Source organism: Enoplosus armatus, chromosome 4 (assembly GCF_043641665.1).
Source record: "Enoplosus armatus isolate fEnoArm2 chromosome 4, fEnoArm2.hap1, whole genome shotgun sequence".
In the NCBI taxonomy this organism is placed as follows: Eukaryota; Metazoa; Chordata; class Actinopteri; order Centrarchiformes; family Enoplosidae; genus Enoplosus; species Enoplosus armatus.
In genome coordinates, this window is record NC_092183.1 from 22,808,559 (window position 1) to 22,880,647 (window position 72,089).

Consider the following 72,089-nt stretch of genomic DNA (forward strand, 5'->3'; position numbering starts at 1 on the left):
TAAAAGTTTGCCAAACAGGTAAACACATTCAAAGGATCATGCCTTTTACATATTTCCTTGCCCCAACACCTTTTTAGCAGAGAAAGAGGCTGGTGAGAGTCTGCATATGAACTACATATTAACAGGAGGGGGAAACATTGGCTGTAATATAGAGCTCATTCAGATTTAACTGCATCCCGCTGCCCTCTGTTTTAGTGTTATGTTTTTTGACAGTGTACAAAAATCACCCAGAATCAGAATCAGAAATACTTTATTGATCCCCGGGGGGAAATTGTATAACATGAGACAAATTCTCCGACTAAACCAACTCCAGTGAACCTCTTGTAGGCTTCATGGCCCATGCTTACCATCCAAAAGAAACACACAGAGGGCCATAGCCAGAGAACATTTTTAACTAAGGTCCACTAGCACCTGTTTTTCAATTTTGGAGACATTTTAAATGCATACTTAATCTGTCTGATTTCCTCCTCCAATAATAATTTAATACTTACCTACAATATAAGCATGTTAGCAGCATTACTTGATTCATTATTGTGTGATGTGACAGTAATGGGAGTCGCATTGTATTTCTGGGTTCAAGGCCCTTTCAATTTGGATTCCATGGTCTATATGAATTTACAGAGTTAAAAATAATACTAAACTAAATTATGACATTAACCAGGGCTTGGGATGTTATCACTGAGTTGCTTCTGACATCAGATTACTTTATCGTTTTATTATTATTAAAAAAACTAACAGCAAGCAACTAACTAGTCAAAGAGCTCAGCCACACTGACGTTGTAATAAAATAAAACTGCTATACAGTAAAAACTCTTCCCACCGAGCCACCATTTACTGAAACAACATTAACTAACATTCTACACACTGCACTAAGTTAGATACCAGTTGGTTTTGTCTCCCGTCACGTTTTAAACGTTGATATTTGAGGCTGGTTACCGTGAATCCCAATTAGCTTAATGCTATATTACATGTTTATGTGCACTAACAGACCTACACAAACTCAAATCTGTATCACGTTTAAGAATCACTCAATGATATTATCTCTACAAAAGACCAGCAAGGTATTTTAGCACAGAGGCTAGCTAGCTGACTAAACAAAGACAGTATGCCTTTAATTGAACATTTTAGCACTTAAAAATACAGCAACCCATTTGTAACTCTTCTTATTAACATTTCTGTAAATCACAGTGCACATTTGTTCATATTATGGACATACAGACATTAATACATCATTTGTATATACAGTGCTGTGCTCAGCAACTCCCCACAGGCATGTCTCTCATAAACTGGCAATGCTTCTACAGTGCCAGTGCCATTTACTACCTCTGAGAGAGGGTGCCCCTGAGCCAACAAATCTACACAGCAATTATAGCAAGTGGAATCACATACTATACAAACTCTGTTACACTAGGAAGAGGAGCAGGCAAAGGAGCAGGCATGTGACGGGAAAGCAGAGGAACACAGTGAGCAGGAGCGTATTTGAAGCAGTAAGCAGACAATAGCATGCCTCAGGGAGGTAGCAGGGAGGTAGTGCATGTGCCATGGTAACGATAATTAAATTTTATCCATGTAGTGCCAAATCACAACAAAAGTAATCTCAAGACATTTTACATATAGAACAGCTTTATAAGTGACAAAGAAACAAGGTGGGCGGTTATCTGCTTTGATGAGTTGGGATGGTCAAAATGGACACAAACGGCCAGTGCAGAGAAGCTACTTTTGGAGAAATATGTTCTCTTTTCCTGGTTCCTGTCAATACATGTGCCACAGCATTCTGGATCAACTTGAGTCTTAACTGAGGGAGGGACTTACTGGGGCATCAAGTTGACTAAAACCTGTGGACCCCCAAAGCCCACTCTTGGCTTTTTAAGAAGTGGTTTAATTACAGCTACCTTAAAAAGGACTGTGGGGACTTACGGGTATGGCAGCGGGGCAAGCGGCAGCATAGACTGAGGGCTCCCAGATAGGTCTACTGTTTTCCCCCAAGATAACTTGATTTTACACATTTTGAAGTTAAATATTATGTCATCGGGGAAGTCACAGAAGGCTAGAGGCAAACCACCCCAGAAACCCGAAAAGACTGGAAAACACACGGTGGAAAACAGTGACGAAGACCACGAGGCCATTGATAGCCTTCACGCTAGCATTAGCGCTATACATGCTGAGATAAAGGCTATTCGTTCGCATGGGAAGACAGAGGTAAACAATTTTCATGACTCCTTTTCCAGAGACATGAAAAAGGACCTGGGAGATCTCAGAGAAGATGTTAACCACAAGTTAAACGAAATTGCCACGGGTTTGAAAGAAAAATACTGTGTGCAGATTGGACGAAGCGGAGCAGTGGGTGGCAGACAGGGAGGAATGGAGCGCAGAAGCTAAAGAGGTGATTTGCCGAGCTTTAGCCACCCAGGAAAGCCTCCAAGCTAAACTTACAGATCTCGAATCACGCTCACGAAGAAACAACATGCGTCTATACGGGATTGCTGAAGACACCGAAGGGGACAACATGCAACAATTTATTGAAAACTTTATCAAAGCGGAGCTGTCTCTCCTTGACACTGAACTTGGGGTACGGCGCTGTCACAGAGCGCTCGGCCCCAAGCCGCCACAGAATGTCAGTGGTGATTTATTTTCTGGAATACAGGATCAAAGAACCGGTACTGCGCTCCGCGTGGAAAAAGAGAGAGGTCCACCTGAACGGGAATAGAGTGTACTTTGACCAGGACTACCCTGCGGAGATTTAAAAGAAAAGGAAGGCGTATGCCCCGTTAAGAAAACTACTAAAGGAAAAAGGTCTGCGCTTCCAGACTCCGCCGCCGGCAAAACTCCGCATCTTTTATGACAGCGGTCCAATCGCCTATAACAACGCCGCGGAGGCGATGGAGGATTTGAGGAAGAAGGGGATGATCGCGGAGAAAGATGACGACCGGGGCCCTACACCCCCAGTAACATCCCTGGAGAGGCAGAGGGGCACCTCCTGGGAGACGGCGGATTTGCGCTGGAACCGGGCCGCACACAGAGAGAGAGCATGGAAAAACCTCCAGGGATTCCGACGTGATATCGAAGACACTGTTTGATTTCCCCTCATAATAAAATACGGTTAAATGATAACCGGACAGCCCCGTGGTAAGAGCACCCAGTCATATAGACTTAAGAAAACACACAGGTAACAAGAGACTACCCTACTGTTTATTTAGTGGCTTTTCGTCCGTTCATGGGACTTCGCTGATGGAAGCCGTTTCTTTTGTTGATATGTTCCTAAGTTACATGTTCTGTGTTTTTGTACACACTTGTTTTATCATGTTAAGGTCACCCTGGGTATGCAATGTGGAGATGTTAATCTTGTTACTTAGAAACAAATGCGTCAGCAAGAATATAACATAATTACCCTCAATGTTAACGGGTTACAAAGCCCAATAAAAAGGAATAAACTTATAGCCGAAATGAAAAGAGAAAATCAACATATTTTTTTGGCAAGAAATTCATTTAGTACAAGCTGAAAAAACTAGGACACGTTTTATTCCTCCTATGCTAAAGGACGTGCAAGAGGAGTTGCTATTTTAATTTCAAACAAAGTGGCTTTCCAGCCCTCCTCACAAATTACTGATAAGGAAGGATTATGTCCTCCTGAAGGGAACCCTGGACTCTAGGGAAGTAACACTACTCAATGTTTATAGACCACCGGGACAGGACAAATCACTAATTAAGAAAATATTTGATACAATTGCTACTGAAGTCTCTGGCATTTTTATTTGTGGGGGTGACAGGAATGTACAGCTACACCCCAGTCTAGATTCAACAAACTCGACAAAAAGGACGAACCCTGAATCAATATATATGAGGAAAATGCTTAAGGGGATTGGCATGATAGATATTTGGAGGGAATTCCACCCATCAGTAAAACAATTTACATTTTTCTCACATCCCCACTCTGTACTCTAGGATTGACTACTTCTTCATGTTCGACTCAGAGAGACATAGTATTATAGACTGCCATATTGGTGTTAAAGAAGTATCGAATCATGCAGGGGTGTATTTGAGACTTCACTTGGATGTCCAGTCCAAAAACACTCTCTGGAGACTAGCTTGCTGAATGATCGTCAATGCATAAATTATACTGAGAAAGAAATTAAGGATTACTTGGAATTTAACAATACGGAGGATATCACACCAAGTGTTTTATGGGATGCAGCAAAGGCAGTGCTGAGAGGAAAACTCTTAATGTGGTCGTCAATAAAGAAAAAAGAAACCCAGAAGTAATTGAATGATTTAACAAGCAAATTATAAACATTAGAACAAAAACATATGGAATCAAACAGCCTTCAATTACTGGAACAAATAAATACAACTAAACAAGAATTGAATAAGATCTTGGACAAACAAGTGGAGCTTAAACTCAATTCAATTTCAATTCAATTCAGTTCAATTCAATTTTATTTATATAGTGCCAAATCACAACAAATGTCATCTCATGACACTTTACAAATAGAGCAGGTCTAGACCGACTCTTTATAATGTTATTACAGAGACCCAACAGCAACACCATGAGCAAGCACTTTGGCGACAGTGGCAAGGAAAAGCTTCCTTTTAAGAGGCAGAAACCTCGAGCAGAACCAGACTCTAGGTGGGCGGTCATCTGCTTTGACCGGTTGGGTTTGAGAGAGAGAGAGAGAGAGAGAGAGAGAGAGAGAGACATAGAGAGGGAGGGAGAAAGAGAGAGGGGGAGAGACAGACAGACAGACAGAAAGAGACAGAGAGAGAGAGATAGACGTAGAGACACAGATAGATAGACAGACCGACAGACCAACAGACAGACAGACAGACAGGCAGAGATGTATGGCTGCACTAGCAGTAGAAATAGCAGCTATAATTATAATAATACTGGAAATATGACTGATAATAGTAGTTACAGCTGTAATAATAGCTGAGATTAATAATAGCAATAACAGCTTTAATAGTAACAGAACTACGACTAAACATAATAACTGTAGTGATGAGAGGCAGGCCTGAGGCAACTATAAGCGTTATCAAAAAGCAAAGTTTTAAGCCTACTCTTAAAAGTAGAGTGTGTCTGCCTCCCGGACCCAAACTGGGAGCCGATTCCACAGGAGAGGAGCTTGATAGCTGAAGGCTCTGGCTCCTGTTCTGCTTTTGGAGACTCTGGGAACCACAAGCAACCCTGCATTCTGGGAGCGCAGTGCTCTAATGGGGTAATAGGGTACTATGAGCTCTTTAAGATATGATGGTGCCTGACCAGTAAGAGCTTTGTAAGTCAGGAGAAGGATTTTAAACTCTATTCTAGATTTTACAGGGAGCCAGTGCAGCAAAGCCAACACAGGAGAAATATGATCTCTTTTCCTGGTTCCTGTCAGTACACCTGCCGCAGCATTCTGGATCAGCTGGAGAGTCCTCAGGGACTTATTGGGACAACCTGATAATAAGGAGATTCCTCACGGTGGCGCTGGAGGCCAGGGCAATGCCATCTAGGGCAGAGGTGTTCAACAGGGGGTACTGCAGGGGGGTCGCGAACTTTTTGGTTGATTAGACAATTTTTTATATTTTTTTAATTTTTAATTTTTTTCCACAAATTAATTAATTAAATGTCTTTAAATACACATTAATATGAATCCAACATATTGTAGCGAATGGATAAATGGAGGCAGAAGACGTTATCTTACAGTCAGCAATGCACACATTCAGCGACACACAGGAGCTCTCTCAAGCTGGGCACCGGTTCACTCACAGCACGAGACTAGCCTAGACCTGTCCCTCCAAGCCTCATGTACACAAAGAGGAGGACCCGCCCCTATCACTGCTGTGCCAATCGCGAGGCGGCATGTTACACGCTGGCTCTGTCAGGTTCCCCGTGATTAGCCGAGGGCCTATTCCGTCCCCAGCTGACTAAGATCCCAGACACAAGGATGCACGCTGCAATATTATTGAAAAGAAGATACCTTTGTAAAAAAAAAGAATAGAAAAAATAACAAATAAAAAAAACGACGACATTTAGTTCACCCACGAATCCTTTTGCAATCACTTTTGCAAGATATTCCTGGTCTAAAACACTGCAGCTCCTATCCACAACAGCCAGTACTGAGGCCAGTATATTATTATGCCAGGTGTATGGACATTGTTATGAGCGAAAATGGATCGTTTTGTAACTCGACCAAAAAACTCCACAAGCACAAGAGAGATACCCTCCACCTCAGACACAACCGGTGAAAATGCAAGCGGCGAGGCGGCACCTGCTGCTGATGTAGCGGCTGATAAGGGTAAGCGCAAACGAGAGAAGACCCGAAAATATACAGATAATTATCTGAAGTTTGGATTTACCTTCAAGGAGACAGATGGCATTGAATTACCAATGTGTGTCATTTGCTCTACTGTGCTGTCAAACGAATCTATGAAGCCATCAAAGCTGCAGCGTCACTTGGAGACAACCCACAGCCACTTAAAAGACAAACCTGTTGAATACTTCCAAACTAGTCTCAAATCCCTCCAAGGTCAACAGACATTGATGAGAAAATCAGCCAAAGTTGGTGAGCTAGCTTTGAAATGCTCTTATCAAGTTGCTCTTCGGATTGCCCAGAAGAAACAGCCATACACACTTGGAGAGGATTTAATATTGCCTTCAGCAACTGACGTGTGTAAAACAATGTATGGGAATGATATTGACATTAACAAACTGAAAACTATTCCAGTGTCGGACACAACCATTGCTCGCCGTATTGACGAGATGGCATCTGATGTGAGGGTGCAACGGATAGAGAAGCTGAGGTTGGCGGATGCATTTGCATTACAATTGGATGAATCAACAGATGTGTCAAAGGACGCCCAGCTTCTGGCGTTTTTGCGCTTTGTCGATCAAAAGGAAATCCAGGAGGAATTTTTGTTTTGTAAGCGGCTTCCTGAACGCACAGCTAGTTCTGAAATCTGTGATTGATGTTTTTTTCAGAGAAAATTACATTCCATGGGCAAAATGTATTGCGCTGTGCACCGACGGTGCAAGAGCCATGGCTGGTTTAAAAAGTGGACTAATCGCGCTTGTAAGGGATGTGGCTCCGCAAGTGATTTGGACGCACTGCATGCTACACAGGGAGTCACTTGTTGCCAAAGACATGAGCGCTGAATTGTCAGATGTCATGGACTCGGTCGTGAAAGTTGTCAATATAGTCAAGAAGAGTGCTTTGCAAACGCGTCTCTTCTCTAATCTCTGTGCTGCTGAGGGAGAAGAACACACTGCGCTCGAGGGACAATTTAGGAACTACTTTTCTGAGGCTGACTCCTGGCGCAGGGACAAGACATGGATACAGTTTCCATTCAGAGACAACGCAGCAGACGGCACATGTCTGACAGTGACAGAGGAGGATCAGCTCATCGAACTATCCACTGACAGTACGTTCAGAAACATATATGAAACTAAACCACTCACCCAGTTCTGGATCTCTTGCCAGAAAGACTTTGCAACAACATATCTTTGCGAAAGTGGATTTTCCTCACTCACCTACCTGAAAAACAAATACAGGTCAAGACTGCAGCCTGAGGCTGATATGACCCTCTGCCTGACAACCTCCATCCGTCCAAGGTTAGATAAGTTGTGTGCTACTCATCAGGGTCAGACATCTCACTAATGTGGGTGTATGTGTGCCATCCACAGATGGCTTGAGGATTCACTGTCCCTTCGACATGTATGTTTAAAATAAAAACATGAATCTGTGAATTATTTTAATAGCTCAGTGTTGTATGCAAGATGTATGTTTATAAATGGCAGTGGCACGGCCACCCTGTACCTTACACATGTTTAAAATAAAAACATGAATCTGTGAATTATTTTAATAGCTCAGTGTTGTATGCAAGATGTATGTTTATAAATGGCAGTGGCACGGCCACCCTGTACCTTACACATGTTTGAAATAAAAACATGAATATATGAACCTGTGTATTATTTGAATAGCTTAGTATTGAATGCACAATAACAGGGTAGCTATGTTTATACATGGCACTAGGCCCAGTTTAATATAAAACACAATTTTATACAATATATATAGTAGGGGGTCCCTGCTCCATCTCTCCATCAGTTTGGGGGTCCTTGGCCTGAAAAACGTTGAAGACCCCTGATCTCGGGTAACAGTATCCTTAGATACTGTGTTTCTGAGGTGTTCAGGGCCAAGAACAATAACTTCTGTCTTGTCCGAGTTCAACATCAGATAATTACAGGTCATCCAGGTCTTTATGTGGAACTCCATGACTGACTTTGGCTTACATGGAGGATTCATCGTTAACATGTACAAACTGAGATCGATCTGATAAATACGACTTAAAACAGCTTAGTGCGGTTCCTTTGATGCCAATTAAATGTTCCAGTCTCTGTAATAGGATATGATGGTCAATGGTGTCGAATGCAGCACTAAGATCTAACAAAACAAGTATAGAGACAAGTCCCTTGTCTGATACAGTTAGAAGGTCATTTGTAACTTTCACCAGTGCTGTCTCTGTGCTATGATGAGCTCTGAAACCTGACTGAAAGTCCTCAAGCAACTTATTGTTATGTAGAAAATCACACAGCTGGTTGGCGACTGCTTTCTCAAGAATCTTGGAGAGAAAGGGAAGGTTAGATATAGGTCTATAGTTGGCTAAAACCTCTGGATCAAGAGTGGGCTTTTTAAGAAGAGGTTTAATTACAGCTACTTTAAAGGACTGTGGTACGTAGCCTGTTAATAAAGACAGATTGATCATGTCTAGTAAAGAAGTGCTGACTAAAGGTAAAACCTCTTTAAGCAGCCAGGTTGGGATGGGGTCTAAGAGACAAGTTGATGGCTTAGATGAAGAGATGGTTTTAGTAATTTGGTGAAGGTCAATGGGAGAAAAGCAATCTAAATATACATCAGGTTTTACAGCTATTTCTGAGATTCCTGTTTGAAGGTAAGGTACTACCTGAAGACAGGAGGTGATCAGTTCTGTCTCTAATAGTCTAATAGTCTAATAGTAATTTTATCATTAAAGAAGCTCATGAAATCATTACTGCTGAGGGTTATAGGAATACATGGCTCAATAGAGCTGTGACTCTCTGTCAGCCTGGCTACAGTGCTGAAGAGAAACCTGGGGTTGTTCTTGTTCTCTTCTATTAATGATGAGTAATAGGCTGCTCTGGCTTTACAGAGGACCTTCCTATAAGTTTTAAGACTATCTTGCCAAATTAAACGTGATTCCTCCAGTTTGGTGGAGCGCCATTTCCTTTCAAGTTTCTGCACTGATTGCTTTAATTTGCGGGTTTGGGTGTTATACCATGGAGCTGACTTTCTTTGTTTTATGATCTTCTTTTTAAGAGGGGCAATAGAGTCAAGTGTCAATCGCACTGAGCCTGCAGCACTGTCAACAAGATTGTCCATTTGAGAGGGACGAAGGTTAGCATAGGAGTCCTCAGTTGTATATGAGACATGGCATTGAATTTAATGCCGATGGAATCACTTCCTTAAATTTAGCTACAGCACTATCAGATAGATATCTGGTGTAGGCTTTTTTGCCTAATGGCGTGTAGTCCAGTAATAGGAATTCAAAAGTTATTAAATAATGGTCCGATAACAAAGGATTCTGTGGAAAGACAATTAGATGTTCAATTTCAAGTCCATATGTCAGAACCAGGTCGAGGGTGTAATTAAAACAGTGAGTGGGTTTCTGTACCCTCTGACAGAAGCCGATCGAATCCAATAAAGAGATAAATGCAGTACCAAGGCTATCCTTATCAATGTCCACATGAATATTAAAATCCCCTACGATAATGACTTTGTCTGTTTTAAGGACTAAACCTGATAAAACCTCTGAGAATTCAGATAAGAATTCAGAGTATGGACCTGGAGCGCAATAGACTATAACGAATAAGACTGGCTTCAGTGTTTTCCAGGTTGGGAGAGAAAGACTAACAACAAGGCTTTCAAATGAGATATAATCCAGTTTAGGTCTAGAGTTCATCAACAGGCTTAAGTCAAAAATGGCTGCAACTCCACCTCCTCGGCCGGTGCCTCGAGGGATGTGAGTATTAGTATGACTGGGCGGAGTGGATTCATTCAGGCTGACATACTCTTCATGACACAGCCAGGTTTCTGTCAGACACAGTAGATCAATACGATTATCTGATATTAGCTTGTTTACTAATACAGCTTTAGACGACAGAGATCTGATATTTAACAGTCCACACTTAATTTTCCTATTGTCGTGGTCTTAATTTTTATTAAGTTTTTATTAATGAGTCCTCTTCTGTTTAACTTTGATTGAATTAATCTAAGTGGTCGGGGGGCAGACACAGTCATTATGGGGTTTTGGGTGGGTAACTGCTCTAATGGAAGCGCAGAGAAGCATGTAGGACTGTGACTCTGCCTCCTGGTCTGGACTCTGGGTTGTCACAGTTTTGGTTCACTAATAAAGTCGGTCAGATTTCTAGATATGAGAGCCGCTCCATCCAAAGTGGGAGCTCAGGCATCACTTTGATAGAAACATTAAAATGATTAAGAGTACGGAAGTGGGCCTGCTTGAGATCTTTATTGATGCATATAAGGGCAACACCCATAAGAAACTGGTATCTAACATATACTCATGTCTACAATCTTCCAAGGACCACTCCTCCCTATATGTTAAAGCCAAATGGGAGGTGGAAGCAAATATAACTATAACAGAAGAAGGGTGGTCTAACATATGCAAAATACATTCCACTACCTCCAGCTCTGGCCAATAGAGAGAATTCTCATGGAAGAATGTTATCAGATTTTTTCTCACTCCTATCAACTACTACTATCAAAACAGCAGACCAGAATCAGGACATTGCTGGAGGCAATGTGGTAATATTATGGCTGATCACTTCCACATATTCTGGAAATGTCCAGTAATCCAGTCTTATTGGTTAGAGATATTAACGGAAATAAATTCAATAATGGGATTTAAAATTGACAATAGTTTTTGCATGATATATTTAGGTAATATACCAGCTGAATTTAATGTTCGGGACAAGTACCTCCTTAAAATATTATTTGTAGCTAGCAAAAAAGCAATCACCAAAAAATGGCTTGTCAAAGAGCCCCCAACAAAAGGAGAATGGACAACAATTGTGAAAGACATTTGATATGGAGAAGCTGACCTTTTCTTTAAGACTCAGTAAAGATACATTTTACAAATACTGGTCCAAATGGGTTTTGCATGTTGCACATACCAAGGAGAATTTTCTGGTACAAGGAATTTAATTTTTGACTTATTTATTTATTGGGATTCTTTCTTTGAGTTTCATCATATCTGTAACTTCCTCTTCATTTCTTGGATGTATTCTCCTTGTGTAACTTCTTTGCTCTGGATGGATGGTAACCCGTAACACAAAGCAATTACTGAGGACATATACGCTGTGCTGTACTAGCCCTGGTGACCTGTGTGTTCCTTTGTCTTTAAACTGTAAACTACAAAAATAAAGTATAAAAAAAAAAAAAGGACTGTGGTACATAGCCTGTATAAAACTTCTTTAAGCAGCCTAGTTCGGGTGGGGTATAAGAGACAAGTTGATGGCTTAGATGAAGAAATTGTATTAGTTATTTGGTGAAGGTTGATGGGAGAAAAACAATATTAGTCATTTCTAAAGGTTCCTGTGTTTGAAGGTACGTCAGTACCGCCTGAAGGCAGGAGGTGATTAACTTTGTCTCCAATACTTGATGATAATGATATAACATAATTGTAACGCTATTATAAAGTGAGACCATCAGCTACTGCTGCTCATTCAGTCAGTGCCAAATAGCATAGTATAAACTGTTTTTCCAACCCATATTACGCAGCCGTCATTCACGTTTGCGTGGTCAAACCAGCCACCCCTGTGTTTCAAGTGTGCAAATCATTTAACATTTATGGTAATCGCAATGAACCAGCTCTGGGGAGCGGTTGGAAGTGACTTTTAAATGCAGTCACACAAATATGGGACAGGTGTCCCATACAGTATTTGTGCATACAAAAAGCTACAGCAAATCCCACCAAGGATTACTTCCGGATTTCCAAAGGGGAAAGAACAGGACAATGTGCGTTCATTGAAAAATGAAATTAAAGACAGCTGATTGACTCCATTATGATTAACCCAAACAATCTTCCACCTGAATTCCAATTCTGATAAGCAATTTAGCTGGTTCAAAAGTATTTCAAGACACTTAGGCAGATGAAATTAATACTTCTTAGACCACTTCCACTACTGTTAACTCCCTCAACGATGAGGGATGTTAACTCCCTCAATGTAGTTTGAGAAATCCAATGTCCCTTCACACAACAACAAGCCTTTTTCCTTCCATAAGTAGTTCATTCTTATATTTTTGGAATAAGTACTTCTTAGACTATTTGCACAAATACTATGAAATACTGTGCACCTTTTGAGAAATCCTATTTCAAAGTCAGACTCAAGCAACTTAAGTACAATTTTGAGGTATTTGTGCTTTTAATTGAGTATTTCCATTTTCTGCTACACCACTGCATTTTTCATGCTAAGTCATTTTTACTCTACTTCATTTATTTGATAGATTCAGTCACTAGTTAGTTTGATGATTCGTATTATTATCATAAAATAAAAATGAATAAACTTATGATGTATTATTATATATTAAGCTACCCAACATTATCAACTGTCACGGCTGGTGGTGCAGGACGGCAAGGAACACGAGGAATAGGACCCAACTGCAGACACAGAGACAGAGTAGATGCAGTGCAGGTGATTTAATGAGCAAATCCAGGGGGAAAAAGACTTACAGGATAGTCAGTCAGGCAGTAGTCAAAACTGGGAAAGCAGTCCAAACAGGTAAACAGATCAAACAATGAACAGGCAATAATCAGCGTCAAAAAAACAATCCAAAAATCCAAAATAACAGGGAACACTGGGAAACAGGGAGCCAAGACAGGTAACACATAGCAACAACCTACAACGAACTGTTACTGGAGAGAGAAAACACACACACACTAAATACAGAAGCCAGGTGGGGATAACGAGACAAGTAATTACCAGCTGAAACATTAAAGATGAACACATTAATGCATCAATAATTATAATCCAGTAATATATATTTTTCTGAAATGGACCACTCTGTACTTTACTTTTGTTGATTAGTATATCTTGGTACTAATACTTTTGTATTGCTACTTCCTCCCTCACTGCACACATTTGTTTAGCCTAGGTCAAGTGACCTAATTTTAAGTGCCCCGTGGATATTAACCCATAAGAACCCACGGTGACACCAGTGTAACAAGCACTTTGAATGCCCCAGACTCTTCCTTATAAAGCTTTATGTCTGACCTTAACTCATTAAGTCCCTAAGCGACATATACTAAACATCCTGGTGTGATGACCATGTGACAGTCATGTGACTGTGACAGGAAGTGACCTCTCCAAAATGCTGGTGTGGCCTGTGTGCAAATTTCAAGGAAGCAGCTAATTTCAAAAAGCTGTTTTTTGATACTACAAGTAATTTCAAACACATTTAATAGTTCCAATGCTTTGATAACATGTCCTATATTACATTCAACCTGGTCTGACCATATTTGTTGAAGACAGTAAAATAAAACAAGTTACGAAAATATCGCTGTGACATATATGTCACATCGGGCTTTTAGCCTTAAAATAAGAATGAAAAACTTGATGTGACCTATTTGTCACAATAACAAAAATGTTAATAACCCACCCAATTAATTTAGCTGTATCAATTATATTAAGTTGAAATATATTCTGCTGGTCAATTAAAAGTGTACTGAACAAATAGAAACACAAGATAATGTGAAAGTATTTGCTTTGTATTACAAAACAGTTTTTGTAAATCTGTACATAATGCTGACAAAATTTTACTATCCTATGCTGATCCCATAAAAATATAATTGTCTTATTCTTGTTATTCTATATTCTTTTATTTATATTTAATTTGTAGTATGAAAAAGAACAAGCGCTACACTCTTCAGGATGCACTGGAGGCCATCGTGGGAGATGATAGTGAGTTTGAGGGATGTGACGATAACTCAGATGAAGACCCTGATGACCCTCTTTACAATCCCAATAACCAAGACAGGGAGAGTGACGAGTCAAGTGAGTGTGGTGATTCAGACAGTAGTGAATCAAGTACATCAGATGATGTACCACAACCAAACATAAATTCAGGGCAGCAAAATACATCCGTCCAAGGGAAAAAACTATTTTCTTGGAGGAAGAAACCTTTTGAAGCCCCTGAGTGCACATTCAAAGGACCACATGTCACACCTCCAGACAATCTTCAGAAAGTTCATAACACCAGAAATGCTTGAGTTACTAAAGGAACAAACAAATTTGTACAGTGTACAAAAATCTGAACATTACAACAATGTTAACACCACTGTAAAAGAACTGGAAATAATGATTGGCCTCTACCTGCACATGGGTCTTTGCCAACTGACGGGAAATCGTGCATACTGGGAAAATGACACAAGGTGTCCCATGGTGGCTGACATCATGTCACGTAATCGTTTTCAGAACCTGCTGGCAACTCTGCATATCATTGACAACACTGATGTGTCAAACAGGCAAGCTGAAGATAAGTGTTGGAAGATCCGGCCATGGTTGGATATGTTTCGTAAACAATGCCTGGATATCACCCTGGAAGAGCACAACTCTATTGATGAGCAAATGGTGTCCTTCAGAGGGACACACAGCCCAATAAGACAGTATGTGAAGGGCAAGCCCCACCCTTGGGGTTTGAACATTTGGAGCCGCTGTTCTTCCTCAGGAATCCTCTGTGATTTTGCAGTCTATGAAGGTGGCACTGGGAAAAAATCTTTACTTGGCATGGGAGGTGATGTTGTGGTCAAGCTTTGTGAAACTCTCCCATCAGACCAAAACTACAAAGTATTTGCCGACAATCTTTTTTCTTCAGCACCACTGGTGCTCAAGCTTCTTCAGCGACAGATCTACTTTGTGGGAACTCTGCATGGCAATCGCTTGGCTGGGTGTCAGCTTGAAGACGAGAAAAGTCTTGCCAAGAGAGGCAGAGGATCTGTTGACGCCAGGGTGGAAAAAGAAGAAAGCATGGTCATTGTCAAGTGGTATGACAACAAATCTGTTACCCTGATCTCATCCTACTGTGCAGTTGAGCCTCAAGATAACGCTCAACGCTGGAGCAAAGCAGACAAGGCATTTGTGGAGGTCAGCAGGCCACAAATTGTGAAGGAATATAACACATTCATGGAAGGAGTAGACCTCCTTGATGCATGCATTGCAAGGTGCAAGTACCACATGAGGTCACGGAGGTGGTACCTCTACTTGTTCTGGCACACCATCATGTTAGGTCTGGTTAATGCATGGTTGATCTACCGCCGTGACTGTAAACTACTTGGTGTCCAAAACCCTATGAAACAAAAGAGCTTCCAGGCAGAGGTTGCCACTAGCCTCATTCTTTGGCAGGCACAAAGAGGCCGCCCATCACTCAATGCCACATCTCCACCACCACCACTGCCCAAGAGGGTTCGTGTTGGAGTTCCAGATGATGTTCGCACTGACCAAGTTGCACACTGGCCTGTGAAACGTGACAAGCGTGGCCACTGCAAACTCTGCAAAATCAATGCAACCACCACTCTCTGTGAGAAATGTGATGTGCGTCTTCGCTTCACTAAAGGAACGAAACTGTTTCAAGTCTTACCATCTGGCCTAGGCTAAATGGCTAAAGATACTTAACAGACGTAAGAACTGAAAAAATGTTTCAGACATGGTGCTGATGATACAACGGTTTCATTTCTCTCTATTTTTTTGCACAATTTATGTTTTTAGGTCTGTTGTTCAGTTCTCTGTAGTTATGGTAGCTTGTTGCAAATGCCCTCAAATAGGCAGTGTTATTTATTTTGATGCAGTTGGCATATTTTGTGACGTAAAGCAAAACTGGAAAATAATTTTATGTTAAACCTTGCTATTAAAGTCACAGTTTTGATGTTGTGGGAATGCAAAGAAAAAGGCAAATTTGTGTTACCAAGCAGTAAAAACCGTCAGGTTTACTTATTTTCAAATAAGGAATATGTTTACCACTAACGCCCAAGGTAACATATATATAACAACACAGATCTTTGGTAATAAAAAGTGTTACTCTAAAAAAAACATTAGAAATGTGTTCTATGTGGTCCACTTGGTCTGTGGTATATCCCACATAATTTTCCTTTAAGGGTAAATGGGTCCGGGTTCTTATGGGTTTAAGTTTTGCCTGGGATGTTGTCAGGGACACAGGAAGGTTGGAAGAGATAAATATGATACAGATGTAATTTGTGTAGGTCTGCTGGTGCACATAAACATGTAATATAGCATTAAGCTTATTGTTATTCACAGTAAGCAGCCACAATTATCAATGTTCAAAACGTGAGGGGGAACAAAACAGACCTCTATCTAACCTAATGCAGTGTGTGGAATGTAAGTTAATGTTATTTCAGTAAACGGTGGTTCAGTGGGAAAAGAGTTTTTACTGTTTAGCCAGCAGGTGTCCATTTGTGCTGAACTTCACTTGTGAGCTGATTTAAGTGATAACTTCCCTTTTGAGTGTATTTGAGTGATGACTTCACTTTTTAACTGATTTGAGTGACATCGACATCAGCCGTATTTTATAGAGTGGTCTGCTGGACCAGCAGCATCTCAACTGCTGACAGGAAGAAACTGAACAGACTGATTAGGAAGGCTAGCTCTGTTCTGGGATACCCTCGTGACTTAGTGGAAGTAGTGGGAGAAGGAGAATGATGGCTAAGCTATAATCCCTGAGGGACAACATGTCCCATGCAGGATGCAGTCCCCCATGCAGGACACTCTGGCGGCACTGGGCAGTTCCTTCAGTAACAGGCTGCTTCACCCGCGGTGCGTGAAGGAGAAATACCACAGGTCTTTCCTCCTTGCTGCTGTCAGGCTTTACAATCAGCACTGCTCACAGTCCCCTGCTCCCTAGACCACACACACACACCAAAATGGACAATTTTTGAATGTATAACAAATGGTGCAATATCTATACCGCATGCATACAATACAGTAAAATTCCTTTGTCCGTTCTTTGAATTTATAAATTACTTGTATTTATTTTGTTTTATAGTTTTATAACTCTTTATTATATCTTGAGTTTTCTTACTTGTGTTTATGCTGCTGTAACAATGCAAATTTCCCAGCTGAGGGGTTAATAAAGGATTATTTTATTTTATTTTATCTTATTTTGTCTTACAGGTGTCCTGCAGTCCAGCATCTCTCCTCTCCTCTATCACACTGACTCTCTTTCCTGTCCCATCTACATCTCTGTCTTTAATTTTGGAGACTCTACCTTTTTTATCTGAAATGACTGGTTTCAAAAAGAAGAGGACCCAAAAGCACAACTCAGACTCAGGCAGGTAAAAACTGAGTTTTTACTGAAAACAAGCAGGGTTTGGTACACGATTGACAAATCAAACAATGCTGATAATCCAGGAGGGAATACACAAAAGATGTAGCCAAATATCCAAACAGGAGTTCAAAAAACCAGGTAGTCAAAATACAGAGAACACTAGGAAAATCGCTAGAACCCTTGCACAAAGGACAAGGACAAACTGGCACAGAAGGAGAGGAGAGCACAGGTTAAATACACACCGGTGAGTGACTAATGAGGACCAGGTGTGACTAATCAGGGCGGGGCAGGAAATCACGAAGGCGGGAAACACAAAAGGGCAGAAAGTGAAGTGTCTGAAACAAGAGGAGAGGTAAGTACTACAAAATAAATCAGGAAATGTGCAACACAAAACATAAAACATGAACAAAAGAAGACAAGACAGACAACGAACAGGACAAGACGTTACACTATCCCTCTAATTCTACCCCGCTCTATCTGAATTTTGGAATTTTGAAAACTTTGCTGAACAAACCTGATATTCTGAAACACTGAATTCTGAAAACCTGACTTCTGATCTTGACTTGCTTCGGGTACCTGTGGTTACAGCAACCTGTCTGCTGGAATAAAACTCTCTTCTCTCACGCTCTCTGTTTCTCCTCTGATTCCTCATTTGTTTCGGGTTAACGGTGCCTGATCTACCTTTTTGAACAAATTCTCTTGTCTCAATCTCTACCTCTCCTCTGTCTCACAGATCTTTTGATCTCCAGTTTGAAATAAATACATTTTTAGAATAATATAATAGAAAAAACTGTTAATTAATTGGAGTGAATATTCATTTATACTAGAAGTTAACTGTAGTTATTCCTGAACTTTGTTGGTGTGAAACTCTGAGGTTTTTACCCAACGGTTTACAAGTAATACCACTATACTGTATTAGTTCTCCTTGATTCACATATAGTTGGACCTAATCTATAGAGCTACTCACATTGTTTGAATCAATAAATGTATGTAAGTGCTTTGTTGTTGTTTAAACCTTTATATACTTTAATAAATTAACCATCAGCTACAAGGATAATCGGTATTCTTTGATTGTGATATTACACATATACCTGAATATTCTAACAGTGTAAGAAATTTAATTCAGTTTGCTGTCTTTGAATTGAGCATTGAAGTCATTTGTATTACAAACACTAAAATATACAAAAACCAAAGTATTTAATTATTTTCAATATTTGAGCATCAGTACAGATCAGAACAGCTTTTGATTACTAAAAACAGACACAGGTTTCACTTGTCTACTGATCCTGCTACATTTACAGTAATCTTTTGTCATTAATATTGTGTTTTATATCTCATTTGTGTACAATAAAAGTAAAACTATAACATTTGTGGTTTTGGAGCACAACAACAATGCCAAGGAAAGGTGAGAGGTCCCAAGCTGCAAACCTGCGCTGGCAGAGGTCGACTGAGATTCACAGAATTAGAATCAGAATCAGAAATACTTTATTGATCTCCGGGGGAAAATTGTACAGTACCGGTGCTCCCATTCAAGAATAGAAAGTAGCATAAATTTAGAAAGCCAGGCTTCTCATAAATATGGCAGAACCAGAAATCAGTAGTGTACCTGTAACTCACTAACCTTTCTTGCATTCCTTCAAGAGAATCACCAGAGCAGACCTTGACCTCGTTTTGGATAAGGGTAATGTGATGTATAAAAAGACCAGGAAAAGTGTCCATAATCACATCAATTTAACTACTGATGAGCTCCCTGATGAACATGAACATTCCTACATGCAGGTTCATACAGTATGTGGACATGACACAACTTTCCAGATACGGCACAATTAGGAGAACCTTTACCTGGAGTTGTCGATAGCTTTCTGGACCTGGAGGCTGGACTAAGCTGCTTGCTATCAGATGTGCAGTATGCATTGCTGTTGATGAGAGCGTTGTGTATTGCAGTATTCAGAATTCAGTATTCAAGCAGATATGGTTTCTTTGATCCACACTCCGATAGTGCGCATGCGCCGACGTGCATGCAGCCTGTTACAGTCGCTCCTGTTTGTTTTCTTCTTTTTCTTACTTTTTCTACTTTGTTTCTTTATTTAACTCAGAACTTTTGTAAGTACTGACTTTTGAAGTTGTGCCCTCTTCAAACATGCTGGTGGAGAGAGTTCTGGTATTTTTTTTCACTCTGGAATTACTTTCATTCAAACATCGGACAGTCGTGCAGCAACTTCTCGGCCGCTTTGTTTACCCCAGAGATCAGCTGATCGCTCTGAAGCCAGCCGACTTGGAGACCAGATCATCGTAAATCCCCGCTGAAATCTGGAGAAAAACACGCAGAGGATGCAGAGGGGGAACGAAGCGACGAGGGAAGAGAGGTGGGTCGAGACAACAGAGGCTTATGAGAGAGCTTCAGAGCTGGCAACAGGGAGGAGGTGAGAATGATCCAGGGGGAACTGAAGATAAAGATCAGGGAGGCCAAGGAGAAGTACAGGAGGAAGCTGGAGTGGAAACAACACCAGAGAGGTCTGGAGTGGAATGAGGACTATTACGGGTTACAGGCCGACCAACAACAGAGGAGCTGAAGGCAGAGTGGACCGGGCCAACGAACTGAATCTGTTTTTCAACAGATTTGACACTGTGGGCCCTGCTCAACCCCCCCATGACTCTTCTGCTGTCTGCCTCCAACCTTCACCTATTCCACTCCCCCCTCCCCCTCCTGCTCCTCACAGCCCCCCACCCCCCTGTGAGAGCTTTCCTCACACCTCGTTCCCCAGTCCCCAGGCTGACGGCACTCTTCAACCTGACGACACCACCCCTCCCCCACCGGTCATCTCTACAGTGTGCTTCACTGCCGACCATGTTAGAAGACAGCTGATGAGACTCCACTCCAGCAAGGCTGCAGGCCCTGATGGTGTCAGCCCCAGGGTGCTTAAAGCCTGTGCCCCCCAGCTATGTGGAGTACTTCACCACGTCTTCAACATGAGCCTGAGTCTTCAGAGGGTCCCTGTGCTGTGGACGTCGTCCTGCCTCGTTCCTGTGCCAAAGACGCCGCGACCCAGTGGCTCCAAGGACTACAGACCCGTGGCACTGACCTCCCACATCATGAAGACCCTGGAGAGACTCGTCCTGGAGCAGCTCCGGCCCTTGGTCAAGCCACACTTGGACCCCCTTCAGTTCGCCTACCAGCCCCGACTTGGAGTGGAGGATGCCATCATCTACCTGCTTAACAGCGTCTACGCCCACCTGGATAAGCCGGCGAGCACTGTGAGAGTCATGTTTTTTGACTTCTCCAGTGCGTTCAACACCATCCGTCCAGCTCTACTGGGTGAGAGGCTGACGGAGATGCAGGTGGATGCCCCCCTCGTGTCCTGGATTGTCAACTACCTGACTGGCAGACCACAGTATGTGCGCTTACAACACTGTGTGTCAGACAGAGTGGTCAGCAACACCGGGGCCCTGCAGGGGACTGTCCTCTCTCCCTTCCTCTTCACCATCTACACCACGGACTTCAGCTACTGCACAGAGACCTGCCATCTTCAGAAGTTTTCTGACGACTCAGCAATAGTTGGATGTATCAGCAAAGGTGATGAGGAGGAGTACAGGGCTGCTGTGAACAACTTTGTCACATGGTGTGAGCAGAACCACCTGCTGCTCAACGTGGCAAAGACAAAGGAAGTCCTCCTGTAAGTACGAGTTGAAGCCTGTGGAGTTTTACAATGTGGACACGGACAACCTGAATAACCCCATACAGAGAGTCGGCCTACAACTCCCATTGCTGCTGAATCAACCCCTCTGCTGGATGATGCTCCTCGAAATGAGTCAAGCCTAAGTGCTCCAGAGATAAACGCTGTTGTTACTGAGGTCTGTAATGACACCGTACATGAAGTATCCACTGATATGGAAACTGAACCAGAACCATCGAGCCAATTCAGCTTGAATTCTGTCACATCACGTGTGTTCTCCTCACAGTGAATCAAACTTATCTGCTCCAAAAATAAATTCTGTGGCCAGTGATAATGTCTTACATGACTCTCCTGTAAACTGTCAAAACTTGGTAAACAGCAATGGATAAAATATAAGAGGAGACTATTGCTCGCTGAAAATATATCACAAAGAAAGGAGAATCAAAAGTGGAAAGAAAAGGAAAAGTATGCTTCTGATGAAACATACAGAGCAAAGAAAAAGGCTTTCTTAAGCAGGAAATATTCTAATGAAGAACTCAGACAAAGAAAACAAGAGCATGTTACCAACACATTGCGACAAAAGAAAATAAATAACAAAACAACCCGATATAGAGACAATGTTAACTTCAGGCAGAGACAATGCTGAACATAAACAGAAAAAACAGCAGTACATCACCAACCAATACCGGAATAATGTTGACTTTTGGCAGCGGCAGTCACGCATTCAGGCTTAGACACAGAGAAATACAAAATACAAGAAATACAGATGGATAAATAGACAAACACATGAGAGTGACAGAGGCTGTGACAACTCTTTGATCAAAGAGGCTGTTTGAAGATGATGACTGCAGAAATGAACAACAGTGCAAGGTGCCTGGTGAGAGAAGGAGAGAGTAGATCTGTCATACATGTCATACTCATCTTAAAAATGGAGCCATGCCAACCCTCGCTGTAGCTAACAACTTGGAGCTAGCTGACATTCCACTTGAACTGTCTGATCTCAACATATTGGAGAGACAACTCATCGCCAAGTGCATAACGTTTGCCAAAATCATTCCTCTACCCAAAGGCCAACAGAGAGCAATACATGGTAATGCAGTATGTGTCCCGTCTCAGGTACAGGAAACAGTCAATGCTCTGCCCAGACTGAGAAGTGAGTCTCAAGTGATGAGAATAAAAGGTGAAGAGACGATTGTGTTACAGAAGTCATCAGCTGTTCCAGACTATTAACTGGTCTAAACTAGAGCAGACGCTGCATAAACTCAAACGTTCAGCCACAGTATGAGGATGTTACAATCAGAGATGAGGCTGAGTTATGTGACCTAACACTTCCTGACGAGGAAGATGAGGATGACGATGATGTGGATGAGAACATGGATGATGATGATTATGATGATGATGATTTTATGGAAACTGAAAGGTGTGAGAGTAACGCACGATGTGAGGCAGAAAATGAGCCACAGAATGATGACATGCCTCTTTGTGATGACAGTCAACCACAGGAGCAAAGAGATGATTTAGAACAGGAAGGTGACATGCCTAATGGTGGTCTTGCTCTAGAATCATGCCTTCAGCCACGTGATGTTTCAGAGGAGATATTGTGTTTTAGTGAAGGAATCTGTTGCCCCTGCAGACAGAAACAGTCCAGTCAGCTTTTTCAGAACACCTAAACTAGAGGCCTTGGCTTTCTCTGTTCAGTTTCCCACTGGTCAAAACACACTGGATGAAAAGAGACGCATTAAATGAACACCCAGCAGTTATTTCAAAACAAGGTTTTTTGGTGTTGATGATCGGTTTGCCAGAGACACAAACTACCAGATTCCCTCAGCACAGACATAATGTTTGGAAAAGGAGTAAACACACCCAATTCGTACATCACTTTCTGGAACATGGGTGGGACTCTGTTCAGGCCACAGTTGTACAAAGTAACCCAAGATAGATTTCAATTTTTTTCCCCCTAACCTATGAATCTACGCCATGAATCTGATGTTGGTTGCTTCATAAAGTTAGCAGATTCATTTGCAAAGGACAAGCTAGGTAATGGTCCAAATAAAATGTAGGAGCATTACAGATAGTAATGTTATTCTAAATATAAATGTAAATCACAGTAAATCTATCTCATGTCATGTCTCATGTCACATCACTGTTTTGGCCAATGCCCAGGATACTCACTCGTGCCTACAGAGTGCGAGTGCGAGCAACAGGATGCTGACTGCCTTTCACTTAACAGCCACTGGTGTCATTAATTACAAGGACTTCCTGAAAACTCCACATAGAACCTTGAAAAACATATAAGCAATGTGGACTGCAGTATGTGGGATCAGTGGCACAATGTTGGTAAGATTTACCCAGCACAGATATAACATCCTTAGAAAGAGGGAGACACATACCCCACTGGTACAGCATTTCCTGCTGCATGGATGGCACTCGGTCCAGGTCACTGTGTTAGAGTAATTACAGATGGAACACACCTTAAAAAACAAAGAACTGAGAGAATCTGGATGAATAAATTATACTATACTGTACATTCCAGAGGATTAAATGAGAAATAGTCTTGTCCCAGTGGAGAGCAGTGATGAAGAGGTCTGAATTCTTCTTGAATGCACTGTATTAGCACATGACTACCACCTAATGGTTTTAGTTATTTACTGCTACACTCACTCAATTGCGCTATAATTAATTTACCCTAATCACATAAAATTGAAAACTGTGTATGTGAGTCCAACAACACTGCCACCTGCTGCTTACTAGGCATAATTACTCCAATTTGGGCCAAAACAACACTTCAAAATAAACCAAAACCTTTCAAGCTCCTTGAAGCCGAGAAAATGTTTGACATTTATGTTCGACACCAACAGTGTTGACATTTTGAGATACTAGGCCTGTTACTTTGCTGCTGATATTGTTTTTTCCAACATAAAACTAAGCACACGTCTCCTTACCCCAAATGTTCTTACAACTATATTGTTACCTAAAGGACTTCAACTGGCTCATTTTAAGCACATCAAAACTCATTCCAAATTAATTGAATATTGTTAGGCGATGACCAGAGATCTTACAGACCAAGTTTCATTTTTCTTTGTTCTGAAGGACAGTAAATAATTAAAATTATTCAAAAATGAATTAGCATCTACTTTTTTGTTAAAGACCAAAGAAGACCGAAGACAGCTGCTTTGACCTGTGATGCTGCTGATTGTATAAAGGAGTACAAGAATTGTTATTAATGTTGATTAATTAATGATCTTAGTGACTGATTTAAGTTATGTGCTGTAGCCACAGTGATGGTCATAAGGCCATCCTGTTACATTCATATTTTAAACATTTATTATTACAGTTACTCTTAGTTACTAAGTGTTTCATTTATGAAACACTTCCAGTACTGTACAATTTCCCCCTGGGGATCAATAAAGTATATCTGATTCTGATTCTGATCTGATTAAGTAAAATGAATATAGTATGTAGGCCCAGGTTCAAGCTTGACAGTTTTCCGTATGTAGAACACTCCTGCAGTGCTAACCCCAAATCAACTCTTTGTAGTTTAGGTCAATGTTGAAAAGGGAAAATGTTCTATTGTATTTAGGTGAGTCATAAATGGCATCAATGAACCAGTTGGTGGTCAATTGCATTGACCGGAAGCAATTAAATAACAGCTGAAATACTACCTTCAGAAATCTTTATTTGCCACAAAAAAATAGGAATTTCAGTTCATGGAAAAATAACTTTACAGAGAAAGGTTACTCCACATAACACAATATTAAAAAGAAAATGAATGTAGTTAATGACCTTAAATGACTGCTTCTGCCTTGTGACTTAAATGGCATCTGCTATAAAGCATAATACGTAAATATAATGCATTACTGAAAGATCAGTTTTACATCACACAGCTAAATAAATGTTAGGTTCCAAATGATACAAACAACAACAAAATCAACATTCAAACTGACATTGTCAACACTTTATATAATGTTGACTAAATAATATCACATTATTAAAAAACATTAACATGATTGAGGACATTGGCTATATAATGGCTTGAGAAAATCATCCTCTCTACAGGGTATAATGCTGAAATTCAAAGGTCGTTAAAAGTGTAACACATGTGAAAGGATTATATATTAGATGTACATTAACATCCACAGGTCTCCATGTTAAAATCTCTACATATAAAATGTATATCAAAAAAGAACATATCAATATTAAGACCTGAGTTCTGCTGATAGTTCCAAACCAAGACCATGTTTCGGTGATATTTTTTTAAGCAAAGTACACAAATTCTAAAAAATGTATACAAAATGATTGGCTCCTATGTAGAGTAAAAATCTGTTGATGATTTCACAAATTTAAAAAAGACCAGTACATTTTATTTCACCATATTGGATGATAATGACCTATAAAACCTATAGTTGAGAGAATTGTTGCTAGAATATCTCAAACAGAAAGCGACTGAAAACATTATCTTCAGCCACTACATTACACAATGCAAACTAGACATTCACATTATTAATGAAATATAAGGAAATATTTACAATATAAAAATATGAATTCACCACTTGTAAGAATTATTATTAAAATGTAAATTATGGCTTTTAAGAAACAGTCAAAGGAAATCCAATTTGGTCCTATTAGATTTTTTTCCATGTGTCATTTGTTTGCAGACTTAAATGAACTTGGTGTTTTAAATAAAAAAATATAATAGCTGTTCACTTACAAATATTGAAAAACCAAAATGGTGCGGGTTTAAAATATTTTTCTCATGTCTGGGTAGACTTTATACAGCTGTGGCAAACTGCTGCCTTCAACATAATATCAAAAATATTATGAATCAATTAGTGAGGAATGTATGCTTGCATGTATTTGGCTGGCCAAAGCAGTGTGTTACAGAATTATGTTACATTGTGTTGCAGCAAAAGTCGAGCCATGTTCAACTTTTTCGCTGGATGTCTTTGTTTTTTGCCAGAGCCCCTGTGTCACCACCCTGCTGGGGCCCATGCAATGCTCTCATAGAATGTCACAGAATCTGAAAAATGAGGAGACTGGATGTTTTGACACCGTGCTACTGTCAGTCTGAACATGGCCTCACTGTTCTGAGGTTTAAACAACACACAGTGACAGTGACGCAGCATTTAGTTTCTAAGATCAGACGTCCAATTCTAATGTGGCTCTTTTAAAGCCACATTGTGTAGAATTTGTAAGTCATTATAGAGTCTTGGCAGGTTTTTGTTGGGAGAAAAGACTGTTCAATCCTGGTGAAAACAGGTGTGACACACAGTGTCCCCAGGTCAGATCTGTGGTGAAGGGGGCAGGGAGGCGAAAGGCTACATTTTTTAAATTGTAGATATAGTGGCTTTGAAGCAAGACTATGTAACTTTCGCAAAGCGGCCAGCGTGGTCAAAAATAACAGTAACAGGACAATGCCATTCATTATCTATAGCCACTTATCATGTGCAGGGTCATGGGGGGCTGGAGCCTATCCCAGCTCACATTGGGCAAGAGACGGGGTTCACCTGAACAGGTTTATCACAGGTTACAGGATAATGGTAAATGCTAAAACATAGCACAAGTAGAGAAGAGTCATTAAGTCAGTAGTTGACTTAATATCTACAGTATCTATAGTTTGCATCAGCCAACATTAACCGCCATAATTCTTCTGTCAAAAGCTACATAGTCTCACTTTAAAGCAAGATGAAAAACATACAGAGCTTGTCAGTCTGCACTGTAAGAATGTATACTACAGAAGGCCTGCTTACAGTAAAACACTAAGTATGATAACATTTTTGTTTCTTTTGCATTTTCCCAGTTTTGTGACTGCACACCATTTCACGCATTTTTGTTTCAATGTCAATCATAGTATTCAGAACATCCTAAACTCTGCTGTGACGCTTAGATTTGCGAGTTGGTGTTACCTCAGTACTTTTTCTCTTGCGGAGATTTCTCTTCTGAGATGATTGAGGGCTCCTCTCTTCATCAGACTCTTCTGCTTTTTGAACTTTAGCACTGCAGCATCTGGATTTAGACTGGGGTGTGATTGTTATTGAAGGAACTGACCTCCCTCTTAAAACTCTCGTGCCAATCACTATAGGCTCTACCTCTTCCTCTGACACATTCTGCTCATATTCCTTGTCGTCTTGACTAATACCTGCTGTCTCTACCTCTTCATCTGGATCCAACACTAAATTTAGGATGCCCCCCTTTTCACTAGTACTCTCAATAGCTCCTTTGTCATTCTCTAGGTTTTCTTCTCTACTGCTTTCCTCTCGCTTCTCTATCAGTTCATTGGCAGAACATTCCGCTTTCTTGTTGTCTTTGTCCTCATCTGATCCCACTTCAGCCTCTTCCTCCTTGTCAGTGGCAGCCTCAGTCTCACCTTCCTCATTCTCCTCCTCATCATCATCATTTTCCCTGTAATCCACTCTTGGTCTTTTTCGTATGGATCTTCGTTTTGGAAGTTGGATTTCTCCAGCTTTGTCCTCTTCTTTGTCTGCATCAGTTTTCATTCTCCTTCTGAGACTTCTGCCTTCTACTACTGAGGAGGTATCTTTACCATCTGATAGCTCTTCCTCTGGTAATTCCATTTCTTCTATTGCTGGTTCTTCACCAGCTGGCTCTACCACCCTGTTGTCTATCAAATCAGCTGTTTCCTTATTCTGCTCCTCTGCAGCATCTTCAGCTGGAGGCCCTGTCCCCTGTCCAAAATTTGATCTTTCCTCAGTTTCTGCTTGTTCCTTAGCATATAGCTCTCTTTTTTCAGATGAATCATCAGTCAATTGATGCACTTCTTGTGTTTCCTCATCCTGCAACTGAGTCTCCACTACTCCTTGGTCTTTCTGTCTTCTTGATCTTTGTGAAGGTGTGACATGTGAGGTTTTTGATTTCCTTAGTGTTCTTGTTGCTGGAGCTTCTTCCTTTGCCACCACAGATGCATCTTCAACTAGTGCCACTAGTACCTCTTTTTCAGCTATTGTAGTGTCAGACCCCACTTCTGTAGCAGCAGTAGATTTTTCTATGACTGTGGTTTCCTCTTCCTCAGCTGAGTTTGTCTCTTCTGCTTCAGCTGATAAAATCTCGACTGTGTCAGTACCAGTCTCATCAACAGCTGTCACAAGATTGAGGTTGTTGTCCTCCTTTTCAAGCACTACTGCTTCCTCTGTTGATGCAACCTGTATCGGCTTTGCATCTCCTACAGCAGATTCTCCCCCTACTGCACTCTCAATTTCTTCCTCTTCCACATCTTTCCCTTTCTTCACCTCCATTTCCATACTCTTTCCTTCTTCCTCAGCCTTCTCACATTTCTCCTCAGGCCAGTCCTGCCCTGCCTCTTCTTCCTCTCCTTCAGTTTCTTCAGCAGGAGTAGTTTCTTCTTCTCTCTCTTCCTCTAGCTGACACTGTGTGCATGCTCTTTTAGATTTACGCCTAGGTGTGGCAGGAGCAGACCTCCCCTTCCTCAGAACTCCTGCTCCTACTGTTGGCTCATCTTTATCTGCACGCTTTTCTACCACTGTTTTTGTATTTTTGGATCTTGGTGTGGCTTTTATTGCCTTCCCACCACTTCTCAGAACTCTTGTTTCAACAGTTGGTGCTTCCTCCACACCAGGAACCTTTCCTTCATCTGTAGTAGGTGTCTCTTCGGCACTTTCCCTAACAGAAGCCTCTGCCTGTCTATCTGTACATGTCTCTAAAACAGCAAGCTGTTCCTCTTCCACGGTCTCTTGCTCTTTGAGTGATTCCTCTGCCACAACTTCTACTTTTTCCATCTCAACTTCTTGCTCTGTTTTGTCTTCTTTCTGAGCTGCAGCTTCCTCCTCATTGTTCTCTTCAATCTTCTCATTTATGCTGTCCTCTTCTCTCTCAGCTTCTTCCAGCACGACTTTGGTCTCCTCTACTTGTATCTCTTCAGCTGGAGTAGTTTTGTCTTCTCCCTCTTCCTCTGTCTGACACTGTGTGCGGATTCTTTTGGATTTATGTGTGACAGTACACCTTCCCTTCCTCAGAACTCTCTTTTCCACTGCTGGTTCTCCTTCTGTGCTTTTCTCTCTTATTGCCTCCTCCTCTTGTTTATCATGTTGTCTTTTTGTGGTTTTGCTTCTTGTTGTGGCTCTCATTGTCTTTTCACCACTTCTAAGACGTCTCGTTTCAATAACTGGTGCTTCCTTTTCCTCAGAAGCGCCCTTTCCCTCGTCGTCCTTTGCTGTCAACAGTGCCTCTTGTGCACTTTCTCCAGCTACAGTTTCTATTACTTCAGATGTGGAGGTTGACTCATCATCAACACTTTTAGCCACATCTTCTTCAGCTGTCTCCTGTGCTATCCCCTCCACTGTGTCTTGTATTGTTATTGCATCTTCCACTTTCTCCTCAAACCCTTCCTCCACCACAACCACCTTCTCCAGCTCAGTTTTTTCTATTCTAACAGAGGAACTAGGAACATGTTTCTCTGGCATTGTTTCTTCCCTCTGCTCTTCTTCTGCCTCAGCAGCAGTCTTTTCTACAGGAACACCTTCCTTGATAGCTGCTGTTTCTTCCTGGATGTCATGATGGGTTTTTTTCAGGTCCACTAAAACCACAGTCACTCTTTGAGGAAATGGCACCCCATCTTTCTGGTCTCCACTCTGTTGCTCCTCTGCTGAAGGTGTTGCGTCCTCCTCACTAAGTATAGCGGAGTCAGTGGTGGGTTTGGGTAGTGGTATGTCAGTCTCTCCTTGTTGTACTTCTAAATTATCTGCAGCAGGTGTCACTCCATCTGTGTTCTCCTCTTCTTCAGTCATTGACATTGTACCTTCTGACACTACTTTTTCCACTTCTACAGTAACAAACTGTAGAAGTCTGTCTCTACAAAGAGACTGAACCTTTTCTCCTATCTCCTCCTCATTTGTTTCCTCAATCTCTTCATCTGTCTTTTCTACAGCTGCTTTCTTAACTGCCTGTTCCTCCTCTACTCCTGTTTCATCAACACTTTTGGATTCCTCTTCTCCTTTTTGCTCTTCTCCCTGGATTTGTTCACAGATTCTTCTGGATTTACGCATATGTGTGGCAGAGGCAGATATCCTCCCAAATCTCAGTGTTCTTGTTGTCACTGCTGTTTTTTCTTTTTCACTGTTTCCTGCTTCTTGTTCATCCGATTGCTTTCTGCTACTTGTTGTTTTGTGTCTTGGTGTAGCAGTCTTTGTTTCACTTCTCAGAGCTCTGGTTGCAACAACTGGTGATTCTTCTTCTTCCAAGCACAATGCCTCCTCTACCCCAGCAAGTGGAGGATTCTCTTCCACATAATCTACTACTGGAATGTCTGCAGTTTCAGAGATATGTGCAGATACAGACACAGACTGTTTCTCCTCCACTGGAGCAGTTACTGTGATGTCATCCTTTGCCATAGCTTCCATCTCTCGTTCCATCTCAGTCCCTGTTTCTGCTTCATCCACCCTCTTTTCAGTAATATCCTCACCTATGTTATCTTCCTCCTGCTGTTGGTTGCTTCTACTTATGGATTTGCAGCTTGCTTCAACTGTTTTTCTCCCACCTCTAAGAACTCTCGTTTCAATAACCGGTGCTTCTTCTGCTTCACTTTTTCCCTCATTCACATTGGCAGATTCTTCCTTTTCTTTATCAGAATAGTCTTCTCTAAGCTCTTCTTTCTCGACAGTCTCTGCCTCTGCAGTTGCATTTACAGATATTTCTGTACTGTTTTCCTGTTTCCCTCCACCCTCCTCTTCCAACACAAGCATTTCTGGCTCTGGTGTTTGTTCCTCTGCAACACAACTAGGAACCTCCTTCTCTTCTGCTGCTATCAGCTCCATCTTCACCTTTTCTGGAGCAGCACATTCTCCATCAACGGGTGTTCCTTCGGCCTCCTTTATACTAAGGTGATGGCAGGTTGTTTTCAGGTCCACTAAAATGACGGCGGCTTTCTGAAGCTTGGGGATTTCACAGCCAGTGTCCTTTTCCTGAGGCTCTTCAGCTACTGGTGCGGTAGCCTCATCTAGAACTTCATCAGGTGTTATGGTTTCTGAAGCAGCAGCAACAGTGTCAGGCTCCTGTATCATGTCACCTGCCACTTCCTCCTTATCTGCTTCCATCACTGATACAATCTCTGTCTCTCCCCCAGTCTCTTCCTCTTCCTGTACTTCCTTGCTCTCCTCCATATTCATCCCGCTTGAAGGTATAACATCCTCTGCTGCTTTCGCTGCCTTTGGAATGGTACCGTCTTCCACAACAGTTATCTCTTCTTCTGTTTTGTCAACTGTGTCCTCTTGTTCCACCTGGTGGTGTTCCTCCATCTGTTTGTCCATTGCTTGTTCATCAGCTTTCTCTGCAGAACCACCTGCTTCCAGGTCAGCTTCATCTGTGTGTTCTTCATCTTGTTTCTGATGCCTTTTGCTTTGTTTTGTGGACTTAGGTTTAGGAGTGACTTCACATCTGTCTGTCAAGGCTCTCTTCTGTACAACAGGGGGCTCCTCTATCCCATCATCAGATACCTCTTGTTTATCCTGTATCACTGACGTTTCTACCTTCACACCCTTTTGATCTTTCTCAGATTCATCTGGTACTTTTTCATCCTCAATTTCCTTCGTAAGTGCAGTTTCTGCTGTGTCTGGAGGCTCTGTGGAACTCCCCTTCACTACAGTGTCTTCCACCCCAGACCCCACTTGTTTCTCTGTCTCCTCTTCATTTGACAGTTGTTCATCTTCCAGTTGTTTCTTTTCTCTTAATCCATCCACTGAAACTACATCCTCGTTTATGGAGGTAATTTCTTGTGGTTCTTCTCCTTCAGTAACAGCTAACTCCTCCACTACTTTCGTTGTAGGAAGTTCATTCTCCTCTGCAACCTCATCAACCTCTTTCTGGAATTCTTCACATATTTTCTGGCTGTGTCGTGTATATTTGCGTTTGGGTGTGGGGGCCGTCATAACAGTTCTTCCTCTCAAAACTTTGGCTGCAGTTTCCTCACTTATCCCCTCCTCTGGCTTGCTGAGCCGCTGAGATCTTCGTCTGAGGGTTTCACCCTGTACAGTTTTTATGGCCTTTACAGAAGTTCTTCCTGTTTTTCCAGCTTCACCATCCTCTGATGTTACATGTGTTGATAGACTTACCTCATGTTGTGTAAAGCTTTCTTCCGACTTTTCATCAGTGACCTCTCCCACAGTTTCTGCTTCCTTGTATACCTCTAAAACTTCTTCAGAAATCACCAGCATTGCAGTGTCTTTCTTGTGACACTTTTCCTCTGCTTCCTCAATTTCTGATGCCACATTCTCAACAGTTATCTGTGAGTCATGGGAGGTGAGATCCTGTGTGGCATCATCTTCTACTTGTTGCTCCTCAGTTGAAGGTGCTGATGTAACATCAGCCTCTTCTAGGTCTTGTGAGGCTAGGGCAATGGCTGGTTTGTCTAACATCGTAGCTTCTTCTTCGTCTTCTTCAGGTGCAGCATCTACATCCTCTTCTTTTTCATCAGGATCCACACTGAACACTGAACCCTAAAAACAAACAAATTAAACATTGAATCACGAACACGTTGCTTTACTGGTCATATCAACAAACATGCAAATAGAATTTACATATACACACCTCAGTCTGTACCAATTCAGAGACATTATACAGTTCTGTCTTCAGTTGTGCAGAAACCTGCTCCTCTCTGGGGGTTTCTGCTTCAATATCCTCGATTCTAAAAGATATTTATCACTTGTTAATTTCAAGCATTATATAGTGTTATACAGTGTATAGTTTGATGGTGTGACAACGCAGAGCAGACTCTTTATGAGAGGATGGCAAAACCACTCAAAACCTGATTCTGACAAGATGCCTTGCTTCATATTACAAGCCTCTTGTGATATAGGGCTAAATTGCTTCATTAACATTTTTATTAATTATTTCCATCATCACTGTATTAATTAACTGCCTTTGGTTGCAGATTTTTGGTGATGAATGTTCACGTCGTGCCGCTCTGCACCATCAAAACAACAACATGGTTTCCAGAGACCTGTACTACGAAGCAGGATTTTAGGTTAGCAAGGTAACTTATGGGTTAACCCTTTATCAGGCACTGATTGAAATACTTGTAAATTCAAAATTTCAACCCTAGAGTGTCAAAATTCAAAATTTCAACCCTAGAGTGTCATTGCAGGAAACAACAAGACTTCTTTACTTTTGTGACTTTTTTACTTTTGTGACATTTTTACTTTTGTGACATTTTTAAAAATATTCAATTTTTATGTTGAAAATCAAGATCAATGAAGTTACCATATATGGTTAACCCTGGGTTTTCAGGGATACGATGGTGATTCACTTCTTTCCGGGGTAAATCACCACAGTAACTTATGCTGCAAACCTAACCTGCTCCGGAGTAGGCTCTTGAAAAACGGCATCACCAATCATAGAAGATCCTGTGGAGCATTTACACAGTGATGAATTTTTGCCTGCTGTCCTTCCTGCATTTGGCAGCTTTTAGCCTGGATGATGTATTCAATATAATATATTAACATCTGGCATTGTTTCTTCCCTGGGCGGCATGGTGGCGCAGTGGTTAGCACTGTTGCACGGGACATGCACTCGTCATGTCGAAGTGTCCTTGAGCAAGACACTGAACCCTAAGTTGCTCCCGATGGAGACCAGCACCTTGCACGGCAGCTCGGTCGCTTCAAGAGTGAATGGGTGAATGAGACTTAGCTGTAAAGTGCTTTGGGAACCGTGAAGGTTAAAAGGCGCTATATAAGTGAGATCAATTACCATTCCCTCTGCTCAATATACACAATATATAATATTATAGTTTGTAAAATATGCCACTCTGATGCCAGTAGACTTATCCATGTTTGCAATTGGTCAGATGCTGCAAATCACGCCCCTTTCATGTGCACACGCTCATGGCTAGATTGGGAAACTTGCTTCATAGTACAGGCCTCTGGAGAAACTCTCCATTTGTTGAGTAATTGTTGTAATGCTTAACTGTGGTTGAATCAGCTATTTCAGAGCAATGAGACCAATGATGTGAGTGGCTGAGAGAGTACTTATTAATCACCACACCCTCTGATCTACAGTCCACCTCATCCAGCCTTCTTGCACTGTGCACTCCTGCACCCTGCACATATATGAACCAAAATAGCCGGATAGCAGGTGGAGACGCCCACAGAGTGCGTGTGCCCAAGAACTACCACTTTGCACAGGTCAATGCACTTGTGTAATAGTTCTCTTCAGGAAATTTCACAATGGACCATGATGGCGCACGGCCTCAGCACAAGACCATTGAAATTTGACTTTGATTCAGCAGATAGTCAATATATATATAAAACATTCATGATGTTTTCAGGAGTGACATGGTTTAATTCATACGGACCTGATAACTTTTTCTGACTTGTCCTCTGCGATCTTTTCTCCCATCTTCCTTTGTTTAGAGCCACTGCTCCTTCCTCGGGATGCAACAGGCACTTCAGCCTCTGAAACGGTTAAAATTTTTACAATGTACATTATTACATTAAAAAGGTTTACAGTGTAGATGTAAAATGATGAAATGCTCACCTTTGGTAGCTCTCACTAATGTGACTTCCTCCTACATATCAAAATAATAGGGATTATTTTTACTTAGAAATTATTTGTTCCTCAAATAAATGTTTCTCAAACTGGTAGAAATAATAATTTACCACAATTTCAACTGTGCATTCCATAGATTCAGCTTTTTTTATTTGTGTGGTAATTGCCTCCATCACCACATCCTTTTCAGTCACTTCAGTAATCACAAGCGATTCCTCTGTGAATGAGAGACTCTTGGATACTGCTGAGAAACAGAGTAAGACATGCAGTATTTGAATGCTCAATACAATGAAAGAACAGCTAGTTCATTTTTCAGTGCATTCTTTACACGAGTAGAAGGAATATTGGACAATTTCAAGATTATTAAAAATACAATACTGTCCCGGGCAATTTATCAGTGTAGCTCTACAGTGCAGCTTCTGTTCTTTCTTACCACTTAGATCCATGGCCTGGATCTTGTTGGCAATATTAGTCCTCTGGTTGGGCCCACCTATACTCTCTACCTCCCATAGCAGGTCTGTGTCTCCTGGGTACTGACACAGGTATCTCTCACACACTAGGAACAAAGAAGAGTGCACAAGCTTACAGTAATTAACTGTTTATATAAAATACCAACACAAACACTGCTGACTGTGAGAAATTACATTCATACTGTACATATCAGTCAGGTGAACTAGTTGCAGGGTGGACTCATGTACCTTTATACATGGATTTTGTGAGGGGGTACCTCAACCCCAGACAGTTCTCTTTGAAACTGAGCACGAAGTCCTCCAGCATCTGGAGGCCAAAGCCTTTGCCACGCTGACATTTTCTAACAAATATGGAGTCCATCACAGGGAGCTGATAGCTTCTGGTTGAAAAAGACTTACATAAGCTGCCTACAAGGGAAACAAAAATAATAATAATACTCATGAGGACTTTGTCAGAAAGGAAAGAAACCAGTAGTTTATCACACATGGACTAAACCAGGGGTCTCATTTATAAAACAGTGTGTAAGACCCATACTAAAAGTGTACGTGTGCACAAAAGCCAAAATGGCATGTGCCAAATATGAAAATCTAAGGCCCTGTGTTGCTCTGCCTCAACGCTCTGCGATTTATGGAGTTTCCTGAAGGACAGATAGCTTTAAAGTAACCGCTAACTGCGGTTAGCTCAGTTAGCTGTGCAGGTATCTGTCCTATTAATGCTAGCTGACTCTGCCTGGACTGGGAGCTCAGAGCACCGTGGGAGTATTGACGTTTACACTGCTAGCACAGTAGCTTTGGATCGCTGGGAGTAGATTTAATAAAGCTAGTAAAGCTTTGTTTAAGCTTTAAAGTTAATAGGACCGCTAGTTGCACGGCTAACTGAGCTAACTAGTTAATGACAGCTACAGTTAGCAGCAGTTAGCGGTTACTTTAAAAATAGCACTGAAATGAGCATAATATGCAACCTTTTATTCTGGGACTCCACTAGAGTAGCTTTGGATGATGCACAGTTCCTGAGCAGGTCGAATTTCAGTAGAAAGACTGAGCGCGTGGATAAGCTTGTCCCTGTACTTGGTGGGCGTGCTGTGCCTGGAGTAGAGTGTGGTGACTGTATAGTTGTGACATCACAACTTTATGGAAGTCCTGACGGCTTGTTTAAAAAGGCACAGTTTCTGAATACAGGCTGCGTGCATTTCTCCTTGGACTGAGCCTTTTGATACTTTCACAGCATTTAGATGTGCTCAAACTCAAAACCTCACTTTCTACAACATGGGACCTTTAAAGATATCTGTCCATCAGGAAATTCACAGAGAGTTGAGGCAGAGCATCCGGAGGACATCAGAAGGAAAACCAGAAATTATTTTCTCCATAAAATATGATCTAGTATCACTGAAGTATCATCAAATCTGTTGATCAAATTAAGTTATGAAGTACTTTTTGTACAGTTATCAATGAGGCCCGGCTCCAGAAACATTAGTTAGATCCGATCACAAGTGGTCACTCGAGACGCATGTGGGGACGCATGTTAATGCTAGGTGTAAACAGGGCCACACTTATAAAACCGTGCGTACGCACATCTGCAAGCAATGTTCCCTTCATAAATCACAGTCCACCTGGAAATGTGCACACGTGGATCAGCCTCATATCCTGCATAGTTATGGCTCACTACAAGCACAATTACAAATAACACTGCTGGTTTTAATGTTTATGATAACGTGAATCTATAATTAACGTTTGATATTAAGTGAAATTAAATGTGTGAGAGGCATCATTATACAATCTGGCTGCAATTCACCACCTCACCATGTGCGTCTCCAAAATGTTCGTACACATGGTTCACATTACACAAGTACTTACTTACTTTTACGTGAGAAGTGGCATCATTCAGGCCCATTTTGTGTGTACGCAAAGGTTATAAATGAGACCCTTGTATGGACATAAATGTATTTACAAATCTTGTAGAAATGTATCAAAAATATGGTTAGTCTTCATAAAAGATACCAACTGAAAGTAAACTACAGACCAAAGAACAAGATAACAGCTGAGGTATGTATATCTATGGAGATAAATACATTTCACATCGCATAAATTACCTGACGGTTTGACTGAGTAGAAGCCAACAGCCTCTCCGTTTTTCCAGAGGATTTTTGCATTATCTTTTTCTCCATGGCAGAGGAAGGGAAGCTCCTCAGAGCTCATCTCCTTGGCTCTATAGATGACACGATTAAGGATGTATAAAACTATTCTCTCTCCTAATGTCTCCACCTGAGGGACACACACATAGAAAAACATATTATTAATATAATAGCACCCTGCAACATATGTTTGAACTTGTGGCGTTGTGCAACATTTCCTTTCAAGGTTCCTGTCCATACTGGCTGATCCCTTCCTAACCTGACTTTACTGATAGAGATATGGGACAAAATCCAAAGTCTTCCGTCAGTGCAAAAAAGCATCGTGCAGCTCAGAAAGTGTGTGTCCTTGTCCTTGTCAGTTAACTGGCAAAACGTACATGCGACTACCACCGCAGGTTAGCAAGGAAACACTTGAGGCACTTTTGCTCTTGATTTGTTGAGCATCAGACTGCTGAAGCCTCATATTAGCTTCAGGTCAATATCAGATTGCATTTTTGCACAGATTTTGTCTCTTACAGTGTAGTCGCAGAAGAGATCACTTCAAAGCCACAATGGGCAGGAGGATTTACTGATTTTGGTGAAACTGGATCATATTTTATGGAGAAAATATATTTCCCTCTGATGTCCTCCAGCTGCTCTGCCTCTGTGATTTACAGTTTCCTGATGGACGGCCACTGTACTGCCATTAGCTAATTAGCTCAGTTAGTCGTGCATTAAATAAAGCTTTATTGAATGTCCATTGCCCATTTTCAGGAGGAAGGAGAGCACTGTAACACTGTAAAAAAGCTTGGTGGGCAAACAGCCTCGGGTCCACATTGACCTCTGCAGTCAGCCCAAGATTGGCACACCCTGATTATGTCAGTGCTGTGAACTCCTACTATATAACTATAATGCTGCACAAGTAATGATCACTGTGAGAAACTAGTCAGGGGAGAATGTTCATTGACCATATGCAGCAGATCTCTGATTAGAATAAATGAATATGAAAAGTGGATTTCCTAGCTGGTAACACATCTCTTCATACCTCCACAGCTCCATCTCGAGCAGGGTCTGTTGTCTTGAGAATGTCGTTCACTGCCCACCACTGGTCCAGCAGGTACAGGGCCACAGCAGTGAATGGGTCACTGGGAGAGAAGAGGGCCAGGATCTTCTGTTTATCACTGGATCCATACAGAGGGACAAAGCCCACACTGGAAATGTCTATGGTAACCTGAGGAAAGACAGATGGCTCAGGACACAAAATTACAGTCCCATCCTCAAAGCACCCCAGGGTGCTGCAGCAACCACTTTGGGAACAACTGCAAGTGCAGCGTGGTGTATTCAAAAGGTGTTCCTGTTATTTTATCTCCAGACAGAATAACAGGAATCTGCATCATGTTACACAACAGTTGCCTTTATGAACAGTGAACGGTGAACAGTATGTGCAAGACTGGAACTGTATTGTTTTGAAAGGTGTTTCTGTTGTTTTATCCCCAGACAAAACAGGAACAGGGATTACATTTAGATAAGATAAAATAATATAATCCTTTATTAATCCCTCAGCGGGGACATTTGCATTGTTCCAGCAGCATACAGGATAGTGCAATAGAGACATAAGTAGAAAATCAAGATAAATAAAAACAATAAAGACTGTTGTAAAAAAGCTACTAAAACTAAAAAAACAACTGCAATTTACACATTTACAGATTTTCAAATTTACAAGTTCACAGAAAGAAAGTATACTGGATTGCACATAGAGAGGTGTGGGTATTGCACCATTCGTTACATTCAGAAGTATGTGGATTGTCCATGCTGGTGTGTGTGGTCTACTGGGAGCAGTGCTGATTGAAAAGCCTGACAGCAGCCTGCAGTACCTTTCCTTCACACACACCGCGGGTGACGCAGCCTGTCACTGAAGGAGCTGCCCAGTGCTGCTAGAGTGTCCTGCATGGGATGGGACATGTTCTCCCTCAGGGATGATATCTTAACCATCATCCGCCTTTCTCCCACCACTTCCACTGAGTCAAGGGGGCATCCCAGAACAGAACTGGCCTTCTTAATCAGTCTGTCCAGTTTCTTCCTGTCAGCAGCTGAGATGCTGCTGCCCCAGCAGACCACTCCATAAAAGATGGCTGATGACACCACTGAGTCAAAGAAGGTCTTCAAGAGTGCCCCCTGCACTCCAAAACTCCTTAGGCTACACTAAACACAATTTTGAGTTCGAGTTGAACTGTGATTACTAAGAGTAATTCAAGCTTGATACATTGAGGCCCTGGCCCAGAGACTTTCAGACACTAAATGCTGCTCTTGCTGACTTTTATTACACTTAAATGTGGATGGTTGAAAGACAGCACACTGGTCAGTCAGGAGTGAGCCAGGACAGCCCTGGGCCACAGATATCCAGCATGTGGTGTGTTTTACCTGGGTGGAGTCAGTGAGGGTGAGGTGTTCAGAAGAATCAGGGTTGCTGTATAGGAGGTTGTTCGTGTAGTTGTGGGCCAACCGTTCCAGCTCTGCCTGACTAACATCAGCCAGGAGATCCACGGGGAACTTCATCCCTACACAACATACAACAGACAGTAGTGGGTTCAGATGGGGGATGAACCCTTTTTGCTGAGACTTCTCAGGAGAGGTCTCAGCAAAAAGGGTAAGGATTAGGATCTGTAAACTGACCTCTCACATCTCCAATAGTAAAAATGTCATTGGGACACTTTGACCAGGACTTTCCACCCCTGAGAAATACATGTCATGTCAAGATAATGAAGTAACAGCCAGATGCGAAGACAATGAAATTACTCTTTTGACTATTTTAACTGGTGATTAAAGCTACAGTAGGCAATATTATTGAATTATACTTTAGGTTAAAATAACCAATTTTGACCATTGCATGTCACTAACAATATCTAATGGAAGGGCCGGGTTAGCTAGCACATAACTGGCCAATCACATTGACTCCGTACAAACAAGGGCTTCTACATAAGGTTTTTGTTGTTTTTTTTACATCAGAAGGATGTGCTCAATTACATAACATTACAGCACATATCTCTCTCTGATAGGAGAGGGGGTGTCCAAAAAATAGATTTTAATACAGGAAAATCCTAACTAAAGAAGATGTTGGCTGAGATGTACAAAAAGTAACTATTGGGATACACTGCACATGACAGACCATAGCTCGGCTGTAACCAGTAATACTGTTTTCATCCAGTTGTATAATTTAAATGTAAAGCTCCAAGTTCATTACAAGTCATGAATTAAACAATTCACAACATATTGTATGTCAAATCTGGCTCAGTTCAGGGCTGTGTTTGCTGAGCTGATAGCTCCTGATCTGTTACCACATCTGGTTGTTTTTGCACTGCTTTGTTTTGCTGCTCATGTAGTGAATGTATCATAACATACCACCACCACCACCACCACCACCACAACTGCCCTAACAAGTAGTTCAGCTTCAAAATGTGTGCAACTTGGCAGCATTTACATTGACTGACTAGTAGAACTTGACTTAACTTGAATGCATGTTAGGTGTGTGTTCTCGGTGAGAGGATTAGCTTTATGTGGAACAGTTTGATCTGGAAGTGTAAAAACATATATATACACACACACACATTCAACATATATTTGATAACCCTGTTTCAGAAAGCGGGTTTAGTGAAAACTGAGTTAGTTAACCCTGAGATGAGGGAAACTCTGGGTTTTCAGTTCCAGAAACACAGCTGACTTTAACTGTGGGTCAGTGTGTCAGTTACTGTGGTAACACTGTGAACCTAACCTGCTCACTGAGTGTCTCTCTGTCTCCTCCTGTTGAGCCTAAAGCCGCTGTCTGACACGCTGTTTCATTTCCTCGTACAGCCCTTATACAAGCGCACATTGGAGTGCATTAATTTGTGCCAGTTTGTGTTTAAGAAACATCGAAATCCTGGTTGGATATTCATTGGTTACCCAAGAACTATCTTTAATATTACAGCTCTTATGATCATCAATGTGAGAACAGAGACAGCGATCTGTGGACAATCAAATCTATACACTGTCCTTCTTTCTAACACTGTGACTCTGAGGACATTAAGGCAGCTGTCAAGTTGTCAACCAGTTCCCCTGAAACATTTAGCGCACATACTGTAGGAATCACTGTTTAAATAAAACACATCTGTATGAAGCTTCAGACGAATCGATCAATCAATAATCATTTATCATGTTGTGATTGGTTAGTTAGCATATCATGTTGGAGATGATGTGGTAAGGGTGATGCAGCTGAATAGACTTTAAGACTTTAAAACTGAACTAAAAGTATTTTAAAAGTGAGTTTTTAATATCTGCTGCATAAAGTCTTAATGTGTTTTAACAGCATTTCAGTGACTGAATTTACACACGCTGAAAGATGGCTATAAAATCTGGATACTTTACTTTATTTTGGTCACTGCACTGTTTGTTATTTATCTTATCTTATTTTTATTTTTATTCTTATTTTTTACATTTTTAACAACCATTATGGCCACATAACAGCAGCACCTGTGGAAATGATGCAAATGTTTCTCTGTGGTTAGTCAGAATACAGCAAAAATGTGTGTCCTGTGTGGATTTACATAAAGATAAATGTTTAGTCAATAATAGGTTAATCAATATTGACTAAAGAATTTGGGGCCAGATCATTTGCAGCCCTTTTCTAGAAGTGAGTGATCTAACCAGTCAAAGGGAGTTTCCACAACATTCACCCAACCCAACATTTGTTTTTATTCATGGCTTATAATTTGTCTATGACGCATTAATAGAGCTCCCTCTTATAACGTTTTATCTTGCCGTTATTTCATAATTGCAAATTTTGTCATTTAAGCTTTTTATTTTGATGTGTACCTTACCTTTATAGTAAAATGAAATACTTGTTAGCAAAAATGATTGCAGTGATAAACTACAAATTATCAATCTCACATTGATCTCCACAAAATACCCAAACCAGATAAATCCATAGCTCTCCCAATCCCAAAACATGCCTGTAAACAAAACAGTAGTCTATTGAGATCATAGTTTCTACAGTATGTGGGATAAACTTGACCTTAACATGTGGCGGCAGTAACCTGATTCAATCCACCTGCCACAACAAATGCCAGTTAATCCTCAGTGATCTCTTCTGAGACTAATAAACTGTGAATGTTACTTTATCAAGTTAGCTTTAGTTAGTAAGAAGAAACTGAACTTGGCTTCTTATCATATTTCTTTTTATTATCATCATTCTTAGAAATAGGGCTATAGACACAGGTGGAACTGTTGTCTTTGATTCAGATTTAGTGACAGTGAATGAGCACCTGAAGCTAACATGGCCAACATGTCAAACCACTTGCCTCTGAGTTTAAGTTGATTAAAAAATGAGTTTAATTATGACCCTTATAACCTGCCAAGAGACTCACAACAAGCAGCCACAAGTTGAGAAAACTCAGTCTGTTTCAACATACCAGCAAACTATCATAGAAACCTTAGAACAGAACCAATTCTACATCATACTGTTTTGAAATTGAAACCATGACTAAATAACAGGATTCTTCAGTGCTTCAGTGCTTTCAAGGTGACTTAATAAATGCAACATCAATAACTTTGAAATATATTTCAGATTACCAGCTGTGTTTGACTTCATGGTCAGGATTTTTGATTCCCTCAAACACCTATAGTGTCCCAGTACTAACCCACTCCTGCTACAATCAATGATGTGGAGAAGAAAAACAAATGCTAAACTAGCTTGACCACTTTTCCACCCACCACGCAAACAGCATCCATTGCTGCAGGGTGGTGTAAAATTATGTGAAACTAGCAGACTGATGTCACAGTTAAAGGAGGTTGTAGTAGGAAGCAAACAGGGTTAATAACTGATACCTTAGTTTCAGGGGCTGCAGGGTGGAGCTACATTTTTTATTCTACACATGCATCCCCCCCCCCCCCCCCCCCCCCCCAAATACATGCTCATTCACAAGGCCTCAACAGCTGTATGCCCACACAAGCTTGTGTCTTGACAGAAATACAACAAATACAAGAACACGGTCTAATTCAAACCTTTTCAGACACTTAGAGCCCTCTCAGCTACAAGCTTCACTCTTCGTCATTGCAAGCATATTTAAATGTGACTGGATTCATTTTCTTTCTGAAAAGTTGAAACAGCTCACATTGTGCAAAGCCCCCCACTGCAGCAACTAAGGTTCATTACCTGGTTGCAGAGCCTCTAGGGGCTGGGGGTGGGAAGTGCTTGTCACTACACTAGAGGCTCATACTGGTTGGTCAGGAGGCATGTCTGTATAGTATGGTATCTAATGCGTGTAGCATGAACCACTGTATGCCCTCACGTTCTGGTGAAAAGAAGAGACTGGTAACACCTCAGGCTGGATGGAACCGTAGTACTTTTTAGCAGTGGCTGAAATGTGTCACTGAGTATCAAAAACTGTCCAGTACCAAATGCTGGTATCAAATGTTTGGTCAGATTTGTAATCTTATTTCCTTATTCTTGTATCAGGTACTTTAAATTTTATACTGTATTTTATTATGGCAAAGTTTTTTACAACTGGTTGTGTTTAGTAGAGCCCGACCGATTTATCGGTCAGCCAATTTTATTGGCTGATAATGGCCTTTCACAGATATACCGGTTCAGTGTATATGTTTTCCGATATGCACCAAACTTATCAGAAAAATGAACAGTTGAACAAACATCAGCGTGATAAGAAGTACCTGAAATGACAGAAACCATCTTTGGGAAAAATGTATTTGACGTGTACTTTGATTTTATTTTATTTGGCCCATGTTCCATCTGCTAACATGGAGGGGGTGGGGTTTATGACCTGTACTACAGCCAGCCAGCAGGAGGCGATCAAGATGTTTTGCTTGACTTTTAAGAAGCTGTCATGTTGTCCATCTTTGAATACAGTCTATGGTATAAACCAGCACAAAATGACAATTATCAACATAAACCAACATGTTCTGAATAGACACACTACAAACACAGGAGTAACATTTGTATTTTGGAGCATAAAACAGCAAACTTAACAAACTACTCAGTCCAGCACTAGGCATGAAGGGAAATGTGGGCCATTACAATACTATCAGCACCGTCTACAGCTCACGTGGCAGAGTGCGCATCACAGCTGAGAAGACAGTGGTGCGGAGTCTAGCGGTGTGTTCACAGTAAGTTCAGTTGCTAATTAGTTTGTGAAATATATTGCTGGAAAGTTAATAAAACTTTGGTACGCCCTCCAAACTGAATCATTCCAGTCTGTTCCTAACCCTAACCCTGGTTGCATTTACAAAATTTAAATGTTAAAAGTCTGTTTTTTCCACTGGATACGTTGAAAGTTCCCCCTGAACATTTATAGCAAAGGTGCTGTTCATCTCTTGACTCAGCAGGAGTGAACCATGAGTTAATGTTCATGACTGTTATAAATTAATCAATATTGCTGAAGATGAAATATTTTGATAAGCAAGAGAAAAAGTTTGATTGGAGTTTAATCCATTGAAATAATGGTTCAAAATGAAGCTGTAGCATGAGCTAGCATAGCTAGCTTGATAGAGAAGACAACATTAATAGAGGACATCAGTTTTGCCAGTGACTCACTTATTACACTTTTTTTTATACCTAAATATAAAGATAGATTCATCATTAGTAAAGATTAAGCTATTCAGAATAGAATATATAATAGAACATGCGATGCAAACTAGTTTGATTCCAGCTCAAATATTTAATTATAATTATGTGTATATTCTGTATATATAAAAGAATATCGGCCAATATATTGATATCAGAATTTTCTACTCCCAAATAAATGTATCGCCCCCAAAAATACAGTATCAGTCCGGCTCTTTTCAAGGATGATACTGTTCCTTGTGTGTCAGAGCTAACTTCTCCCTTGAGATAGGGAATTTGAATACCACAGAGGCAAATTACAGTTTGTCTCAGTACACATCTAAATGCACACTGGTGTGCACAACCTTCAGCTGGTTTCTACACAGCCGACTGGTTGTCTTTTCTGTACAGATCCCAATGTTACACTGTGATGTAAGCTATTCTGGTAATTCGTGACTTTTCAGTTTTTAAGCATCTGTATCTGTAACTTGCACTTAAAGTGTGCCCTATGCGGCTGTTATGTGCAGGGAATTTTGTATCAGGGTTATAATTAAATAATTAAAAAGGCATTGGGAGCAAAGAAACATCTGGGGACAGTTTCAATCTTGACACTGAGAATCTGACCATTTCTGGGTCAGAAGTATTATCCAATCAGCTGCAGGTCATCCAGGGTGTTTAAACGAGAAGAATACAGGCCACATATACAGACACACATCCATTATGTATGCCATCATACTGTTCCCTATCCTGCCATGTCTCCCACTGACATACACACCCCACTGTCACTGAGCATCAGCAGCCAAGCAAAAAGTCCAGTCTGTCTTTTGTAAAGGGAGAGAGAGAGAAAAAACAAACCTGGCAACCAACTGTGTGTTTGTGTAGATGCATGCATGGCTCTGGTGAAAGCAGGCCCAGTGCTGCCTCAGGGGAAGGGAGTAGCGAATACCACGCATGCATCTATAAACCAGAAACTTCACAGGTCTTCATGGGGCACGTTGCCTAACACTCAACACCTGGCCTGAAAAGTTGTTGAAAACAAGCTTGTGCAACATTTCTGCGATTGTCAGAAGAAACTGCTGGCAAAATGGCTACCATCACTGGCAGCAACATCTAAATGAAATTTAATATTAACATTAAAATTGCAAAGGATCTACAAACCATTTTTATCATTTCACTTAAGAAATCTCTACATTGAAAACAGCTAATTTCATTTATTGATCTATTTTAATTTTTTCCGCATTTCTGCTTTATTTTCTTAATAGGACAGCGGTGAGAGAGAGGGGATGACATGCAAGTGCCCGGTCCGGATTCAAACCCGGGCCGCTGCAGTAAGGACTTAACCTTGACACATGGGGCACTACCAGGGTGCCCCATTCCATTGATGTCTTGTGACTACCAGGCTGGAGGCTCAAGAATTTTGCACGAGTGCTCCCCTGTCCAACTAATATGACATTTTCCTGTTCTTCCCATTCTGCCAACGTGAATACTGCGTTAGCCTAGCCTAACACAAATGTCAAACTTTTACTTTCCACATCCACATAGTTGTAAGAATCTGCCTTCTCCGTCAAAACTGAAAACTTACACCATCGCACAACAGTTGTAGAGATAGATATGCAAAACGGGACACTGGGCCTAATGCCTAATGCACAAAAATTAAGATCTGTGGCATTCACCCCACCCAAAATGTCTTTGAAATCATTCAGATCTTTTGAGATTAGAGGCTTGTTAAAGCACATTATGACACAGGACATGCCCACTCATTTACACATCACTGACTTTAAATTAATTGTTAATCTACAAATGCAATACACAACTCTTCACTTAACATGTCCAATGTTAAGAGAAAAGTCTTCGCTTAGTGATAACAGGGTTTAACCCTTGACTGAATTTATAGCGAATGACATTATGCTCTGCAAGAGCATTTCCCCTGATGTATGCCAGTCTAAACTCTTCTCATTTTATCAGTTTTATTCCTGAGATTATATTGCTCACTACAATGGTGAGAGGTGGGCTCTGTGCATATAGAGAGGACGAGTTTGACCTGTTGGTCTTTAACATCCTGGTTGCAACTTACAATTGACACTTTCTACTGGGAACAACAAAGCTGTTGAAATACTGTGAGAACAAAAAAGGTGGACATTGTGAAAGTTTGAGACGAGTCGCTTTGTCTTTGACAAACAGAGAGGGACAAAAAGACACAGATAATAAAAACACAGACTTTTGGTACATGATGTTCCCATAACAAAGAGCCACAGGGAATGTGAGTAAGCCACACTGTATGGCTTCTCTCTGTTCATATTCACTTTGTAAACATTCAAAGCTGATAATCACATGCGACTAAAGACATACATATAACTGGCTGAAAATGGAGGAGTGTTAAAACTGAACACACAACTACAACAGCTGCTGCACAAAGCGCTGAGTACACACGTTTTCCTTTAATTAATGCAAAAACTGGCCAACAGAGAAAAGTCTGTAAAGACCACTGAGGGGAACACAGAAACCGCGCTAAAAGGAAAACGGAACAATGAGTTCCGAAGTCACGGTAGGTGGGAATGGGAATGGGAATGCGTGTGTGTGTGTGTGTGTGTCTGTCTGTCTGTCTCTCTCTCTGTGTGTGTTGCTCTCTAGCAGCCACGCTGCCGGTGATGAAGACTACTGAAAACCAGCAGCAGCAGCGTACAGGAGAGTAAAAACTACTTTCCAACTCATTTCAGATATGCAAACTCAACTCAACACTGTTCCCTTTTCTTCGCAACAGTGAAAAACTACAATTACGCTGATGATTTCAAGTTAGAGGTGTGCAATAGTATTCAAAACCACGCAATTAAATGAGTACACAGCAAATCTTGGCCAGTTATTTCAAAAAGAAATAATTGCTGTACCTCGTTGAATTATAGCTTATAGACAGCATTGTGTGAGTTTATAAGGAACTGTGAAAAGGTAGAAAGCTGCCGCTTCATGTTCGGATAGGCTGCTACAACTCAGGACATTTTGTTCCCGATAAAAACTACTGTTACATACTTGTGTTAAACGCGTCGCATCCAGTGAGCTAACTGCAGGAACAGCAACTTCCACTGCTGTCAGTGTGCACGGTGAGGCGCTGAGGACTGGATGTACTCGCGATAGTCTATATTTAATGCCTGTCTGCTTTCCACTTCAGCGGATGCCGCGGCCATCCTCGTTAATTCTATTAGTGCCAAAAGAAAATACCCAGTAACAAGCACATACACACACACACAATAGGATGGCACACGAACTCACCTATACTTTTCAGTCACACGAAGCTTTTCCTTTCCTTAAAAACTCTCACTGTTCAATTTGAATTCCGTAAACACGCTTAGGTTTATTATGTTGTTAGGTGCAACGCTCTGCGCATGCTCGGCTCAAACCACCAATCCTGGCAGCTGCTTTATATAACTAAACTATAATCCAATCTAACCCCCTGTGACCCTCAATCACTGAGACCGGAATGACTTTGCCACATCAGCATCTTTTTCAAATGTGCAGCTTTTTAGGTGGCGAGTATTTAAATGTCCTGCATTCAAAATCTTACTTAAGTAAAACTACAAAAGTATTATCAGCAAAATGTACTGATTTACTGACTAATGCAGCAGAATGGCTCCTGTAAAGAATGTTGAATATTAGTCAATGTAGAGCCAATTTGAGCTATTTAATATACTGTTGGACAGTTCAATGTGTAACAATACATCTTATTTTATAAGCTCATGATATGTGTTGTATATGAAATCTTAACGTGCAAAGGTACTAGTAACTATAACTATTATACTTATAATGGAGTAATAAGTTCAATATTTCCCTCTGAAGTGTAGTGGAGGATGAAAATGACTTTAACTATGAAAAGACCTACCTGAAGGAAGTGAAGGACTTGACCTGCAGGTGTCAGCAAGACCAGGGTGGACAACTTCAAGTACCTTGGTGTCCACATCACCGAGGGCCTGTCCTGGGCATTGCAACTGACTCAGTGGTGAGAAAAGCAAGGCCGAGACTGTTTCACCTCAGATGCTTGAGGAAATGCTGGGTATCCCCTCAAATACTGAGGAATTTATATTCTATAACGTCTCTGCCTGCTATGTAAACAGCTCCAAACAGGACAGTAAGGCCCTGCAAAGAGTGGTTCGTTCAGCTGAACTTACAATAGGTGGTGCTCTACCCTGCCTAAAGGCTATTTACACTAGGCGCTCCAAGAATTAGGCCAGGAGAATCATTAAGGATCCCAAACACCCAGATAATGGCCTTTTTTCCCTGCTGCGGTCTTTAAGAAGGTACTGGATATACCAAGCCAGTGCTGACAGGCTCAGAAAGAACTTCTACCCTCGGGCCACTAGAATCCTAAATGAAGTCACTGCATCAGACTCAAAATTATGCTTTATGCTGCATTTCATTATTTTATGTGAAGTGTTAATCTGAAAAGTAAGTTCAGCTGTCATGAAAATGTAAAAGTAAAAAGAGTAAAAAGTACAGTGTTTCTCCTTGAAAGGTTGAGCAGTAAAAACATATACAACACACATGTGTAAATATATGTGAGTGAAGAAAAAAGGCCAGAGGATATTCTATAGATTCTTCAGTCACACAAACACTCATACACTGACAGCAGCAAGCTACCATGGATGAATGGATTACTTAGTTTTTATGAATGGGTGGTGATTATTAAGTGTATTGATACATTCTTAAATCCTTGGCAAAAATTTTAGAACATTAGAGCCTTCCGAATAGATAGGATTTATTACTGGACTGCTGTGTTGGATTGCGTTAAAGTGTTACCTTAAAGTATTGATCCCATGCTTTCAGTTCTGTCCACCAATGGATCTACAGCACACTACCTGCATCTCTGCTTCTGTGTGTCACTACTTAAGTTGTTTGATTGTAAGCAGTAGCTTTGCCTCGCCTCTAACAAACTTCTGATTCTTCATCAGTGATTTTTATTCATGTAACTTATTGTTTATAATTTATCCTTTAGATCCAAATACTTGTACACACGTGAACATGATATTTCAGGACGGCATTAATACATTCAGTGGTAAAAAGCTTTGCACTAAATGCTCTGAAGACCTGTGTTTCCCTGTAATATTGTTTTTGTCTGAAAATACAACAATATAATTGAGACGCTTCTTTAATGTGAGATTTTTCTAATTGTCAAGTTAATAACATAAGCGTCTTCAGTACCAGTAGGTGACACTGTCCACTCAAAGTTCATTCTGCTTGTGGCTCCACAACAACTTCAGTAACTCACGGAAGCAGAGCACAGTCAGCCAGTCCTATACCCGTGTTCTACAATATCAAAATCAAAAATGCTTAGATGTACAAAGGTTTCTCAAGAACACAATGATGGATCAGAAATCCCTCTTGATCGACATATGAGCATCAGTTGGTTATATGTTGGTGGTTTTTCAAATCAGAAAATTAATTGCTCGCTCTAAAATGAAACATGAACAGTTCCCAGTAGCTCTATTCATGTTTGCGAATTATTTTGTTAGAACTTTGAATTGTCTGGCTAGCCAGCTGCGTTTTATCCAGCCATACCTATCTGTCTAGTCAGTAGGACACTAGCTATCATATTCATACTACCACATGGGTGTAATGTCTTGTTAGTTCTTGACTTCAGTCGATGGCTGGCAAGGTACATTTATTGCCAGTGTTTGCTTTTATTGTACTTACTGGTTAGAGGTTGATGACCCACTGCTCCCCATTGCTGCTATGCCTAATAATGTATGGTGTAACGTTTTCATGTTGTGTAGGTAGGCTATGTGTGTATTAGGACAGACCTTGTATCTTTTTATCAACTTATCATCATACCTTTTCAAAATATGGAAAGTGTGTAGCTGCTGCCTCTGCTGGTCACTCCTAACTGACAGTGGAGACCTCTCATTTAAAATAATTTGGGAGCTGAGACCAAGTCCAAAAGCAAATTTAACTAATTCTTAGAATTCTGATGCAATTTTACTCCAGCTCAATAACAGACTGGACTGGAAGCGCAACAATAGGGCTCTCTACAGCAAAGGGCAGAGCAGATTCTACTTTGTGAGGAAGCTTGGAAGTTGGTCCATGGGTTCATGATTAAGACTTCAAGTAGCTGTTCAGGTTGAGGTTAGCAATGTAAAGTATAACCTTAGGGTAGCTTAGGTTTGATGAACGTAATCAATGTAATCAATGAAACATTCCTACAAAAACAGCAAGACAAAAGCACATGTCAAAAATATTCCATGCAGAGCACAGAGATAGCAGTGCTGATAACAGAGGAGGCCAAATCAGATGACTGAACCTGGTGTTCAGTGGCTTTACTAGGAATTGTGCATTACATACACAATCTATTAATAACTTTTGAATTCCTATTATGGGACACATGGTATAACCCCCAAACCTGCAAATTAAAGCAAATGTCACAAAAACTTGAAAGGAAATGGTGCTCCACCAATCTGGAAGAATCACGTTTAGTCTGGCAAAATAGTCTTGCAGGCCCTCCGTAATGCCAGGGCAACCAATTACTCATCATTACACTGTTGGGTCTCTAAAATAATGTTATCAAGATTACGGTCTAGAACTGTTCTATATGTTAAATGTCATGAGATAACTTTGTTGTGATTTGTGATTTGATATGTAAATAAATTAATTTAATTTAATCTAGAGCTCAGAACAGACTATACTTTTCTGGGAATCTGTTGTTTGGAACACCAAATTCCCATAGTAAATGGCAAGACCCCAACCTGTCAGACTACCTAACATCTTTCCAATACCTACACACTAAGATATGCTAGCCTAGCCTGCCTAGCTGGGTCTTAGCTCTAGCTGTTTAGCCAAAAAGACAGCCACTAAACGTCATACTGTACTAGGTTAACCTAGCCTTTGTTTAAAGCCTAAGCTAACATTGGTCTTCTCTTAGCTGCCTCCTCTTACCTCCATATCTGAATGTGACAGCTGTGTCCGACTAAGTCAGAACATTTCAGATCTGCAACTCCTTGACACTCTGGTCGCTTTGAGTCCAGACACTGGAGAACTGCTACTGTCCCCTGTGCCAAAATTGCCTATACCCAGGCCAAAATGCCCCTAAACTCAACACCGTGTCAGTTGTCTGCAAAATAGATTAAACATACTGTATGAACTGGATTTCCCAACGCTGGCTTCTCATCTTCTGCATCGCCAGTCTCACCAAAATTTCAAGTCATTACCTTCTCACCTCATATGGTAGGCAGGCTGGCGGTGGGTGTAAATGCGATTTGTCTTCAAAATAAATAATAAAAAACAAAAGAAAACAAACAAACTCAAAATCAAATGGCCACTGAGGCATCTAAGGAACGAATCTTACACAGGGAAAGTAAGACCATTGTCCAGGCAAGCATGATGTTTTGTGTGGTTTATTTTACCATTTTAGCAAGCAAACAAACAAAGAACAATGGCGTCTGTAGCCTCTCTAGCCCTGGTAAAAAACCATAAACCCTTCACGGTGCCTGCCTACCCATATACGTAGATTCACCTGCCCTATCTTCAACACCTCACTGGAGACATGCCACGTGCCAGCCTGCTTCAAGGCCTCCACCATCATCCCTGTCCCCAAAAAACCAGGGCCCACAGGATTAAATGACTACAGACCTGTCGCCCTGACCTCTGTGGTCATGAAATCATTTGAACGCCTGGTTTTGTCCCACCTCAAATCCATCACTGACCCTCTGCTGGACCCCCTGCAGTTCGCCTACAGAGCCAACAGGTCTGGAGACGACGCCATCAACTTGGCCCTACACTTCATCCTCCAGCACCTGGACCGGGATCCTACGCCAGGATCTTTTTGTGGACTTCAGCTCTGCCTTCAACACAATCATCCCGGCTCTTCTTCAGGACAAGCTCTCCCAGCTTAACGTGCCTGACCCCACCTGCAGGTGGATCACAGATTTCCTGTCCGACAGGAAGCAGCACGTGAAGCTGGGAAAACACATCTCAGACTCGCGGACGATCAGCTCCCCTCAAGGCTGCGTTCTTTCTCCTCTACTCTTCTCCCTGTACACCAACAGCTGCACCTCCAGTCACCAGTCCGTCAAGCTCCTGAAGTTCACGGACGACACCACCCTCATCGGACTCATCTCTGGTGAGGATGAGTCTGCCTACAGGTGGGAGATTGACCATCTGGTGACCTGGTGCAACAACAACAACCTGGAGCTTAACGCTTCAAAGACAGTGGAGATGGTTGTAGACTTTAGGAAGAGCGCAGCCCCACCCGCCCCCATCAACCTGTGTGACTCTCTAGTGGACACTGTGGAGCCCTTCCGTTTCCTGGGCTCCATCATCAGCCAGGACCTCCGGTGGGAGCTGAACATCAGCCCCTCCCACCCCGGACACTATCTGTTTGACCCCCTCGCAGGAGGCTGCGGTCCATCAGGACCAAAACCTCCCACCACAAAAACAGTTTCTTCCCCTCTGCAGTCAACCTGACGAACATGGCCAAAATCTTGCACTGATCCCCCCCCCAACACAAACACAAGTTATACGTTATATTAACGTACACCGCCCCTGTCCCCCCTGCGTTACATTAACACATGCACCCCCTACTGGACACTTTATCTGGACACTTTATTTTGGTCACTGCACTGTTTGTTATTTATCTTATCTTATTCTTTTACCTTTATATTTTTACATGTTTGTTGTCAGCACCATCAGACCACGGCAAATTCCTTGTAATGTGTATGTTACTTGGCAATAAACAGTTTCTGGTTCTGATTCTGAAAACCTTCAAAACAAAACACATATTCAAATTAACTAAAATAATGATACTAATAAGTAAACTTATTCAGTCATGTTATTTAAATACAACAGCAAAAAAATAATAAATATTGAATTATTAAATATTACAAAACAAAGAATAGCTCCAACTGCAGTGACAGCTCCACCAAACAGATGACGTAGGCACAGCAAAAATGGACCAGCTTGACTAGATGGTTTTTGCTGCAGGATGATTGTGCTTGGTGTCGCACTCCTAACCTCAATGATCGGAATCCTCCTGAGATCTTTACTTAATGCCTTTCTATCTCATGTAAATAACTTTGAATTGCCTTGTTGTTGAAAGGTGCTATACAAATAAACTTGCCTTGGCTTACCTTGGAATCCTAACTGTTGGAGATCAGGAACGCCTACACACAATCAAGGCCACACTTTGGATCTGGTTTTCACTCATGGTGTTAATATTGGTACACTTGATACTGACACTTAGATATTGAAGAGTAGTAAAGAGCAGGTGGAGGAAGACACAGCTTCATCAGAATCAGAAATACTTTATTGATCCCCGGGGGGAAATTGTACAGTACTGGTGCTCCCATTCAAGAGTAGAAAGTAGCAAAAATTTAGAACTAAAAGTATGTACAAAATATAAAAATAAGAAATAGAAAATAAAAATATGCACATTTACAATATTTAAGTGAAAGATAAAGTAAAAAATATATCTACAATAACAATGTACATGTATGTATATATATATATATATATATATATGTATTGCACTGTTGTGTATGACTATATATGTATTGCACTGAAAATTTAAAGACTAAATAATAATGAGGTAGTATGTGTAGGAGCAGGTCCAGATTTTCAGTCTGTTTCTTCTGAGTGTCTGACACTCAGAGGGAGGAGTTGAACAGTTTGATGGCCACAGGCAGGAATGATTTCCTGTGGCGCTCCGTTGTGCATTTGGGAGGAATGAGTCTCCCACTGAAGGTGCTCTTTTGCCTGACCAGTACGTCATGGAGAGGATGTGAGACATTGTCCAAGATGACCCGCTGCTTGGACAGCATCCTCTCTGACACCACCGTCAGAGAGTCCAGCTCCACCCCAACGTCACTGGCCTTGTGGATCAGATTATTCATGTACACTATACGCAAATAAAGGATCTGATGACTTCCTACAATGCCCAAGTAAGATTCAAGATTCAATACTTTATTGCCATATCAATTCAATTCAATTTTATTTTATTTATATAGTGCCAAATCACAACAAAAGTTATCTCACTTTACATATAGAACAGGTCTAGACTTATTTACAGAGACACAACAGTTCCTACAATGAGCAAGTACTTGGCAAGGAAGGAAGGAAGGAAGGAAAAACTTCCTTTTCAGAGGCAGAAACCTCGAGCAGAACTGGACTAGGTGCGCAGTCATCTGCCTGGACCGGTTAGGTTGGGAGACAGAGAGAAAGAGAGCGAAAGAGAGGGACACAGACAGAAAGACAGACAGACAGACACAGTAATAGCAATAACAACTATAATAATAATAGAAATATGACTAATGATAGTATTAACAAATGTAATAACAGAAATATGACTAATAATAATACTTGTAGCAGTGAGAGTCAAGCAGGCCCATGGCATCAGCAGGGTTAGGGTTAGGAGGTACAGGAAGCCAGTGCAGAGAAGGTAATACATAAGATGCGCATTATTTTTAGGGTGAGGTTGGTTTGCGGGTGATAGGCAGATGTTAATTTGTGACCTACGTTCCAGGTTCGGCACCCTGTTTGGAGAACTGAGGAGACGAACTGTGACCCAAGGTCGGAAAGAACATAATCAGCAAGGCCCCATCGGGTCAAGATGTCTCTCACCAGGACTTGAGATATGGTTTCTACAGATGCCTTCCTTAAGGGGAACAGCTCCACCCACCTGGAGTAATAATCCACAAAAACCAGTAGGTAGACATTTCCTTTGGAGCTCTCAGGGAACGGACCCATCACATCCATCCCAAGTATTTCCCAGGGGTGTTGGACCAGAGTTTGCTGGAGTTTTCCAGCTGGTTTAATGTTTTCTGGTTTATATAATTGACACACTTGGCAAGTCTGAACATGTTCTCTTACATCACAACTTAGCTTTGGCCAGGTGTTGCAGTCTTGTGCCTTCCAAGATGACCAGAGTGGTGGTCTTGGTGGAAATACTCCGGAAGTTGCACCCTGAAGCTGGCAGGTATGTAAAGTTGGTTTATGGTCTTGTATGGGAGTGTGACAACACGGTAGATGAGATCCTCCATTATTTAGGTATTTGATTTAATGATGATTTTGCCATTTTCCACAACCTTTTGATACAGGGCCTAGCATTCAGAGTCTTCTTGTTGGAAGCTGCTCCCAATGGAGATGGGAAGCTATTTTGAGGGTCCTGAGGAAGCAGACATGATGGTAATACACACAGGTATGGTGGGCTGATCTCCTGTTGGTGCTCTGGAGAGGGCATCTAGCACAGTGGTTTTACTTTCCTTGCCTGTATTCCACAGTGAAAGTGAATGCCCACCTGATGTGTGCTGGGCTTGGTGGTTTTAAACACCCACAGAAGAAAGGCAGGATCTGTTTCCACAGTGTAAAGGCTACCTTCCAGATACTTCTACAATGCCCACACCACAGCCAAACATTCTAACTTGGTGGCAGCATAATTCCTCTCAGCTGGATTCAGGTTGCGGCTTCCTCAGCGCAAAGGTCTTACTTCTGAACCAGTACTGCCCCAAGCCCTACCTCACTGGCATCGGTATCGACCACAAAAGGAGCATTGAAGCTTGGGTGACCTAGGACAGGTGGGTTTACTAGATGTTTTTTAAGTGTTTCAAAAGCAGCTTGGCATGCAGTTGACCGGAGGAACCTTGCTCCTTTTTTCTTTAAGGCATTGAGTGGCTCAGCAGAGAAGAAAAGTTGGGAACAAACTAATGATACCACCCTGCCATGCCCAGGAACCGCTGTAAGGCTTTCAGGTTGGTGGGGAGTGGGAAGAGATCAAGCTGCTTACCCTGAGATGGCTACCAAGATGCAGACTTTGCAACCTGACCCGAGGTGAGGGTAAAAAGCTGATGTATCTCTCCTCCACTGACCCAAGAGAACACTGGTAGCCCTGAGACTCTAATATTTTTTTTCCCAGGTTGGATTCACGCTGCACGTTTCTTTGGAGAGTTGTGACTGGATTATTGGAAGATTGTGGGTGTTAATTGTGGGAAACCTGAATTAAGTTTTGACTGGTGGGCGCTGATGTTATTCTGACAGCTGGTTGCGACAATCTTTATGCTGATAATTCACAGCTGTAAATCCCAGTAAAACCGGAAAATCCCACTAGCTTCTCCACCATTAAAGACTGCATTAAAAACTCAGATAAATTCCGATAAAACTGAGATCCTTATCATTGGCCCTGACAATCTGTATACAGATTTAAAATCCTCATTTGGTCTCTGTCCAACAACACTAAGACTTCGGTCAAAAACCTAGGTGTCCTATTTGATTACAATATAATTTTGAAAATCATGTTGGCAAGGTTGTCCAAGGTTGACCAGTCTTGCTAAGGAATATTGCTGTAATCCATTCATATCTAAGTGTCAGAGACACCGAATCCATCATAAATGCTTTCAATTTCTCTTTAGATTACTATAACGGTGTCCTAAATGGCATAAACCTGTTGGGTGGTCTCCATGTCGAGGTATAGCACTCAGACTGCAAAATTAGTATCATCCTTTAAATATCTTCTAAAAACACACTTTTATCGAAAGGTTTTTGAATAACCTTTTTTCTGTTTTGTATTGCTTCTGAACATTTATTTTTATTGTAAGCCTGTTGATCAACTCTAAAGCTAAACTGGATTATAACTCATTCGAAAGCCTTGTTCTGAGTCTCTCACTCTCAACCTATATCACCTGATATAGTGTATCACGCTCCAGGTCTGAATTCTCAGAGTTTTTATCAGGTTTAGTCCTTAAAACAGACAAACTAATTATTGTAGGTGATTAATTAATTAATTAACATTCATGTGGACGTTGATAAGGATAGCCTTGGTACATTATTGGATTCAATTGGCTTCTGTCAGAGTGTACAGAAACCCACTCACTGGTGATCACACCCTTGACCTGGTTCTTACATATGGACGTCAAATTGAACATCTAATAGTCTTTACACAGAATCCTTTGTGATCGGAGCATTATTTAATAACTTTTGAATTCCTATTACTGGACTACACGCCATTAGGCAAAAATGCATACACCAGATATCTATCTGATAGTGTTAAATTTAAGGAAGTGATTCCATTGGCATTTAATTCAATGCCATGTCTCAATACAACTGAGGACTCCTATGCTAACCTTAGTCCCTCCCAAATTGACGGTCTTGTTGATAGTGCTGCAGGCTCAATGTGACTGACACTCAACTCTTTCTATTGCCCCTCTAAAAAAGAAGATAATAAAACAAAGAAAGTCAGCTCCATGGTATAACACCCAAACCCGCAAATTAAAGTAAACGTTGCAGAAACTTGAAAGAAAATGGCGCTCCACCAAACTGGAAGAATCACGTTTAATTTGGCAAGATAGTCTTAACGCTTCTAGGAAGGCCCTCTGTAAAGCCAGAGCAGCCTATTACTCATCATTAATAGAGAACAAGAACAACCCCAGGTTTCTTTTTGTGTAATTTCCCTCCGGGGATCAATAAAGTATTTCTGATTCTGATTCTGATTCTGATTTTCAGCACTGTAGCCAGTCTGACAGAGTGTCACAGCTCTATTGAGCCACGTATTCCTATAAGCCTCAGCAGTAATGACTTCACGAGCTTCTTTAATGATAAAATTCTAACTATTAGAGACAAAATTGATCACCTCCTGTCCTCAGGTGGTACCTTACCTTCAAACACAGGAATCTCAGAAACAGCTGTAAAACCTGATACACATTTAGATTGCTTTTCTCCTATCGACCTTCACCAAATAAAGGTGATAAAACCATTTCTTCATCTAAGCCAGGGGTGTCCAAACTTTTTTCAATGAGGGCCACGTACAGAAAAATATACGAAAAGCTGGGCCACTCACTAGAGGTGAGGTATATTGCCTCTAGTGTATTAAAGTTAACAAAATCAATCAAATGTAGGTAAATTATGCTTGATAACTGAATATGCTTAAAGAAAAAAAACAGCCTAGGCCTACATCACAACTTTCCATTAATGGGTTTTCATTTATTTTGTTACAAACAGGATTGGCAGCTCATTCTCAAAACAGCAGCCTCAGATTGCTTCTTAGTCAGGATGGTGATCCCCCTTCACAGCCCTGTATAAAGGCAGACAGGGGGATGGGTATATTTAAGCTAGTTATGCAAACACATCAACTTTAATTGACTGAATTTATTAAGTAATTGGGCTTGTGAACACATGAATACTGTGCAATATATTTTAACTCACCTATAATGGGAACAGCGTTGCACTGCAGTGGGAGCAGTGATGCTGCGCTTTGGACTGAAGGATGGTTGGCAGGTCAGGAGTAAGTTTGGTGGTTGAGATGCGAAGGACATCACAGAGATGGCTGTCGGTCATTTTGGTTCTCAATCTGCTTTTGTTCAGCGTTAACAGAGAAAATGTTTGCTCAGATATGTATGTTGAGCCGAACAGACTCAATCATTCTTTTTGTGTGGCGTTGCATCAGAGGAAACTTGGCCTTTTCCAAGCTCCGGTAGAAGTTGGGTAGGGAGAGAAGCTGATGTTGATTCTTCAGAGGATCATTGCACTGCATTTCAATCAGTTCTAATTGCAGACTCTCTTCCACTTCTTCTGCATCCATCAGGAAGGGAGTCGAGAACAGCTTGATTTCTTTCTCAATGACAGAAAAATCTTGGAAGCGCTGGCTGAATTCTGTCATGAGAGATGTGATCACACACACATATTTCCCCTTTTTAGCAGAAAGGCTGGCCTTTGGAAAAGCATGTTTGATTTCGGACAGCATGGGGAAGTGCGCAACATTGAAGTTGCGTAGTTGTGTCTCAAAGAGACGAAGCTTTGCACAGAATGCTTTCATGTGTGCATAAAGTTGTGGTATAAGCTGGTCTTTGCCTTGCAGGTTCTTGTTCAGTGTGTTAAGATGACCAGTAAGATCAACTAGAAATGCCAGGTCTGCCAACCATAGTGGGTCACTCAGTTCATGAAGAGGTCGGTCCTTCTCTTTCAAAAACTGTTCAATTTCTGATCGCAGGGAATAAAACCGCTGCAGCACAGAGCTGCGACTAAGCCAGCGCACATCAGAATGATGATGAGTATGTCCCCGTATTCAGCATCAACATCGGATAAGAAAGCTTGAAATTCTCTGTGGTAGAGCCCTTGTGCTCGAATTGTGTTGACAGTTTTCACAACAGTGTTCATCACATCGTCAAGCTGGACTGTCTTGGCACAGAGGGCTTCTTGGTGGATGATACAGTGCATTTTAACAGCCTCACCTCCACTCTCTTGCACCTTGGCGCACACCATAGAGGCCATTCCTTTGCGCTCGCCTGTCATAACTGGAGCCCCATCCGTTGTAACTCCACACAGCTTGTCCCATTTGAGTTCCATCTTGTCAATTGCATCAGACACAGCTTCAAAAATGTCCTTATCCGTTGTTGTAAGATCAAGCAGCTCTTCCGTAATGCAAAAGTTATCGTTAACTCCCCGCAAAAAAATTAACATCTGCGCGGTGTCTGTGGCATCTGTGCTCTCATCACATGCAATCGAGTAAAAATCAAAAGCACAAGCTTTATGTGACACTTGATGTTTTAAGTTAGCTGACAAGTCTTTGATTCGCCGCACAACTGTGTTTCTGGACATGCTCACGTTGTTGAATTCCTACATCTTTTCTGGGCACATTATTCCTGCAACTTTAGTGAGGCACTGTTTTATGAAGTCCCCATCTGAGAAAGGTTTCCCATGTCGCGCTATGAGTTGAGCTACCTCGTAGCTGGCTATTGTGGCATTTTCTTATGTTTTGTTAGCACGGAAAAAATACTGTTGTTGAGCTAGCAGGCTAGCTGCCATTTGCTTAACTTTCTCTTCTCGCTCAGCCCCAGTGTAGGGCGTGTAGGTCTGATGTTTGGTTTCATAGTGTCGTTGTACATTATACTCTTTCATCACTACAACAGTTTCATTGCAAATCAAACAGACACACTTCCCCTTGACTTCTATGAAGAAATATTCATTTTCCCACTGTGTCTGAAATTTTCTGCACTCACTTGCTATCTTGCGTTTCTTTGGTTCTGCCATTTTTGGTCATCCATGGCAAATGTTTTCTTTGATTAGCCTAATTGTTTTGTGGAGAAGCTGCCTTGTTGAAGACAGAAGCTCCACCTAGTGTTACAACTAAGAAGTACAATACAGTCAAGTGTAAGTTTCATATATTCATTTCCATATTCCATTATATTCCATTATATTTTTAGAATTTGCTGTGGGCCAATTAAAAATGGACCACGGGCCGCAGTTGGCCTGCGGGCTGTAGTTTGGACACCCCTGATCTAAGCCATCAACTTGTCTCTTAAACCCCATCCCAACATGGCTGCTTAAAGAGGTTTTACCTTTAGTCAGCACTCCTTACTAGATATGATCAATTTGTCTTCATTAACAGGCTATGTACAGAGTTCTTACACATACACAGTTCTTTAAAGTAGCTGTAATTAAACCACTTCTTAAAAAGCCCGCTCTGGATCCAGAGGTTTTAGCCAACTATAGACCTATATCTAACCCTCCTTTTCTCTCTAAGATTCTTGAGAAAGCAGTCGCCAACCAGCTGTGTGACTTTCTACATGACAATAAGTTACTTGAGGACTTTCAGTCATGTTTCAGAGTGCATCATAGCACAGAGACAGCACTGGTGAAAGTTACAAATTACCTTCTAATTGCATCAGACAAAGGACTTGTTGCTGTACTTGTTTTGTTAGATCTTAGTGCTGCATTCGACATCATTGACCATCATATCCTATTACAGAGACTGGAACATTCAATTGGCATTAAAGGAACCGCACTAGGCTGGTTTAAGTCGTATTTATCAGATCAGATCTCAGTTTGTACATGTTAATGATGAATCCTTGGACCAATGCTATTCACCTTATATATGCTTCCTTTTATAAGAAAACACTCATTGCTATGTGGCCGATACCCAGTTATATCTATCGATCAAGCCAGAAGAACCTCAACAGTTAGCTAAGCATGCCATAAGGATATAAAGACCTGGATGACCTGCAATTATCTGATGTTGAACTCGGACAAGACATAAGTTATTGTTCTTGGCCCTGAACACCTCAGAAACACAGTATCTAAGGATATTGTTACTCTAGATGGCATTGCCCTGGCCTCCAGCGCCACCGTGAGGAATCTCTCAGTTGTCTTTGATCAGGACATGTCCTTTAGCTCTCATGTAAAACAAACATTGCCAAAATCAAGATCCTGTCTCAAACAGATGCAGAAAAAATAGTCCATGCATTTGTTATGTCTAGGTTGGATTATTGCAATTCCTTATTATCAGGCTATCCCAATAAGTCCCTGAAGACTCTCCAGTTGATCCAGAATGCTGCAGCACGTGTACTGACTGGAACCAGGAAAAGAGATCATATTTCTCCAGCATCATATCTTAAAGAGCTCATAGTAGGCCTGCCTGGACCAGCCCCTAGTTATGCTGCTATAGGCCTAGACTGCTGGGGGACTTCCCATGATGCACTGAGCTTTCCTCCTCTCCCTCTCCATCTTTACACATTCATGTCCCACCAATGCATGTTACTAATTTTATATCTTTATGTTTCTTTGTGCTTTATCATCTCGCAAGTTCCTGTGGATCGTGGTCCTGGTATGCCTGGCTGTTGCTCCCATGGGCCCACTTGACTCTCATCACTATAATTATTATTTCTAGTCATAGTTCTGTTACTATTAAAGTTGTTATTGCTAATATTAATCATATCTCAGTTATTATTACAGCTGTAACTACTATTAAGAGTCATATTCCCATTGTTATTATAATTATAGTTGTTATGGCTACTACTGGTGCCAAAGTGCTTGCTCATGGTGGGACCTGTTGGGTCTCTCTGAAATCATTATAAAGAGTACAGTCTAGACCTGCATTATATTTAAAGTGTCATGAGATGACTTTTGTTGTGATTTGGCGCTATATAAATTAAATTGAATTGAATTGAAGCTTATTCAATTTAGGTAAATATGTCTGCATGTGTTTATTTATATGTGTAAGCAGGTTGGTTTATGTGTAAAATTTACATGTAACATGTATGTTTTATGTTTATTCTTTCTTTATTTTGTCCTTGTAAAGCACTTTGTAAAATGTTGCTTATATGTTAATGCATCAGTAATTGTCATCTAATAATTTAATCACTCATCACTCACAATGTAGTAGTCTGCATTGTATACTTTTACTTTTGATACCTAAGTGCATTTTGCTCATAATATTTCAGTATTTTCACTTCACATTTTCAATGCAGGACTTTTAATGGTGTTTAGTATTGATTAATTTAATTAAGCCCACTCTAGTGACCACATCCTCCAGAACCTTCACTGGCTCCCTGTCCAACAACGGATCCAATTCAAAGTCCTTCTCCTCACTCATAAAGCCCTCCATAACCAGGAATAAAATGTATTATTATTATTATTATTATTATACAGGAATACTAGTCCATCCTGGTAATTATCATTATGAATACTCACTTTAGCTATATCACAAAGTTGAAACGAATATTTATTTAATAATAATAATTTAATATAATTTCTTTGTAGTTTACAAAGAAGGGAATGCTCTTAAAAAGGGATTGAGTCTGAAGTGAAAACTGCAGCCTTCACAATGACCATACAATTGAGTCATCAATCCATTCAACCATATGTTGTTGATTATCCAGAGTAACCCAGTGGCACCAGGCTAAGCAACGTAGTCCAGACATCCCTCTTCCAAACAACAGGCACAACCTTCTGTCCACAACTCTATCCAGCCGCCTCCACAATGAAGGTTTTGAACATGGCCCACTCAGATTCCATGTCCCCAACCTTCCCTAGGATGCATAAGAAATTCTTCCGGAGATGGGAGTTAGAGACCTCAAGGACAGCCAAGTGCCCCTAATAAACTGGCAATTGAGTGTACATGAGCACTTGAACCAGCATGTTTTCTGGGTTATAATCTGTTATCAGTTGCCGCCCTGTATTAGCCACTGCATTAAAAGACCTATTAATTTGATTTGACAAATAGTTGGTTTTGATCTTGTGAGCCAATGGTTTCCAATGGTTACCCAGGTTCAATTCAATTCAATTCAATTGTATATAATTTGTACGCATTTGGTTCATAGATTGACTTCAAATGTAATATCAAGTTCTTAAAAAAATGTATTACTACTGCTACTACTACAACTAATAATAACATAACTTTCTTGAATAATCCAGGAATTTAGACCTCACATTGTGACTGTGACTTGTATCATAAACTTGGTTGCAGCCTATGTCTCCTACACAGCTTTGTTCCCACACGGGGGAAATCAACATTTTTACTGTTCCTTTCCCTTTTTTTTATCTATCTCTTTTCCCCAAACTTTATGGAAGTCCAATTTGCTGGACTAACGCTTTAATATATTGCCTTTTAGGAGCCAGTCAGCCAAAAGAATGACATTGCCACCAAGACCTGGACTATACAGTAAGCAGCAGAAAATAGATGAATGAATGAAATTGTACATTTAAGAGCTCTTGGCTAATCAAAAATAATACAGATGTCTTCAGCCTTAAGCCATTAGTATTTTCAAACAAAGTGCAAGTTCAAGTCAGAATTGGGAACAGTTTTTGTAACTTTCAGAAATGGACAATTCAAGCACACCCATTTTATTCAGTGATCGGCCAGGTGTGAGGAGGTGAGAAAGTAGGCATGATTTCAACTTGTCTCTCAAGCTCTCTTTTTCATTCTTCACACTTCTGTTTTGTGTATACCAATTGTGCAACTCTATGAATCCCTTTGCGGAGAGACTGGCTGAAAGTGTAGGTTTGATTTGGAAAGTGGAGAGGACATAGATTTGGCAGGGAAGTCTGGGAAAATGTAGGGATTTTTTGTTCCATTTCCTCGAATTCTACACAATATATTATGACTATATTTGTCTAGCTTTGGTCTTGCACATGGTATAAATTGTTTTTTAACAATTACATCAGAAGGATGTGCTTAATGAGATAACATTACAGCGAAGAGGCCTGTCTCTCTCTGATGTCTGTACTGACTACCACTAAATGATACACCTTAACTTAAAAAAAGGCCACTCTGTTCATGCAATTAGAATGAGCATGATGGTTTAAAACACTGCTTAAATCAGAAGGATGTGCTCTTTGAGGGAACATTACAGTACATTCATAGTGCACATTCTTACCTTCTTACCTCCCCTTTTCTTTCCCTGCCTGGGCTTTCTCTCTTTCTTTTTCTGTCTCTCTCTGACATCTGTATTAACAGCAAAAGCTGAATGAAAATTAATGTCACTCCAGATTTGCAATACAACACTAGATAATAAGTTAACTGACCAAGCATGTGCTTACTGGCAAATGTTATTTGTTGGAAAGCAAGTGAGCTGACTCTGCCTTTTACTATATACATAACTACTTACATTTACCAACAAATGAGACCTTATGTCTCTTTTTCTTGACATCCATGATGCTAATCCAAACTGCTGAACTGTATGTAAATTAATGTAATTTTAAGAAACCTTTAGCCACACAGATGTGATTTGAAACTGGGGAAGACAGAATAGCAAACAAGCAATCCTGGATTTACGAATGCTCCTCTTGTTTGGCCAACAAGTATAATGCCGACATGAGAAGAACAACAACAGTTCATGTTAGCCAAGTCAAAAGCAATAGCATCACCATGCAGCACACCCTGTCACAACATTTTGTTTGCTTGCTAACTATGTTATGTGTTAATGTTAGCTAAGTATACCAGCTACTAATATAATGTTAATAGACATCACTATTTTTGTTTGAACAATCCTAACCTTAGCAAGACTATTACAGTTGGTCTGTATTGAGTTAGCCAGCCCAAGACAGCTGTATGTTTCATGTCACTGAACAATCAACCTGTTTATCTGACACTAGAGCCATTACGTTATGATCGCAGAAGGCAAAGCACCTGCGACACGGCAGCCTGGAAGGTCTCGTGCTCCAGCCTCGAGCTCTTTCCTCTGACTAAGCGCACTGCGCTGTTTCTGATTCAAAAAGCACTCCAGCGATCACATCTCTGCATGTTAAGGAGGTGGGAACAAAGCCAACAAACACCAATAGAAACTATGTCTCATCCAGTGGGAACATGACCCTTTGTTAACCCTTTGTAACACATCTTGCCCCTATCTATGATGGCCCCGCCTTCAAGTATGGTCATTAGGACACTTTTGCCTTTAGACGTGATCAAATGGCACTTTGTACAAACTATCTAGGTGAAAGTATACCCCGGCCTTTACTCATTTCACCAAAGGGCAGAATAAAATATACAAATATACAAAGCTTCATCGTCTGTGGACCATGAATACCACAGCAAATTTCATGTCAATCTGGGGTCAATCAGCAGTTGTAAAGTTACCTTGCTCTGAAATTGTTGGATGGATGGACCAACCAATTGAGTGTCAGAAGATGGCCATGTGACTGAATTTGATCTAACCAGTGGAGCTATTTAACCTTGACATTTAATTAGTCATTTCTTAGTGTTTGTTGTGAATATTTGATTGTTTTATCAATTTATAAAGCATGTCTTTGTCTCCTTTAAGTCTCCTACTGCTCAGCAGCCAAGCAAGGATTGTGGGAGAAAAGTTATAACATACAGTACTCCCTGTTATTGCAGGCAATTACCTCATGTAGTGAGGTGTTGGTTGGAACCAGTGGCTGTCTGCATAGACAAGGCCTCCATTATGCTTAGAGAACTGTGCTCCATGGGCAGTTTTTTCATTGGCCATCAGTTATAAAGCTGGCTTTTCATGCTAATGAAAACATAAGGTCCATATATATTAGGACGATTGAGTATCAAGTGACTGGCTTGCAGAGAGTGAATGAAAAGATTAGGCTACCACAAATTTTGTGTGAAATTAGAGAAAATTCTCTCAATGTCAGCACACGGGCATTATGTTTCTGTAGCAGACCCATATTATCCCAGTGAATTAAAATGAGTGAGGCTTTAAGGATAGGATATAAAGGATAACCCTCAGTGTTTATTTTTGAAACTGAACAGTTGTCCAAAACCCAGCCTTGTATCTTACATTTGCAAAAGCATGATTATTTGTTTGCTCAGGTTGTGTGCTCAGGCAGATATTTGCATTGAGGTGAGAGTGATATGGCAACAGAGAGTGAAGGAGAGAAGTGTAAGGCAGCCTGAGGCAGAAAGAGAGAAAAAGAGAATGAGGAAAGTGCAGGACAGAACACAGATTACAAGACCCAAAAAGTTATACAGGCAATGAGGCATTTAGCCACTTTCTCGTTCAGGTTTGCACATTTCTGAGGCATGCCTTATGTCCAATACCTCTAAACTCTGACCATACATTCCCAGGTAGAAAGGACAGACTTAGTTACCACCTTCCCATCTCCTACCCTTGCCTGGATTCTTAATAGTGCAGTTAGGTCCTGGTTTAATTAACAGGAACAAAGACAGGTTGTTCGCCCAGAGGTACTCCTGGTCCATCAAGGTACAAGGTGTCGTCACCACAGGAACTGGGCAGGGCTGATGACAGCAGGTGGAATCTCTATTTGGATACATGCTGAGAGGCCCTTACTGTGAAGGTTTAGCTATGTGCACTCCAACAATGCACTCTTTATACTGCCAAATATTAAAAATCATCAGTCATCCCCATTAAAATATAAGTTCAACCAGCACGTACTTTGTATGTTTGAAAAAAAGGGTGTAAACTTAAAAACAAACCCAGAATGACTTTGCTTTTCATTGCCTGTTCACTGCTTGGAGGCTCATACTATAGTTCCTTGATAGTTCTCCCATAGGGGTCATTATGCCAATAACCATAGTCCAGCTGTCAGGTTTACCAAAATGTTCAATCTAATCTTTTCAGGGGAAAAGTTGACTTTTATACATTCCTCTGTTGCTGTCTTATGGTGATAGTGCTTGGATTCACAGTGGTTTTCTCTGTAGAAAAAAATATCAATATGTCCATATAAACTTCTTAAACCACTCATTTTTTATGGCTAAGTACACTTCCTGAGTTTCTCCATGAAATAGCCACAGCCTCACACTCTGGTCTGACACCGACAAAAGCTCTCACCTTCTCTCACCTCCTTAGCTTTTGGATATTACGAAGCTAACCGTTAACAAATGAGTTGGAAACATAACCTCAAATGGTGTTATAATTCACTCAAGTACTGTGTGACAGTAAGTCAGTAAGTGTTGCTTACTTTAAGCAGTGACACATTTCCCCTCAGGACTTGCTGTAACTCTGCAAACTCTGAAGCCCATGTTGGTTATCCCTTTAACACCGAGTGTGTCGTCGGCGACACGTTTGCGCAAGCGCACTTTGGATTACCATAATTACGTCACGGTTTGTGCTGTCGGAAAAATTCCAACGGCTTCTAAAAACTGAGACGTTGCGCTTTACAGCCAATATGATGTCATTACGGTAATTTCACTCGCACCTCTCAGTCAAAATAAGCAAAAAAGTCCAGGCGGACATTTTGAGGCTTAGGTTTTAAACCTAAACCTGGCTGTAAAGCGCAACGTCTCAGCTTTCAGAAACTGTTGGATTTTTCCGATAGCGCAAACCGTGACGTAATTATGGTGATCCAAAGTGCGCTTGCGCAAACGTGTCACTGACGACACACTCGGTGTTAAAGGGTTATAGTGGCTGCCATACATACTTAATGTCCGTGACATCCCCTAAAGATACTAAACTGCTACCCAAATGCTGACAAATAATGAAAAATAGCTTTACCTATTTAATCTGTGTTCTTCTTTACTTCATTTACTTAAGTAATTGCTGTAAACCTAAAACATTTACATGCCTCTCCCCTAGAGGCCCCTTGAAGACATAACTCATAACGTTCAAGTTACAAAAACCTCTAGTGGTCGTAGCAATTATGACTGTTGTCTGTCAGAAGCAAAGGGGGAAGTAGTATGATGTTGATACAGAGCAACAAAGTCAGGAGGTCGTAGTGGATGGAAGGATCAAAAACACATCAGACAGTCGTCGGAGACTGCCTTTCACTACATTGTTTCTGACATTTGTTTGTTTTAACCATGACCACGATCATTCCCTAACCCTGAGTACTGAGGTCACGGGAAACCCGTTGCTGTGAGTTTTGAAAGAGAGACAACTAGTGATTGCTAGACCCCTCCTTTATAATGTGTGACAAACACAACACTAAGTGTGCAGGAGCTGCCAATGACTGAGTAGGTGTCTAGTGGGAAACTTAACATCATAATGGCTCCTCTCAAAGGTTAAATGTTAACAGTTTGATCCACTTGTGAAAAATGGAAAATTATGCACAATGGGTAATATAAAATTATATAGTTTATTTTTCCTTACAGAAGAAGTGAGGAGAATTAAAATTTCAGTTAATTCAACCATGTGGATGTCAGATTAAAATCTGATATCATAACAGAGCATCTTTAGACTTTTTGATGGTAAAAACTTGTCACTACTGACAAGGTAAATGGCAGATTGGAATGTGAAGGAACATAGATACAATATCCTGTTGGATATTTATTTGACCATACTGTTGAAAGCAATCTGCTGGCCATCTGGGCATTTGGTCAATGATTTCATCTTTGCATAACAAACAATCTTGGGAACAGTGAGCCATAATGTAATTACTTCAAGTGGGGAAGGTTGCTCTTGATGTCTTGCATTTTTAAAACCAAAAAATGCTACAAAACAAATCACAGATTAAATGAGAACATCCAGGAGGTATTAAGGGGCTAGCCAAACCTTCTGCTGAAACTGATTCATAAATTCACAGACTTGGAAGACGACACAGTACCTCTTTTAGGAAAGAGGTCTTAATGAGCCAGGGGAAAAGAAAAAAACAAACAGCTCAGCTTGGACCCTGTTCAAAATACCAGACCACAGAGAAAGAATGATGCTTATTGTTCATTGTATACCTGCAGATAGACAGACACATAGGAGGGGGCAGAGGTTTCGTATTCAAATTTCACCTGTCCTCTACAACCCCTCTGCACCGTGGAGCAGCCATGAATCGAGTTTATTGTGAGAAGCAGGCCAATATAGAATAGGAGGACCAACAGTGAGGCCACTGATGACTAGCCACTCCTTGTCCACTCGAATGATACCTAATGTGAAAAAAGAAGACATTTTATCTGCCACCCATGAGCCCTGTGCTGCTTCCAACTACCATGAACACTTCTGTGATATTTAAGCATCAAGTGGCACTATGGTAGCTACTGTGGTGGTCTGCAGGCCTATTTGTGGTGACACATTCATTACAGAAAATAACTGGGAACATTTGAAAATATGTCCATCATCAGTAATCCCATCATAAGGTCCATTAGTTGCTGTACTGGAGCTTTTGATCATATCATACAATGTTACTCAGCAGATGGAGATTTCCCAGTTGTCATGTAATTGTAGATTTAGATTTTCTTGAGCACTTTAAGGGCTTCTTGTCCATGTTCAGTTTTCTAAACAGCTATACACTTTGTGGGGGTGAGTTAAGGGAGTACTCCAGTGCTTCCATGTTTCAACTTTATTTCGTATTTTCATTAGACTATGAATACTGGTAGACACCCACATCTTGCAAACTCTTAGGGCTCCAGTTTGTAACACCCGAACTCAGATAACCCTGATGACATCATCAGGTTTTTGTTGTCAGATATGACAAAGCTCCTCCCGAGCCTCAGAAAACATTACCTAACATTAACAGTTTTCACAGGCTGAGTAGTACCCTACTGATCTTGATGTGTAAAAGTCGTTTGACTTTTATTGAGTGCCCCTGTAACTGTCTTTGCTGTGACCATATTTACATTTACAAGGATACAAGACTGGAGCCTGGAGGGAATACAGTGAACCCTCGCTATAACGCGGTTCACTTTTCACGGTCTCGCTACATCACGGATTTGCATCGTGCATTGTGTTCTGCATTCTGATTGGCTAAACAGTCTCTCCGCTTCTTCTCTACCTGTGCGTCAATAACGTTGCGGTTTAATATGTACACGTACGTAAAACAGCTTGCCAAATTTACGTTACGTACGTGCAAATTCTCTTGCAATTTCAAGTTTCTCTAAAACCCATATTGTCGACAAAACGTTCTGCACCGACAATCAGTCAGAAGAGCAGTGAAATACACGTGAGTCACTATTTGTCCGACTGTACTTTGTATTTTTTTTCATAATCATTTTTCATTTTCTCCCGTTCGAATCCAATTACTCGGGTCGCGGTGGGGCGGTGCTGATCTCCGCAATTTGAAGCCTTCAGTTCACATTGATGATTAAAATTATTATTTGACAGTACAGTAGTTATTTGTAAAAAAAAAAAAAAAAAAACGTTTATACAGTACTTTTATTTGTTAAACAAATGCTTGGGCCTGTAAAAAGGGTTTGTTCTTTGGTTTCAATGTATAATAGAGTATTTAATTGTATAATAATTGTAAAAAAAATAAAGGTTTCTACTTCACGGATTTAGCCTATCACGGGTTCTTTTTGGAACGTAACCCCGCGAAAAACGAGGGTTCACTGTACTGCACAATCTGAAACTTGAACAAGACCACATCAATGCACATTGATTCATACATTTCAAATAAACTTGACTTGACTTGAACACACCACCAGTCAGTGGTTTGCCCAATATTTTAGCTTGGGTAAGTAAATATTACGCATATTTCTAGAAAACAGTATTGATACTGAGTGAGTTATCCTGCTGAAATATAGTAAATTGAATTGAAGATCCTGAAATATATTACCTGTATATCTACACCATATTTAAAGCTGCACTAATTATGAACAATGGGTCAAATGTGTAATAAAAATGGTCACTCACAGTGAGGAACCCACACAGAATTATCACCAACTGTGCAGTTCAACTTAGCTCAGAGCATTTTACCCTCATTCAGCTCATTGTTCTGGTATTGCATCCCACAACTTCACTGTTTTGGTTCAGACTCCCCGCTCTCAATAACACATGTGAAAAGTGATGGAAGTAGTTGTTTGAAGAATTTTAAAAAAAAGAAGCTTGAGAGAAGTTGAAACACCACCTACTTTCTCACCTCTGCATACCTGACCAATCGTTGTGTGCAATGCTTGTTGGATTGTTGGTTTCGTAAAGTTATACAAATTGTTAGAAAGAGACCCCAAATTCTGGAGTTGAAAGGTCTGGGGGGAGGGGGTTTCAGACACTGTTTGACAATCTGAAAAGCTGCAGTTTTAGAACAGGTTCGCCCAAACTAGGTACAATACCACCAGAAAATCTGATGGTAACACCAATATCTGGCTGAAATGATTTCTATTGAGATCTACTAATATTTTGAACTTAAATGAGAAAGTAATTTACTCTTGGTCTTACCATTTTTGAGATCCAAACACTTTAGGGGGAGGGGATGAGGAGAAACAACTAAATGGCAAGAGCTGAGGACTGTGATTGTAAATACTAAAAGCCTACTTTTTCACTGTTAAAGTGCACACAGATTTCCATCAT

The 72,089-nt window shown here is 40.9% G+C and overlaps 2 protein-coding genes across 2 annotated transcripts; both read right to left on the reverse strand.

The window, feature by feature from the left end:
• Positions 1 to 26,737: 26,737 nt before the first annotated feature.
• On the reverse strand, positions 26,738 to 31,932 carry LOC139283842 (enolase-phosphatase E1-like). Its single transcript, XM_070903884.1, has one exon. The coding sequence runs from the start codon at positions 31,930 to 31,932 to the stop codon at positions 26,899 to 26,901; it is 5,034 nt and encodes a 1,677-aa protein (XP_070759985.1). The 3' UTR covers positions 26,738 to 26,898.
• Positions 31,933 to 31,969: 37 nt separating this feature from the next.
• LOC139283843 (soluble lamin-associated protein of 75 kDa-like) lies at positions 31,970 to 39,683 on the reverse strand. The gene is made up of 8 exons (XM_070903885.1): positions 39,549 to 39,683; positions 38,173 to 38,358; positions 37,107 to 37,278; positions 35,245 to 35,424; positions 34,980 to 35,102; positions 34,349 to 34,452; positions 32,116 to 32,499; positions 31,970 to 32,014 (listed from the first exon to the last, which is right to left on the reverse strand). The coding sequence occupies exons 1-8, from the start codon at positions 39,681 to 39,683 to the stop codon at positions 31,970 to 31,972; spliced, it is 1,329 nt and encodes a 442-aa protein (XP_070759986.1).
• Positions 39,684 to 72,089: the final 32,406 nt, after the last annotated feature.

What these genes read in the sequence shown, in the direction of transcription:
- LOC139283842 (XM_070903884.1), bottom strand. Translation starts at nt 31,932, where the DNA reads ATGACGGCCCCCACACCCAAACGCAAATATACACGACACAGCCAGAAA.
- LOC139283843 (XM_070903885.1), bottom strand. Translation starts at nt 39,683, where the DNA reads ATGAAGTTCCCCGTGGATCTCCTGGCTGATGTTAGTCAGGCAGAGCTG. An exon ending in CCAGGCCATGGATCTAAGTG is followed by an intron (nt 34,453 to 34,979) that starts GTAAGAAAGAAC and finishes TAACCGTTTCAG; the next exon opens with AGGCTGAAGTGCCTGTTGCA. An exon ending in CAGAAAAAGTTATCAGGTCC is followed by an intron (nt 32,500 to 34,348) that starts GTATGAATTAAA and finishes GTTTGTTTTTAG; the next exon opens with GGTTCAGTGTTCAGTGTGGA.